A 72089-nucleotide genomic window follows, 5' to 3' on the forward strand; every position below is an offset into this window, starting at 1 on the left:
AAAGCAAATCTTTTAGCAGATCAGTTTGAGGCTGTTAGCAGCTACGAAAACTTTTCAACAAAATTTAAAAACGAAATCACAAATTTGGAGAATGAGATTATTCCAATAATTTCAGATTCTTTACTACAACCTTTTCCTGAATATGATTTATCCTTCCACCTGGGAGAATTAAAATCGGCATTATCAAAGGCAAAGAATACATCTCCTGGTGCCGATGAATTTGTGTTACGAACACTTTAAACATATGCCAGATTCAGCTCTAGAAGTCATAAATTAATATCATAAATCAAAGCTGGATATCTGGGAAGTTACCCAAAGCTGGAGACACGCTGTTGTTATTCCCTGTTCCCAAACCTGGTAAAGATCCATCTCGCCCTGTTTCATAACAGACCAATAGCCTTAACGTCTAACCTGTGTAAAAATCATGGAAAGGTTGGTCACAAATCGTTTGAATTTCTACTTAGAATCAAAATGAATTATTAACGAGGCTACAGTGTGGGTTTAGGGAAAACTCGTTCTTGCATAGATCATCTAGTTCGACTACAAAATGAAGCACAAAAAGCACTAGGAAACCAAGAGTATATGCTGTGTGTATTTTAGACATTGAAAAGGCATATGATATGCTATGGAGAAATGGACTTTTATTTAAACTGCAAAGCTTGGGGTAAAGGGACGTATGCTACAGTGGATAAAGTCCTTCCTAACTGATCGAACCATACAAGTTCGTATTGGGCAACTTACGTGTCTGACATGCGAATTATCGTAAATGGCACTCCACAGGGCAGTGTTATAAGCCCTTTGCTCTTTAATATAATGATCAATGATTTCTTTTCTGAACTTCCTTTAAACATTGATGCATCACAATTTGCAGATGACGGTGCTTGTTGGAGGCGTTTTGGAAACATTGAGTTTGTTCATAAGTCTATCAATTAGCTCCTAACTTCTATAGATGTTTGGTGTTCAAAGTGGGGGTTCAAGATTTCAACTTCTAAATCAGTTGCTATGTTCTTCACAAGACGTAAAAGTTCCTCCAAATCTGAAGCTACACATTGGTGGTCAGGACATAAGAATTTGTTTCTGAATTTAAATTTTTGGGTGTAATCTTTCATCAAAAACTCACTTGGTCAAACCATCAACTACATTTCATCAAAATGTACTAAAGGCTCTCAATTTACTGAAAAGCGTGTCTGCCACAAAGTGGGGTGCTGATAAATCCTCCTTGCTTCTGTTGTACAAAGCACTAATTTTGTCTAGATTAGAATATGGCTGTCAAGTTTTTTATGAATGCTGCAAAATGTCATTTGGCTAAACTTGATCGTGTTCAAGCCAAAGCTCTTCGGATATGCACTGGTGCTTTTCCTACTACTCCAGTTTCTGCCCTGCAGGTGGAATGCTCAGAACCTCCTTTGCAATATCATCGTCTTAAAGTTGCCCTTAAATACTATTTATCCTTAAAAAGCTTCCTCTAGGTATCAACCAGCAACTGATATATTGTGTGTGATTGCGTGGAATATGTCATGTGATTGGAATCATGGAAAACCACCATTTGGATTACTTGTACAAACAATTTGCATTACAGTACACAAGTTAAACAATCTTCAGTTGAATGCTGCTCGATCTCTCCCGAAACGGTTCCATGGACTTTAACACAACCTTCGATTTCACAGGATTTATCGGAGCTTGTAAACAAACAAATGTCACCAAGTGTTATTAAAATCCTCACCCAAGATTGAATTCACACCAAATATAGCAATTTTACTCATATTTACACTGATGCTTCAAAGGATCCCAGAACCGTTCATGTTGGTGGGGCTTTCTATATTCCCGATCTTGGTTTATCCAAAGATTTAGATTGACTGATCATCTGTCTGTATTTGCAGCAGAACTGACATCCATACTTCAAGCTTTAAAATGGGTAAAAGATAATGAACACGAAGCAATAATTTTTACTGATTCGTTGTCAGCTGTACAAGCAATTCAATCAGGTGTACACAAGGTCCACGCAGTGACATACTATACGACATCTTGTATCTTGATACTGTTTTAAACTCCATGTACATCAGCTGTGATATTGTTTGGATTCCTGCACATGTTGGTGTAGCTGGAAACGAAGTAGTTGACACAATTGCTAAGATGGCTTGCAACAGACCACAGCCAGATATTCATTCAATTAAGCCCATTCCAAGAGATTACTGGTTTGTCATTTTCATCTTCAATAAATGCATCTTGGCAAAATAAATGGGATAATGAAACTACAGGTAGACACATGCACTCTACTTGTCCTGTAGTAAACAAACATTTTAAAATTCGTCGGCGTTGTCGCAGAGATGAAGTTGTTTTAACTCGTCTCAGGCTGGGACATTGTGGATTAAAGGCATATCGAAGTATTTTAGATAAAGACTTATCTCCTCTGTGTGAAAGCTGTAACTTACAGTGCCCAGAAACAGTTCAGCACTACCTCATTGAATGTCCAGCTCATGAAACCCACGTAAGGCTCTTAAAGAAACTGTGCTTAACAAAGCCCAAAATACGTTTTCAATGAACGCAATACTTGGCGATAATTTAATGTATGGTTGCATACAAAGAGCTCTTTTTAGACTTCCTCGTTAAAACGGGTAAAGTACGATGTTATTTAACTGAACAAAATATAACAGTTTGTTAAGTGTTGGGCGCATATAGGCCTTTTAAGGCCCAAGGTCGCCCTAAAACCTTATATACATACATACACATAACGGCAGGGCTTAAATACGATTCCCAGTATGTTCTATGTTTCTACATATCTGTCAACCTCATGCTAAACGCGCGGCACGGGATATAGTATTAGGCTCCGTCTAAAATATATGTGTGTTTGAACACCAAAGAGTTTGGTCATGTTCCAGCCTCACGATCTCAATTTTGTTTGACATTTTATCTTGGTACTCCCAAAATACGCCAAATTTACAATAAATGCATCACAGACTTCAGGAAACAAAATGTGCAAGTGAGTGAGTTAAAAGGTTACGTCACATCGGCAATATTTCAGCCATATCGCGAAGACAAAGAAGGTATGTACTGAGAATAAATATGTAGACTATTATGTACTTTCAATAACCTGTCAGCGAAGGACAGTATAACAAGAAGATTATCACACATTAATAAAAACTAGTTTGAGTTCAGTGTAAAATGCTTTATCAATTCAAAACAACACAATATAAAATCGGGCTATTGCCCTGAACCCTTCCCCTTTGTTTATGTACAGTAAATTTACAGTTTGCACCATTCTCATGCAGTGTATACTGTTAACCTCAATCTGGATACTTGTCACACACGCCCTCATATCTTAGACGTGGACTATGAGACAAGCAGTGGGGGTAAACCTTGTTTGTTGTCAGTAAACTGGACATTCTGTGACTAGTTCCAAGGCGACAAAATATTCTGGAGGGTGGAAGGTGTCATACTGATTTTGTGGCTGACACTTCTACTGCTGCTGAGAGATTCTACACGATATGCCCTGTTATTACTTTGGGCCAAGGACGAAGTTTGTTGCGTGTCCCACTGGTGGGGCTGGGTGACATTGTTAACTGCTGAACATTAGAGATAGGTAGATTGCATATCTAAGCCGAACTATTGTGGCGATCCATTACGGTTCAGCCTAATGAGCCACACGAAAAGCGACACAAACATTCCATAACTTGTTTGATGTTTTCAATTTACGTAAACTAGCTCACATGATAAATAACGAAATGTTGAGAGGTAGTGATTGTGTAGGTATGTTTGCGATACGTTTCATGTTAACCTAGCCAGTGGTTGCATCATTAAGGTCAACCACTTGAACAGTGGTCTTTTCCAAGAAGCCGACTTCAGACGTCATAAATGACGAGATAAATAGACTGCATTTCTAACCGGAACTATTGTGGCGATCCACTACGGTACAACAACAAAGGCGACACAGATATTACCCAAATTTTAAGTCTCTAATGTCTGACGCTTACGATTGCATAAGCTTGCCTACAAGTAAGGATGATGTTTAAAGTAAGTGGGTTTTTTTTCTATTCGCCGTCCTCGGTGATTAACTAGGAGTGAGTGAGTGAGTTATAATTTAACGTCACATCGGCAGTATTGAAGCCATTTCGTGACTAAAAATTTATAAATGAATGAAAAAAGAAATTTAGAGAAAATACTTACTTGTCTGCAAAGGGCAGTAAGACAACTAAATTATCACAGTTATAAATTTAAAACTAGTAATTAAATCTAAAATATTTTAACTATAAATGACAATACAATATAAATACAGGCTGCAGATTGCCAACAACTGAAGGTAAATCACCATACTTTGGACCATTGGGACATCTGCTTCCTGCATGGACCCTAGCTGGGTTTACACCACCCCTTCAGATGTTAGCAAATATGGGCAATGTAGCCATAAAGTAAAATACGTAGTTAGTTTAGATTTACTTTGAACGGTTTGAAACTTACGTACCCTCTCAGGACGACAATGTGTTTTACTGTACTTTAACCCCCTTTGAAGATACAGCCCTGAACAATCCCAGTTGATAATCTAAACTACTAATTACAGAATATTTATCTATTAAGAAAACATATCAAATTTATAAAAATTTACAGTAGTAAAAAGATCCGTAACATTTTTTACTAGGGGTGGGTATTGCAGAGAATTTTCATGTTGCGATATATTGCGATGTGAAAGCATATATTGCTATATGTATTGCAATATATTGCAAGAAGTTAATGCTTGATTTATTAAGCAAAACTACAACAAAATCACGGAGGGCCAAAATTACTAATACTATGTTTGAATTAGCTTAAATATAAACTTTTAGTTTACTTTGTTACCATTGCATATTTTACATACCGCGTTACACTTATCAATAGTTTCATCTACCGTGAACTTTTTAAAACAAAATACTGCCATAATAAAGCCTTTGCCCTAGTATTTGGCACCACAATAACTTGTTCGCTGTTGGGGTTGCCATTTTACAACAAACGCATGACTTCCGGTGTGAAAAACGGAAATATCCGAAAATCTCGAGTGTTACGAAGTTTTCCGACTGCATGTCAAAATACCGGTTTTCGATCAACGTATCGCAATATGTATCGTTTTCATGTCTGAACCGGTATATACCAGTAAACCGGTTATATTACGCAGCCCTGGTTTTCACATTGAAATACTTATCCTTGTGAGGGAAAAATCAATACAGTCAAGCAGGACATGCTTGGGCGTGATTCTTTCATCACAAGGGGTACAAAACTGGAGGATCCTCACCTTTTAATAAGTATTCATGGGTATATTGCGTATGGCCAATGCGGCACCGTCGCATAATGACCTCCGCAAATCTGGACTGACAATCCAAGAAGGTGTAACCGATAGATGGTTATATTTGATGTAATTTATTGATACCTACTTGGGTGTCCTACTTCTTCTGCATCAGATCATGGATATAAGATTCGATGATAGCTTTATAATCAGAAGTATGGAATAAGAAGTGGTGTCACGTATTTGTTGAGTGCTGCCTTAGCAGCAAAATCGGCCATTGTATTATCAGAAATTCCAATATGGCTTGGTAACCAAGAGAAGACGATGTCGTATTGGCCAGTAGCAAGATCATTATATAATTCAATAATTTCTATTAAAAGTGGATGTTGAGAAGACAAATTTTTAATAGTCTGAAGGCACGAAAGAGAGTCGGAAAAATTATGTATTGTTTATGTTCAGGGTGTTTATTAATGTATTTTAAGGCTGTAAATATGGCATTTGCTTCAGCTGTAAAGATAGAGGTGTTATCGGATAATCGAGAAGATATTGATCTGGATCCAGTGACAGTGACACAAGCAACCGCGCCACCATTCTTAGCTCCATCTGTAAGTAAGGATTTGTAAGTTTTATATTTATTTCTTAATTGATTATCATCTTGCATGTATTGTAAATCATTTGATTCAGATTCTTTAATGTGGTCAGTGTTAAGTCTACTTGTGGCCTCACCAATTGACGAGGAGGTAGAAGAAAACAGGCGGGAAGGAGATATAGTATTTAGGTCAATGTTAGAAGCAGAAAGAAACGGTTTAATTCTTATTCCAAGAGGTGGAAAAGTACAAAAGATCCAAGACAAAGTCTCAGAGCTAGATGATGGATAGAATCTAAAACTTTAAGGTTGCTTTTGCAGGCTCCACCGTAGATAATGGAGCCATAATCCAGTTTGGAGCGTATAAGTGCTCGGTAGAGTTTGAGGAGTGTTTTCTTATCACCTCCCCACTTTGTATTAGACATAACTTTTAGCAAATCAAGGGCCTTCAGGCATTTATTTTTTAAAATATTTAATATGAGGTCGAAAGGTCGAGTGCTAATCAAAAATTAAACCCAAGAATTTCGCTTCTTTTACTACTTTAATAGGTGTGTTATCTAAATATACGCCTGGGTCTTTGTGAGGTTTATATTTGTGACAAAAAAGGGACACAATTAGTTTTTTATTTTGAAAATTTATATCCAAACACCCTTTATTAATCTTCTTTAAACAAAGCTGCAGTTGTCTTTCAAAAGAATGCATATTGTTTTCCACGACAAGAAATGTTAAAATCATCCACAAATAAAGATCCATCAATTGAATCATTTAAAACTTTTGCTAAACTGTTAATCATTATACTTAACAATGTGACAGACAAAATACTACCTTGTGGGACACCCTGATCCTGACTATAATGATCAGACAGGGTAGAACCCACTCGTACTTGAAATTGCCTGTCATTGAAAAAATTGGTTATAAAGTGAGGCAAACGGCCTCTCAATCCAAAGTCATGTAAATCTTTTAAAATACCGTATTTCCATGTTGTGTTGTATGCTTTTGCTAGATCGAAATAGATCGACACTGCATGTTGTTTATTAATTACAGCGTTTTTGACAAATAATTCTAAAGGCACTAAGTGATCAATGGTAGGTTTATTTTTACGAAAACCACATTGAATGTCAGTTATTAGGTTCAAAATGTGCAAGAAACATTTTGTATGTTTGAGATTGGTAGAAGTCCGCTAGAATCAAACGTAGATATTAAAGTGCCAAAAAGGCAATTTGAAACCACAATCGCTTGTTCAAGTGAGTCCCCCTTTATGTTTACTGAAAGAGCTTGTTTTGGAGACACTACCCACCCCCTTTCAGATGACGTAATCATAAGGACATAACTTATTCTAATGTTTTCACTTATTCATACATGATGCCAAGGGTTCAAACCAAATGCTGAATGGTCACACAAGTGTCAGGTCTCAATATATTGTATATCTGGACACAATGTTTTTGAAAGATTAAAATGGGTGTGTCCTTAAAAAACAGTCCCCGTCTAAATGTAAAGCATGCAATCGAAATCTCTGACTGTTGATTATGACGGAAAGTCACCCAATACTGTACTGAATATATTTTATATGATATCATCTGAAGGCATACCATTATCCAAGAGGTACCAAATGACAGATCGTTTTTCATGTTCTGCAAATTTGCAAGAAATAGTATACCCCAAGTGTTGTGATGACTAATATCTCGTTAACCACATTACCCACTAATGTAAAATTTCTGATATAACTTTGGACATCGAGAATATAGTTAGATTGGCTACTTTTTCAACGCCCCTCGAAAAGAGAACGCCGAAGGAAAAAGACATTTCGATCTCTGAATACTTCTGTCCTATTTAGATACAAAAAGCAAAGGAATAAAGTCTGAAAATAATTTGAAATAGCCAGGGTAAACATTTATTCTAAAATAATGATCTTAATTTTTTGTTGAAAGGAACTACCTCATCGGGACCCATTTCCTCGGGGCCGACCCATTTCCCCCATTTCTCTTGCAATATTGCTGATGATTCTTGGATACCTTCAGTTTTTACAGATTTCGATAAAGCTCAAACATTAAATGAATATTGTGTATATGTTCAAAATGTTAATGATGGTGGCAATACTTTGCCACTTTGCCACCTGTTAGCCATCGCTGTGCTAACAGTGTAACAAATGTCATTGTTACCGAAAAGGAGGTATCTGATGTGATTAAGACCTTACCAGCAAACAAATCCAGTGGACTGATGGCATTAACATGAGAGTGTTAAAACGAATTTGTACATCTATAGCTGAACCTCTTTGTTGTATAATAAATCACTGTGTGACTGTATTTCCTACAATGTGGAAAACGGGTAATGTTACTCCTATTTTGAAAGAAGGAGATACATCCCTCCCAACTAATTACAGAACTATTAGTTTGCTATCTATCCTGGAGACAATTCTTGAAAGAATAATGGTTTCCATGAACATAGCATTTTAAGTAATTCCAGTCAGGTTTTATTGCTAGTCATTCTACTACATCTCAACTCATAGAAATTTATCATAATATATGCTCAGTCCTAGATAATCGCCACCTTTACTGCATGGTATTTTGTGACATTTCAAAAGCTTTTGACAGGGCTTGGCATATTCGTTTATTGCACAAATTAGAAAATTATGGTGTTCGTGGAAACGTACTTACTTGGTTAACTAACTATCTATCTGATAGACGACAATGTGTCTCTGTTAATGGAACTTTACACACACACACACACACACACACACACACACACACACACACACACACACACACACACACACACACACACACACACACACACACACACACACACACACACACACACACACACACACATATGTTCCTGTAGGGGTTCCTCAGGGTCCTTGGTCCATTTGTGATCCTTGTATATATCAATGATTTACCTAAAAATTTATAAAATATCACAAGAAAGTTTGCCGATGACGCATCAATCGGTGTTGCGGAAAAGATGTAAAATCCATAGAAGCTACTCTCAACTATGGTTTAGTCGAATTGAATAAATGAGCAGAAAAACGTGGTTTCTTTTATTCTTTTCAACCATGGACATTGGCCTGAAGTCCCTGACTTGATCTTCAATAATGAACATTTGGAGTGTGTACATACACATCAACATAAACATCTTGGTGTTATCAGACAACACAAAGTGGTCTCATCATGCAACTGCTGTAAAATAGTGTTCTCATTACGGTCGTTAAAGTACGTCCTACCAAGAAACATTCTATCAAGCATGTATGAAATGTACGCTAGACCTATCTTAGAATGTGCCTCTGAGGTCTGCGATAATAAATTATTGCCCGCAGATATTTGTGACAAAACTTCAAATGGTTCAGCTTGAAGCAGCAAAAATTGTAACCGGCCTGCCAAAATTCCCTTCAAGAGCTAGTTTGTATAGTAATACTTGTTGGTTACCTTTATAAATTAGACGTACACATAAGAAACTTTGAACCGTTTGCAAAACTGCGCCTTTTGCGCCTTTTGCGCCTTTTGCGCCTGATTATCTTATAGACCTACATCCACCATCTACTGAAACTATATCTCAATACAATTTGCGTCATTTATGTATGAATGTTCTTTTTTATGGAATAATCTCTTCTCCACAATAAAATATTTCAAGTCGTTTCCTTATTTAAATTGAAATTATCTTAAAAATGATAAAAATTCCTAAAGATTTCCTATTTGGTGAAAGGAAGATGAATATTCTACACACTAAGTTAAGACATTCATGTAGTTCCTTAAATGGTGATCTTTTTCGTGTCAATTTATCTGAAGGTAAAACTTGCCATTGTGGTGCTCTTGTGCAAGGTGCCAAGCATTCCTTTCTAAAATGTCCAAAGTATGTCAGCTGCCGGTTGATTTGATACAAGGCTTTGAAATCCTAAACGTTAGCTTAGATATAAACACCATTCTGTACAGGAGGCTTAGTCTGCCAACCACTATAAATGAATTTTTTTTAGTCAAGTCCATAAATTCATTGTACGTAGTAAGCGTTTCAGTTAATGTATAATATGTCTTTCCCCTGTTCATTGTCCATCACATGTATTTTTCCATGCAATTGTCGGAAGCGGGCTTTACTAAGTTGAATAACTTGAGCCCAATCTCTTTCAATACTGAATGAAATAAATGTGACAGTCACATATATATGTGTTACTGTCAAATAAACCATACACTGTACACCACTGTAATTATTATTAGTATAAATAGTGACATTAGTATTTGCGTTAGTATTAGTAATAGTGATTAGTATATAGTGAATATAGTATTGGTATTAGCATTAGTATTAGTTATTTGTTTTAGTTATTAGTTAGTAGCTATTGATATTAGTTAGCATTACGGGTGTGAAGGTTTTTAATTAAGAGGTGATACTACACCTTAAATATTTTAACTTGGATATGCTTGGGTCAGTCACTTACCTATCACTTCCTTTTGTTTAAACCAGGGCAAATGTTCTGGTTGAGTGGCTGACCCTATTGTTCTTAGCTTGCATGCTTTTTAACCCTCACTTGCACCTCAGTCACTGGACAGAGAAGTCACCAACAGACTGCAGCAAGTTTACTAATTTCAGTTACTTCACTACTGTCAAGGTATGTTTGTTTAATTAAATACATAAACATATATGTGTATATCTTTTCATAAATAAGGTTATATAAACATTATGTTATGTATGCTAAATAAGGTAATTTGTACATTTGTGAGACGTTTAGTAAATGGCAAAATCTCCTGGATAGGCAGGTATTTGAATGAGTATTTTGATTTATAAGTTTATGAAGCTTTTATCATGTATGTGTTGTGTATGTATGTGTATATATGATAGTATCAGGATGTTTGGTATTTTACTGTGTGCTATGCCAGATCTGTAAATATGTGCTTACAGTTGTGGGCGTCTCGGGGTATAAAAGTTTAGTAAATACAAAAGTTTCATAGTGGGTGGGGTAGGTTAGGTAGTTGGGTGGGCGGCTGACGTAGTACCTACCTTTGTAGTCACATATGTAGAAGCCTAGGCCCATGCGGACCTCGTGGCCGGGGAGACAGGACGATGTCACGCTTCTTGCATGCTCCGCCATCTTGAGGGGCAGAGATGTAGGGAGCGTGCGCATTGGCCGAAATCTGGATTTCCCCAGTCACGTGGCCCGATGTCGACTATATAGGCCTACCAATCGTCAGTCGTCTGATACCCGCATCGGGTAAGTGTTCAGCGACTTCGAGTCTTGCATCAAGACCAGGTTAAGTATCCACGTATTGTTTGTTGTTTTAGGGATGTCGTGTTGATTTAGTGTTAGCTTGGGAAGGGGGAGAAATAGCATAGGAATGAGTAGGTTTTGTTTTGTTATTTTCGGGGGTAGGTATTAGGGGGTGGACATAGACCAAAGTTAAAATGTATTTAAGTAGGATTTAGGTAGGCAGATATAGGTAGGATTGTTTAGACTAATACGTTTTTTTCCCCATTTTTTTTCACCTAATATTCTTTTGTTCTGACTTTAATTGAGTTGAATTGGGAGAACCCGCCAGGAACCATTCACACAGAACTTGTAGACAAGATATACTGACCACGTAAAGAGACCAATTATCAAACACAACGCAAAGCATTTTACTTCAGTAACCAACCGACACTTGTCACACATATACAACGTTCTGCTGTCAATGGGCGTCTATTTTACATCACTCACGCGCTAGGCGCCTTTTACACAGTAGTTCTGATTTGATGGTACTATTTACGTGTGTAAGGGTGTTGTGTAAGGAAGTTAGTTTATGACATGTGTTCAGCTTGTTGTATATGTCTTATGTATACCGTTATGTATTACTAAAATGGACGTCTCAATAGTTTTATGACCGTTATAGTGAAAGCAAACAATTCATAGAATATATTAGGGTTGTCCATAAAACGTGGCGCCTTCTTCCGTCAGCATTTGACACACTCTGTCGTAACAGTTCTTTATCAAATCGTCTACTGTAGTAAACATCCAAATAATCAAAGACTAAACCTTCGCTTGTGTCCTTTGCCCAAGTTAACGAGCTGTGAATTTGATGACAAAAGCCCTAGGGAGACCAGTTGAAATTGATTAAATGTCCTTATATTTCCAATTCGCATGGTTTGATGCCTGCACATGGCTATGAAAGGAACTCTCTGATCATTCCAAACGTATAGGTGCTAATCATATCTTGTGTGTTTGTTTGTTGTTTAATGCACCCAGCAATATTCCAGCTTTATGGCGGCGGTCTGTAACACTCGTCCAGACAATCCAGTGATCATCGCCATGAGCATCGGTCAACTCATTTGGGATACGACGACCTGTGTCAGCCAAACAGCGGGCCTGACCACCCGACCCCGTTAGTCGCCTCTTATCTCATATATGCCAAACGTACACAAAACATTTGAAATCGTAAAAATTCCAGCAAATTTCTGCATCTAATAATGGTAAATACGGACGCTGAACAATGAGTTGTTCAAAGCAGTCATGTATTGCAGCCATGGCGACACCCTACAGGAACTCAGGTGTCCTGTCTTGGTAGAAAATCAAACCTTCAGGATCTATATTTGGCTGAGAAAGTGTAATCCCAATTGACCACTGTCTAAAGGGCATTGTGTATTCATAGCTTAGGCAATGAAAGCCGCGGGGGCTGAGTGGTGTGCTGGTTTATTAGGTGCCTGACTCTTGAAATTTGGGTTCGAATCCCGGATAGGACCATATCACGGGCACCTGAAAAGACTCTGAAAAATGACATAGTCAAGTAATATATGTCGTTTAATACATTTTGGGTGCACACAGTCTGTCTATGTATCTGGTGTTTTGAAAGGAAAGGCCAGTAGAGTAGATGTTGTAGGCTACGTTTGGACAGTGCTATTGACACCCCAGCGTTGAGCCGATCCCCACTGTAGCTTCGTCACGAAATCGTTTTATTACACAATACATGATAAACGTGTCTTGGGTTTGAAGGAGTGCTGCCTACCTGGATGATATATAAAAATAACAAATCGGTGAGGATCCGGGAGTGAAGTGGTCTTCAGCAGGCTTTGCATGTCGTAATGAAACCTGGTGGTTTAGCTCGCTGACAAGATGTTTATTCCTAGACTCGATTATTTACAGACTGCAGCCATATAGCTGAGATATGTTGTGTGCAGCGTTAAACAACAAACAATATAAAAATAACGCGTGAAATGGATTCATATCTTGTTAGATGTAGTCAAAGGTCTATATTATCTATGTATAAGAACCCCAACATACTCAACAACGAGTTGTCATGGACACTTGGAGGTTATCCCCAGCAGGTTGTCATGGATATTTCGTGGTTATAACCAGCAGGTTGTCATTGACACTTGGAGGTTATCCCCAACAGGTTGTCATGGACACTTGGAGGTTATCCCCAGCAGGTTGTCATGGATATTTCGTGGTTATAACCAGCAGGTTGTCATTGACACTTGGAGGTTATCCCCAACAGGTTGTCATGGACACTTGGAGGTTATCCCCAACAGGTTGTCATGGATATTTCGTGGTTATAACCAATAGCTTGTCATGGACAGGTTGTCATTGACACTTGGAGGTTATCCCCAACAGGTTGTCATGGCCACTTGGAGGTTATCCCCAACAGGTTGTCATGGACACTTGGAGGTTATCCCCAACAGGTTGTCATGGATATTTCGTGGTTATAACCAGCAGGTTGTCATTGACACTTGGAGGTTATCCCCAACAGGTTGTCATGGACACTTGGAGGTTATCCCCAACAGGTTGTCATGGACACTTGGAGGTTATCCCCAACAGGTTGTCATGGACATTTGGAGGTTATCCCCAACAGGTTGTCATGGACATTTGGAGGTTATCCCCAACAGGTTGTCATGGACACTTGGAGGTTATCCCCAACAGGTTGTCATGGACATTTGGAGGTTATCCCCAACAGGTTGTCATGGACATTTGGAGGTTATCCCTAACAGGTTGACATGGACATTTGGAGGTTATCCCCAACAGGTTGTCATGGACATTTGGAGGTTATCTCCAACAGGTTGTCATGGACACTTGAAGGTTATCCCCAACAGGTTGTCATCGACATTTGGAGGTTATCCCGAAACAGGTTGACATGGACATTTGGAGGTTATCCCCAACAGGTTGTCATGGACATTTGGAGGTTATCCCCAACAGGTTGACATGGACATTTGGAGGTTATCTCCAACAGGTTGTCATGGACACTTGAAGGTTATCCCCAACAGGTTGTCATCGACATTTGGAGGTTATCCAAACAGGTTGTCATGGACACTTGGAGGTTATCCCCAACAGGTTGTCATGGACATTTGGAGGTTATCCCCAACAGGTTGTCATGGACATTTGGAGGTTATCCCCAACAGGTTGTCATGGACATTTGGAGGTTATCTCCAACAGGTTGTCATGGACACTTGAAGGTTATCCCCAACAGGTTGTCATCGACATTTGGAGGTTATCCCGAAACAGGTTGACATGGACATTTGGAGGTTATCAATTTGGATAGAATAGCAAGACCCCGTGTCTTCACCTTATTCACTCTAAGCCTCGCTTTCAAACCTGACGGGGCGAGGTTTTGAAAAGGATATTATTAAGCTCTTTACAAAGCAATGGATCACGCGCAGTAGATGCATGACTGCCTTTCTTTACAGATGACCTGGGGACAACTGACTCAGATCTCATCGTTACAGTCGAACTGCAGGACCTTCAACATGCTGGACGTGGCTGTCACCTCGTACAGGTAGGTTCCGATTGCTGTGTAGGGCACCCCTTTCATTGTTTACTGTAGTAAAAAGGTGAAATAGGTTGAACGTAGAGCTGGGTCGGGTGGGTTATGAGTTGGACCCGGGTACGCGCCTCAATATCCGGACCGGTTATGATCATGTAACTAATAGATTAACAATGTTGTATGTTATTCTTTCATGATTAAAAGATTGTATATTTTTTCGAAGATTTAGACACAATTTACAGTCACCTGTTTTGAATATAATACATTGTTAAGATATTGAAAAATTCGAAATGTTAGCCTCCGAGCTGAAGAATATATTGCCATTTCTCGCAAATTTGGTGTCAGGAATTAACATAATGGGTATCCGGGTAGGGCAGGGTAACAGGGGGTGAGGTAGAAACTTTGGGCCCGTCCGAGCCCTAGTTGAATGTTATACCAGTGTTAACAGTGGAGCTATACGACAGGACTGTGTACATTGGTGGTGCAGGTGGACGTCAGGTACTATATATAGTCACAACTCAGTGATCAATAGTCATCATTTAACCACTCTTCCGTGTCAACTCCTTTGGTTTGAAGATACGGCATTTTGTATCCATGTACTTATAATCAATATCTACGTATACAACATGTTAAGCGGAACGGTACAGGCCCCTAAATCATGCAGGAAATTCTTTCGGAGTATGACGTCACATTATCTTTTCATGCTCCGTTCAGTTCATAAACCAAATGGATAGAGCTTCACACAACACAAGCCCTGTAGTCATGTTTTCAACGGATGTGTTGCAATCTACCAGCCGACAACCGGCTGGATAAGAAGTCGGTGTTTATGAAGCCTAGATTGCAGTATAAATGCCCCAGGCGTATCATGGAAATGACGTTACAAAACCACACCTACACAGAATTCACTGTGACGCACCTAGCGTCTCTGTTGTCGCAGTCCAGTCAAGCCGTTATAAACTATTTCATCAGTTTAACTTTCATTGTGAAAGTATCCTCACTCGTGGAAACGTTTGTCCATGTCCATGTTAAACAGCCTTTGCTTTTCTTCGTTGTACAGCTCCCGAGGAGAGTTGTTTTTTATAGCTATGTTATCATGCGCTTGACTGTCCCAGTACCAATACAAAATGTATTCAGATCCAGTTTATTCAGTAATTCTGGCCTTAAGGCCTACATTACAATTATTGTTGTTACAGAATACTTTGCAAGTCACGTGAACATATGGTTTCATACATGGTTACATTTATGGCTACTCACAGTAAAAACATGTTTGAGATACATTGCTACAGACTTTATGGTCATAATATTCTTAGAATTTAACAAATTTGACTGTGAATGTTTATCTATAACAGTGTGTGAAAGAAAAGGCATATACTTTTTTCGCAAACTTAGATACTGGGTGCATACAAACATGACATGGAACTCATCCTCTATAGCGCCTGTATTACAATTAGAACAGATCATATCACTTTTGCATTCTGTAGAAATACCATGTTTACGTGCCCTATTTACACAGAAATCATGAAAACCAATTCTTAATTTACATAAAGCTCTTATCAAAGATTTATCATGAAAATTTAAAACATACAATTCTGGTTCTAGCAAAGACTTATGAGAGGCATAATATTCTAAATATCTAGAAGTACTAATGGACATAGACCACTCTTGAATGAAAATATCACATAGGCGCTGTAATGTAAGAAGCAACCGAAGCGAGGATTAGGCTCGTCTTTGTTATCTATCCGGACAATCTAGGTCACTCCACTCGTAGTGTGGTCACCAGGGCAGAAAGATATTTCGTGGAAGGTATCGAATGGTGCCAATGGGTCCGGGAGTTATCGGCTATTGTTTGCAAGCAATGCGTTAGGAGAGTTGACATTCTAGTCGTATCCTTGTCATGAGATGCCCTGGGGGTTGAAGAGGCCAGGTCGTCAGGCTCTGATGATTGTGCGTCATCACGGTCGACGGTTCGAGAAGTTACACAACAATAAACAGTCCAGTACACGTGTTCTCGATGTTGTAGACGTATGTCGAAAGCACCGTTTACGAAACAGACAAATGAGTGAGTGTAGTTTTACGCCGCCTTTAGCAATATTCCAGCAATATCACGGCAGGGACACCAGAAATGGGCTTCACACATTGTACCCATGTGGGGAATCGAACAATGGTCTTCGGCTTGACGAGCGAACGCTTTAACCACTAGGCTACCCCACCACCCCAAGCAAATGAAAACCTTCAACAATTTGCCAGAAGACTTGACTGAGGCGAAACAAACCATGGTACAGATACTAATACATGGCCCTACACGGAATACATGACTGTACACCGAATACATGACTGTACACCGAATACATAACTGTACACGGAATACATGACTGTACACCGAATACATGACTGTACACGGAATACATGACTGTACACCGAATACATGACTGTACACCGAATACATGACTGTACACCGAATACATGACTGTACACCGAATACATGACTGTACACCGGAATACATGACTGTACACCGAATACATGACTGTACACCGAATACATACACTGTACACACGAATACATGACTGTACACCGAATACATGACTGTACACCGATACACACTGTACACCGAATACATAACTGTACACCGAATACATACTGTACACCGAATACATGACAATACACCGAATACATACTGTACCCGAATACATGACTGTACACGAATACATACACCGAATACATGACTGTACACCGAATACATGACTGTACACGGAATACATGAACTGTACACCGAATACATGACTGTACACCGAATACATGACTGTACACGGAATACATGACTGTACACCGAATACATGACTGTACACCGAATACATACTGTACACCGGAATACATGACTGTACACCGAATACATGACTGTACACCGAATACATACACCACGAATACATGACTGTACACCGAATACATGACTGTACACGAATACATGACATACACCGAATACATACACACCGAATACATGACTGTACACCGAATACATACATGACCATACACCGAATACATGACCGAATACATGACTGTACACCGAATACATGACTGTACACGAATACATGACTGTACACCGAATACATACACCGAATACATGACCATACACCGAATACATGACCATACACCGAATACATGACCATACACCGAATACATGACCCATACACCGAATACATGACCATACACCGAATACATGACCGTACACCGAATACATGACTGTACACCCAATACATTACTATACCCCGAATACATGACTGTACACCGAATACATGACTGTACACCGAATACATGACTGTACACCGAATACATATACTAAATACATGACTGTACACCGAATACATACACCGAATACGTGACTGTACACCGAATACATACACCGAATACATGAGTGTACACCGAATACATGACTGTACACCGAATACATACACCGAACATATGACTATACACCGAATACATACACCGAATACATGACCGTACACCGAATACATGACTGTACACCGAATACATGACTGTACACCGAATACATACACCGAATACATGACAGTACACCGAATAGATACACAGAATACATGACTGTACACCAAATACATGACTGTACACCGAATACATACACCAAAAACATGACTGTACACCGAATACATGACTATACACCGAATACATCACTGTACACTGAATACATATACCAAATACATGACTGTACACCGAATACATGACCGGTCACCGAATACATGACTGTACACCGAATTCATGACCGTTCACCGAATACATGACTGTACACCGAATACATGACCGTACACCGAATACATGACCGTACACCGAATACATACTGTACATCGAATACCTGACTGTACATCGAATACATCACATACCGAATACATGACTGTACACCGAATGCATAACTGTACATCCGAATACATGACTGTACATCGAATACATGACCGTACACCGAATACATGAGTGTACACCGAATACATGACTGTACACGGAATACATGACTGTACACCGAATACATAACTGTACACCGAATGCATAACTGTACACGGAATACATGACTGTACACCGAATACATCACTATCCGAATACATGACTGTACACCGAATACATAACTGTACATCGAATACATGACTGTACACCGAATACATGAGTGTACACCGAATACATGACTGTACACCGAATACATGACTGTACACCGAATACATGACCATACACCGAATACATGACCATACACCGAATACATGACCATACACCGAATACATGAACCATACACCGAATACATGACCATACACCGAATACATGACCGTACACCGAATACATGACTGTACACCCAATACATTACTATACCCCGAATACATGACTGTACACCGAATACATGAGTGTACACCGAATACATGACTGTACACCGAATACATACACCGAACATATGACTATACACCGAATACATACACCGAATACATGACCGTACACCGAATACATGACTGTACACCGAATACATGACTGTACACCGAATACATACACCGAATACATGACTGTACACCGAATAGATACACAGATTACATGACTGTACACCAAATACATGACTGTACACCGAATACATACACCAAAAACATGACTGTACACCGAATACATGACTATACACCGAATACATCACTGTACACCGAATACATATACCAAATACATGACTGTACACCGAATACATGACCGGTCACCGAATACATGACTGTACACCGAATTCATGACCGTTCACCGAATACATGACTGTACATCGAATACATGACCGTACACCGAATACATGACCGTACACCGAATACATGACTGTACATCGAATACCTGACTGTACATCGAATACATCACTATACCGAATACATGACTGTACACCGAATACATAACTGTACATCGAATACATGACTGTACACCGAATACATGACCGTACACCGAATACATGACTGTACACCGAATACATGACTGTACACGGAATACATGACTGTACACCGAATACATAACTGTACACCGAATACATAACTGTACACGGAATACATGACTGTACACCGAATACATCACTATGCCGAATACATGACTGTACACCGAATACATGACTGTACATCGAATACATGACTGCACACGGAATACAACACTGTCCACGGAATACATGACTGTACACCGAATACATCACTGTACACGGAATACATGATTGTACACCGAATACATGATTGTACACCGAATACATGACTGTACACGGAATACATGAGCATACACCGAATACATGACTGTACACGGAATACATAACTGTCCACGGAATACATGACTGTACACCGAATACATCACTGTACACGGAATACATGACTGTACACCGAATACATCACTGTACACGGAATACATGACTGTACACCGAATACATCACTATACCGAATACATGACTGTACACCGAATACATGACTGTACACGGAATACATGACTATACACCGAATACATCACTGTACACCGAATACATATACCAAATACATGACTGTACACCGAATACATGACCGGTCACCGAATACATGACCGTACACCGAATACATGACTTAACACCGAATACATACACCGAATACATGACTGTACACCGAATACATACACCGAATACATGACTGTACACCGAATACATACACCGAATACATGACTGTACACCGAATACATGACTGTACACCGAATACATACACCAAATACATGACTGTACACCGAATACATGACTATACACCGAATACATCACTGTACACCGAATACATATACCAAATACATGACTGTACACCGAATACATGACCGGTCACCGAATACATGACTGTACACCGAATTCATGACCGATCACCGAATACATGACTGTACATCGAATACATGACCGTACACCGAATACATGACCGTACACCGAATTCATGACTGTACATCGAATACCTGACTGTACATCGAATACATCACTATACCGAATACATGACTGTACACCGAATGCATAACTGTACATCGAATACATGACTGTACATCGAATACATGACTGTACACCGAATACATGACTGTACACCGAATACATGACTGTACACCGAATACATGACTGTACACCGAATACATGACTGTACACCGAATACATAACTGTACACGGAATACATGACTGTACACCGAATACATGACCGATCACCGAATACATGACTGTACACCGAATACATACACCGAATACATGACTGTACACCGAATACATACACCGAATACATGACTGTACACCGAATACATGACTGTACACCGAATACAAACACCAAATACATGACTGTACACCGAATACATGACTATACACCGAATACATCACTGTACACCGAATACATATACCAAATACATGACTGTACACCGAATACATGACCGGTCACCGAATACATGACTGTACACCGAATTCATGACCGTTCACCGAATACATGACTGTACATCGAATACATGACCGTACACCGAATACATGAGTGTACACCGAATACATGACTGTACATCGAATACCTGACTGTACATCGAATACATCACTATACCGAATACATGACTGTACACCGAATGCATAACTGTACATCGAATACATGACTGTACATCGAATACATGACCGTACACCGAATACATGAGTGTACACGGAATACATGACTGTACACGGAATACATGACTGTACACGGAATACATAACTGTACACCGAATGCATCACTGTACACGGAATACATGACTGTACATCGAATACATCACTATGCCGAATACATGACTGTACACCGAATACATACACCGAATACATGACTGTACACCGAATACATGACTGTACACCGAATACATACACCAAATACATGACTGTACACCGAATACATGACTATACACCGAATACATCACTGTACACCGAATACATATACCAAATACATGACTGTACACCGAATACATGACCGGTCACCGAATACATGACTGTACACCGAATTCATGACCGATCACCGAATACATGACTGTACATCGAATACATGACCGTACACCGAATACATGACTGTACACCGAATACATGACTGTACACCGAATACACTACACACCGAATACATGACTGTACACCGAATACATACACCGTACATAATACATGACTGTACACCGAATACATGACACACGAATAACTGTACACCGAATACATGACTGTACACCGAATACATGACTGTACACCGAATACATGACATACACCAAATACATGACTGTACACCGAATACATGACTATACACCGAATACATCACTGTACACCGAATACATATACCAAATACATGACTGTACACCGAATACATGACCGGTCACCGAATACATGACTGTACACCGAATTCATGACCGTTCACCGAATACATGACTGTACATCGAATACATGACCGTACACCGAATACATGAGTGTACACCGAATACATGACTGTACATCGAATACCTGACTGTACATCGAATACATCACTATACCGAATACATAACTGTACACCGAATGCATAACTGTACATCGAATACATGACTGTACACCGAATACATGACCGTACACCGAATACATGACTGTACACCGAATACATGACTGTACACGGAATACATGACTGTACACGGAATACATAACTGTACACCGAATACATGACTGTACACGGAATACATGACTGTACATCGAATACATCACTATGCCGAATACATGACTGTACACCGAATACATAACTGTACATCGAATACATGACTGTACACCAAATACATGACTGTACACGGAATACATAACTGTACACCGAATGCATCACTGTACACCGAATACATCACTGTACACGGAATACATGACTGTACACCGAATACATGACTGTACACGGAATACATGACTGTACACGGAATACATGAGTACATGAGCATACACCGAATACATGACTGTACACGGAATACATAACTGTCCACGAAATACATGACTCTACACTGAATACATCACTGTACACGAAATACATGACTGTACACCGAATACATCACTGTACACGGAATACATGACTGTACACCGAATACATCACTATACCGAATACATGACTGTACACCGAATACATGACTGTACACGGAATACATGACCGTACACCGAATACATGACTGTACACCGAATACATGACTGTACACCGAATACATGACCGTACACCGAATACATGACTGTACACCGAATACATGACTGTACACCGAATACATGACTGAGTGATGTATGAGAGTGAGATGGTGGTTGTGAAGAATGTTAATATTCGTTGTTTCAAACCCCTCGTTGGTTGATTAATAATAGCAATAGTGCGATTATCTGGCGCTCATATCCAGGCACATTGCCTGCTCACGGCGCTACGTACATTACTCTCCATGTTAAACAAAGGGACATCATACAGTAATTTTTCAACTTTGCTTGTTGAATACATGTGTGTTCGAGCTGACGCCCCTTTAGAAGAGCTGAATCATTTTCATTATTTAATTCCACACCCATTGATGTTCTGTTTGATCATGAACATAAACATTCTCCCTGCGAGGAATGTACCACCCGTTTCGTCATGGCCGACATTTCACAATAGTGTACTAAACCAGCTTGGAGTTTAAGACTGATTTCGTCATGGCCGACATTTCTCAATAGTGTATCAGACCAACGGAGTTTATACATAACGTACGTCACACACACACGCGCACGCACACACGCACGACATATGAAGTCTCTGTCTGTGTGTGGATACCAGAATCGACGTGTTTCGTGTATATTTTTAGACATCCCCCTCCCTACATTTTGGGGGATTTCTTTACCTTATATTACAAATACACAATCATGTAGGCTATATGTTCTGTTTATTGGCTCAAGTAAATATGACCTACAACTGTGCCTATAGACACATACATGTATATGTCAAATCAACAAGCCCTTTATACGCAGTAACCCATTGAAAATAATGCAGTAACCCACAGCTGCTGCTATGGTTCTCGGCTCTGTCAGTACATCCTTTCAAAGTCGGTGTCCCGTGACATTCTACTCGGTACAGGGTTTGAGCACCGTTTGACTCCCTTCAGCGCATTTCACAACAAACGCTCAATGTGTCGCAATACTCAATAGCTTTTTGCGTTTCTGACTGAACTGTTCGTGAACGTACACACTAGAGCATGTATACGATATGCGTAGAAACAGACACGCAACGTGAAAACAGTTGACGCATCAGAACAGAACAGAACAAAGCTTTTATTACGCCAAAGCTGGGATACTCGGCCGAGTGAGTGAGTGAGTGAGTTTGGTTTTACGCGGCTTTTAGCAATTTTCCAGCAATATCACGGCGGGGGACACCAGAAATGAGCTTCACACATTGTACCCATGTGGGGAATCGAACCCTGGTCGAACGAAAGCTTTACTACTAGGCTACCCCTCCGCGCCCGAAGGCGTAAAACCAAAACTCAGTCACCCCCCCACTATACAACAGTCAGTCCGCGCCCGAAACTCGCAAGAAGGGGTACAATTAGACATCTAAGTGTACAAAGGGTCGCGGGATGGTTTACGTAGATGATTTTACAGTTTTCATGATGTTATTACAAATATACATACTTTTTTTTAAATACACTAATTCGTTTACAGTTAAACAGTTAGTTAAGTTTGTACACATTGGGTTTTTTGACACAATCGCTTTACTATATTAGTATTCCGATGATGTTTGAAGAAAGGGCAGAGAAAAATGTAAGGAAATTCATCGCCAACAACATACGTGTCGCAGAGGTTACACATTTTTTCTTCGGGTGTAATTTTTTGTCACCTACCTATATAGGTAAACCATGGTAGGAAGTTCTAAACAATTTAAGAGCCAGGGAGAAAGGGATATATGTCAAATATTTTTCATGGACAAGTTCAGTTTGGACGATAAGATACGCGATAAGTGGTAACTTTAGAAGAATTCGAAATCTCTGCGCACCATTTTTGCTAAATCAGGTAATAGATAAGAGATAATAGATGTACTTTCATTGGGAAAGATAGCTTGTTGACTTAGCCAGTAAAAGCTATAGCCAGTTTCATTAAAAACGGCTTCTACAGATTTTATCCAGTTTTTATTGCTATTGCTTATACAGGCTATATACTTTACCAACTAGCTTCAACAGGATATAACGTTTGGTTGAGAATCTCCAGGTATTACCACACTGTCAAATGTTCAACCACAGACACAGTTATGTTGTCTCTATCCTCAAACCTCTCTGTTTCCATGTGCTCATGTAGACATCCTAGAGTGAGTGAGTTTAGTTTTACGGCGTTTTCAGCAATGTTTGAGCAATATCACTGCGGGGAACACCAGAAATGAGGGAATTGAACCCGGGTCTTCGTGTGATGAGACAACGTTTTAAACACTAGGCCACCCCACCTTTTATTGCAGAAACATTGGTTCTATGAATGGATAAAGAAAGTACCCAGTCCAGAATATGTACCCAGTAGAATATGGTACTACATACCCTGATAGGAAATATTTACGAATCTGAAGCATGTAAAACAATGAAACATATCGTATATCACCACGAAACACCCGGCGCCGTAGTCCTATGTTTGTTGAAGTATGGGGTTACAGTCGTCCCCGACACCAACATCCCCTCGTCTGTCCCCACTGAGACAATGAATGAAAAAAAATGCTTGTCATATCGGATCACCAAGTAACGTTAAGGCAAGGTATAAATAGCTCAAAGTAAACACTTAACCGGTATGTGTCTGTCAGCGATTGGGATCTGAAGGGTAGTAAACACAGACCTGCGTTTCCAAACTAATCCTGAATAATACTTACCCTGGCTTCGTATGAGTGTCAGGTGTGTTGTGGCGAACACCCGGTGTCATCTCTGCTTGATAGCGATTCTTAGATAAGGGAGCTTAAGAATATATGGATGAACACTTTTTTATTACAGTATTTCTTGCTTCTATGTACCCTGAAGTCTGTGCTCCCCACCTACAATCAGTATGTAACATGTTGTACACGGAAAGACACGATCCTTGATTTGTGTTATGGTAACATCATGAACGCCTACAAATCATATAGTAAACCACCCCTAGCAGCTTCGGACCATAACTAGTTAGTTCAGGGGGTTCGGACGCCTTAAGAATTGAAGATTTTTTGCTTGGCGGAGCCAATGTCAACTGTATAAGTCATGGATCGCCCATGTATCGTATCCATACAGAAGCTGGCGTCATTCAAAGCTTCTCCAGAATTAACATCAGAAAAGCAAAAGGACAAACCTTGGCGGCATTGTGTTGAAGGAGTGCAGACTTCAACTGTGTACTTCTTCACTAGATAGTTTCAACTCATTGAATACACACGTTATTCCTTCGGTATGGAAAACATCAGAACTACAGGCCAGTTGCTAATCTATTTTAAGTCGAACGCATCTTGTTGACATCTCCGCAGAAAGTTGCCGACATACTGGACCCGCTTCACTTCGCTTAAAGGAGAGGAGTTGTTGTGCACAACTCCTTAATAAAGAGACACCTAAGTGATCGAAAACTTCTTGACTTTCGTGAAAGTTAACGGGGCTGTATCGAGTAAGCCACCACACTGGTGCACCACAAGGCTGTGTAATATCTCCTGTTCTTTTCACCCTCTACACCAATGATTGTGCAAGCTCGAATTCAACCTGTTCAGTGTATTCGCAGATGATGCAGCAACGGTGAATGTGAGCGACAGTGCTTCTGAAGAACTGTATAAAGAGGACATTATCATTTTACGACTTAGTGTGCGGGAAAATGTCCAAAGGAACTGATCAATTGACTTTCTAAGCCCACAGAAATGTTTCCAGTGATAATCAACGGTGAATGTGTTGAGACAGTGTCGGAGTATAAGTATCTGGGAACCTTCATTGACTCTAAGCTGAACTGGAACTCTAACACTGGAGCTCTATACAAAAAGTGTTAACAACGTCTTCATCTCATGCGTAAACTGAGATCTTTTAATGTTAACCCATCTGTGATGTCATCTTTTTATGTAGCATTTATTCAGAGTATTTAACATTTTCCTTCCATTGTTGGTACGGGTCTCTCTCAAATCTAAAACAGACAAAATTGTTAACACTGCAAGTAAAGTCGCTGGAGTCAGATTTGAATGTTTATCATCGGATGCAATATATGAGCGGCAAATCGTGAATCAAGCTGTCAAGATCCTTTACGAAACAACGTAATCCTTCAGATCAGAGCATCTGCGCATGCGTCGTGAATCTTGACCTCTGCCATGAGTTTTTTGTTTGCAGCTACTTTGTTCTAACATAGGGTTTCGTAACAAGCGCCGCATGAATGCAGTTAGATTATAATATTGACAATAGTATTTCCTGTACCCAGCTGGATACTTTATGTGTCTCAGAAAGTTACTATGTTTAAATATAAAAACAAAGTATTTATATACAAAACAAATCCAGATGGAGTCCAGAACAATCCCCACCCGAGCTGTGGCAATCTAGACTTGCCAAATCATTCTAGACTTGATTAGGACTAGGCCAGGGTCAGGGTGACAGTACATTTTATTTTATTTTACCTCACACATTTTCTGATTGGCTGAGCGCTCTTATATTAATTTCAATGTACCCCGCTTACAAGCGAGTAACGTTTTTTATGTTACTCGCTGAGTATGCCGAACTTTGGGAATTCATTTGGTACTTCGTGTTCGTATTCTTTATCTCGAATATTGAATCCTGTATGATATATTGAATTCACCGATGTTTCGCAAATGCAAATCGATGGAAGGGAGATAACTATACATTTGTTTTTCTCGTCGTCTGTTAGATTTTGTGGTTTGGCTATGCTGTACCCGTTCTTCAAACAGTTCAAAATTAACACTGAGGTGTTCGTTAAGATAAACACGTTGTTTACTGGTCCCTCTGGGCCCATGAGTTGATGTACCCTTTATGTTTGTATATGTTAGATGAGCCCGAAGGGGCCTGTGACCAACTTATAATGTTACCTGTTTGCAGATGGACATTATTCCTCGTGGCACTACTCCACACGGCCTCGGGGTACGGCAGCTACCGAGATAAAATACCCAACGGCCACAATGTCCCCAGCCCCTGCAAAGCCGGGGAGAAGTGGATAGGGGTGGGGCACAAACTGGCGACAGGGGGCGGGGCCAGGAACACCTTCGGACAGGATTTTGCAGACAGCGGCAGGGTGAGATCAAGTTGTGTCATATCTAATAAAGTATCTTGTTATGGAAACGAAATAATTTACAATTTTACTGTCAAAGACAATAAAAGTTAAAGTTTATGCAATGTTTTTTAGCAAGCTGGATTCAGTACCTTTCCTATTTACCTTCTTATTTTGTATTACGCGTGTTACTATTTGTGTCTGAAACAAAAGCATTGTTATAAAAATAAGTGTATGGTTGCAAGACATTTTGTTTGTATAAGATAAACAAATATTCAAAATATCAGCACAATATGCCTGAGCCAGTACGCAGGAGTGACAGATTTTACCCGCACTCTTGTCTGATATAACTAGCATAAAGGACTCGATAACATACGTGTCCAGTTCTTCCCCTGATCAACTTTCCCCATGAAATATATTAACAAACTCGGTGGGAATAAAACTGGCTCCGCTCGTCATGTTTAAGCATTACATAGTGTTGAAAACTGTGAATTCCTTAAAAAGTAAACTGAAGAAGCGTCTAAAATGTTTTTCTCATGGACTCAAGATATGGACAAGAGCGTTGTGTGAGAAGGATTCCGATGGTGACGGATTGACCAACGGTCAAGAACTGGGTGACTCCAACTGCACATGGTCCGAGGGAATGACTAACCCCTCGGGTTCATCGCTGTCCCATCCAGGTGAGTGCGACATGTGGCTATTACAGGTAATTAAAGGGACTCTGTGTTTTGGTAAACTGGCAGCCCTATCGGTACATCGCTACCCCACCAGATGAGTGCGACATGTGGCCATGGCAGGTAATTAAAGGGACTCTGTGTTTTGGTAAACTGGCAGCCCTATCGGTACATCGCTACCCCACCAGGTGAGTGCGACATGTGGCCATTACAGGTAATTAAAGGGACTCTGTGTTTTGGTAAACTGGCAGCCCTATCGGTACATCGCTACCCCACCAGGTGAGTGCGACATGTGGCCATTACAGGTAATTAAAGGGACTCTGTGTTTTGGTAAACTGGCAGCCCTATCGGTACATCGCTACCCCACCAGGTGAGTGCGACATGTGGCCATTACAGGTAATTAAAGGGACTCTGTGTTTTGGTAAACTGGCAGCCCTATCGGTACATCGCTACCCCACCAGATGAGGGTGAGAAGGGTCACACAACTTAGCTGAAGGGAGACTTTGAGTATATATACTGGAAAGGGCGAAAGGGGAAAGTAACTCCGGAAACAAATGCGAAAGACTTGACCATTCATCGATAACAGCATTGTTGGAGGATTTGCTTGGTGGGCCAGTCGACTGCACCACGTCACATACAGTCGCCATTACAATGGAAATTGAATCTTCTTTTGCAAGTGGGACCAGACCGGTTCAAAACGTGGTGTTCGTACCGACTTTAATTATGATTGACAGGAAATTAAATAACACGGGGTAGTGATAAGTAATTCTTTGTAACTATTCCTTAATTGAACAGAGAGAAATAAAATGGAATATGATATTTGCGATTCTGCTTTGAAATATTTTTGCACTACGCGACATTTCCCTTTTATGTTGGGGAAAAACGTTTCTATTCACCAACATTATACTCTGTCAGTAAACAGCTGTTCTCAATATAGTTTTGTAATAACTTATTTATCTTGCTATAATAGTGATAAGAGTGTGTGTTTCTGGTGCGATTTGAAAATTATGTGTTGTGTTCGGAAATCTCTTCATAATTTAAATGCCATGTGTCGCAACGCAAACAGTGGTGGGCAACTAGGTGCTTTAGTGGAAAGGGATAAAGATTTCACGTATCATTTGTTGACAGAAACGTAATGACTTGAGAAGTAAGTAATTGTCGAATCATGTATTAATTTAAAAATGTCCAAAGATAATTGTGAGTAAGTACTAAATTTTAAGCATGAAATAATTTCTGTCGATTTGATCTTTTCCAAAATCAGATATTCATAACATAGTGTACCTATTGTGTGTCGGTTTATTCAACTGTTGACATGACCGTTTCGCTGTAGATCCTGACACCGTTGCCAATCTACTTCCCACTTAAGACAAGCAAGATTTATGATTGTCAACTTCTTTATTGTGAATGAAGGAGCAAGCAAAACATTCCGAAACGTCGTTTTATTCACAATAAAAAAGATGACGTCCATAAATGTTGCTTTTCTTATACATTTGACTTCTAAATGCCCTTTTATAGATTAGATATTTCCCACTTCATTCCAGACACTCCTTTCCGCGCGCCTCTTATCCTATCCCACGATCCTACACCCATTCTATGCAGTACCCGTTCTTTCCATAATAATAATAATAATTAATTTGTGTAGCGCCTATTTTCCAACTTTGAGCTGCTCAATGGCGCTGAACAGGGTAGATAATTTACATATCATATGCTTGATTAAACAGGAAAGTTTTTAGACAGTTCTGGAAGGATTTGTGAGAGCTTGCTGTTTTGAGTTCAAACTGTAGATTGTTCCACAAGGTAAGGGCAACTTTGGAGAAGGCACGATCAGCAAGTTTAGTGGATGTTGAGGGAACCGAGAGATTGTACACATTCTGAGATCGGAGATATCGTCCTGGTGTATACATCTGGATCAGGTCCTTTAGGTAGAGAGGGGGATTTACCATTGTGCAGAGCAGCGTAGGTCAGTGATAAGACTTTGTACACCACCCTAGGCCGAACTGGGAGCCAATGTAATTTTTTTAGAACAGGCGTGATATGCTCACGAGGTTTGGTCCTTGTAACAATGCGAGCTGCCTTGTTCTGGATAACAACGCATTGCAGTAATACAAACTTGAGGTCACATATCCATCTCTTCTTTTCTCTCCCCGCTTCAATCCACAGCCTTCTGTCCACTCCTCGCTTCTATCGACAAGTCTCTGTTGTCCACTACCTATGCTACCTACTCCTCCTAACCCCTGGTCATTTCTATCTACCTTTACCTCACATTCACTACTTCCTTCTCTCCACTACCCGTTCTTATCACACCATTCTGTCCACTATCCCCAGGTGTGTGTGACCCTTGGAACGACCCCAAGTGTCTGGCCAGAGATGAGAGCTGGGTACTGACGGCCTGTCAGGATTCGGACTTCACGTGCAACGGCATCAATGACGTCAGTACGTATCCATCTCATTGTACTGGAGGAGATCAGTTATAGATAGTGTTGCCAGTCTCGTTAAGTGGACCCGTGAAGATCCGGGTTAGAAGTAACCCAGGCTTGTCGTAAGAGGCGACTATCGGAATCGGGTGGTCAGGTTCGCTGACTTGGTTGACACACGTCATCGAATCTCAATTGCGTAGATCGATGCTCATACTGTTGATCACTGGATTGTCTGGTCCAGACTCGATTAGTTATTAGACCGCCGCAATATGGTTGGAAAATTGCTGAGTGCGGCGTAAAACTAAACTCATCCACTCGTTAAAATGTGTTATCTCATTCTTCCCCATGGTAATGTACTGAGAGAAAAAGAGAAAGGAACACAGGTAAAGTTAAGTGTTCCTTTAATATTTTTCCAGTTTTCATCACTAGTTTTGAATAGAGCTGTGGTGATGAAATCTTAGAATAAATATAGGCCAGGAAGTGGTGTTCCCTTATTTGTTTCCCTCAGTATATGTTACCTCACACTCGAAAGCATGATACTCTACCCTGTTATATAAAACCTGACAAGAAGATGATGACTTTTTGTAGTATCCGTACTAAAACACTCTTTGGACTTACTGCTATGATATACATAATAGATTTAACGTCATTCACTTGTCTATAATTCAACAGGTTTCAGACTGACTATTACCACCATGATATAACACACTTTAACGAAATCTTATATCTATAGCATGTAGTTAAAGATTGTGTGACATTTAGGTACTCTCTCAGTAACACTGCCAAACCTTTCCTAACTAGACGTGAGGAAAATGGATCTGACGTTACCCCGGACTGCTGTGCCTTCAGCAGAAACTACCTATATGTGTCAGATCTTCTCCATCCCCAACGACACCGACTACCACATCATTGCCAGCAAACCCATCCTCGACAACGTCAACATCATGCACCACGCAGTAATCTTCGGCTGCACTGAAGGTAAATGAAAAGTCTACTGATGAAAGACGAGTTCCTTGAATACAGTAAGGATCCACTCGAACTGTGGACATTCGCCCCATGCCTGCCTAAACTGAAGACATCCACCCCAACTGTAGACCTTCTACCCAACCCGACTCAACTGTAGACCTTCTACCCAACCCGACTCAACTGTAGACCTTCTACCCAACCCGACCGACTGTAGACATCCACCCCAACTGTAGACATCCACCCCAGCTATAGACATCCACCATAACTGTAGACATTCACCCCAACTGTAGGCATCCACCCCCAACTGCTGACCTTCATCCTTACCCGACCTAACTGTAGACATCCACCCCCAACTGCTGAGCTTCATCCCTACCCGACCTAACTGTAGACATCCACGCCAATTGCTGACCTTCATCCTTACCCGACCTAACTGTAGACATCCACCCCCAACTGCTGAGCTTCATCCTTACCCGACCTAACTGTAGACATCCACCCCCAACTGCTGAGCTTCATCCCTACCCGACCTAACTGTAGACATCCACCCCCAACTGCTGAGCTTCATCCTTACCCGACCTAACTGTAGACATCCACGCCAATTGCTGACCTTCATCCCTACCCAACTAACTGTAGACATCCACCCCAACTGTAGACATCCACCCCAACTGTTGACCTTCACCCTTACCCGTCCTAACTGTAGACATCCGCCCCAACTGCTGACCTTCATCCTTACCCGACCTAACTGTAGACATCCACCTCAACTGCTGACCTTCATCCCTACCCAACTAACTGTAGACATCCACCCCAACTGTAGACATCCACCCCAACTGTTGACCTTCACCCTTACCCGTCCTTATTGTAGACATCCACCCCAACTGCTGACCTTCATCCTTACCCGACCTAACTGTAGACATCCACCCCAACTGCTGACCTTCATCCCTACCCGACCTAACTGTAGACATCCACCCGAACTGTAGACATCCACCCCCAACTGCTGAGCTTCATCCCTACCCGACCTAACTGTAGACATCCACCCCCAACTGCTGAGCTTCATCCTTACCCGACCTAACTGTAGACATCCACGCCAATTGCTGACCTTCATCCCTACCCAACTGTAGACATCCACCCCAACTGTAGACATCCACCCCAACTGTTGACCTTCACCCTTACCCGTCCTAACTGTAGACATCCACCCCAACTGCTGACCTTCATCCTTACCCGACCTAACTGTAGACATCCACCCCAACTGCTGACCTTCATCCCTACCCAACTAACTGTAGACATCCACCCCAACTGTAGACATCCACCCCAACTGTTGACCTTCACCCTTACCCGTCCTTAACTGTAGACATCCACCCCAACTGCTGACCTTCATCCTTACCCGACCTAACTGTAGACATCCACCCCAACTGCTGACCTTCATCCCTACCCGACCTAACTGCAGACATCCACCCGAACTGTAGACATCCACCCCAGCTATAGACATCCACCATAACTGTAGACATTCACCTCAACTGTAGACATCCACCCTAACTGCTGACCTTCATCCTTACCCGACCTAACTGTAGACATCCACCCGTACTGCGGACCTTCATCCTTACCCGACCTAACTGTAGACATCCACCCCTAACTGCTGATCTTCATCCCTACCCGTCCTAACTGTAGACATCCACCCCAACTGCTGACCTCCATCTCTACCCGACCTAACTGTAGACATCCACCCGAACTGTAGACATCCACCCCAGCTGTAGACATCCACCTCAGCTGTAGACATCCACTCCAACTGTAGACATCCACCTCAGCTGTAGACATCCACCCCAACTGTAGATACCCACCCCGACAGTAGACATCCACCCCAGCTGTAGACATCCACCCCAACTGTAGACATCCACCCCAACTGTAGACATCCACCCGAACTGTAGACGCCCCATCTGCTATACCACTACCGTGGTTCTACATAACGAATATTTGACGGATTTTTCTCTTTCAGACGAGGCTGCAACTCCCGTCCCCTTTGTTTGCGGTATGCTTCCTGGCGGTAGTTGTAAAGCCGTCGTGAGCATCTGGACACTGGGCAGCTCTGGTGATTGTGTACACGAGACAGTGGGATTCAGGTTTGGGGTGAACGGCTTTAAGAAGTTAGCTGTTCAGGTAAGTTGCCGTGACGGTCATCTGTCACAAGGATGACCTTCTGTATTCACGTACACTACATGAGTGAATGTGTGCGTGCGTGTGTGCGTGTGTGCGTGTGTGCGTGTGTGCGTGATTGAGTGATTGAGCGATTGAGTGAGTGAGTGAGTGAGTGAGTGAGTGAGTGAGTGAGTGAGTGAGTGAGTGAGTGAGTGAGTGAGTGAGTGAGTGAGTGAGTGTGACAATGCGGTAGAAGAGCTGGAAGTGATGGAAGTCGGAGGCTTTACCAACAGCTACTGTTTTCAATTTTGCGGTCCTTCATCGGTGATTTAAGATCGTTAAAGGTAATTCAAAAACCGAACGCGTTCCTTGTGAGTCAATAAGTTCATTGTATTCATACGCGGTCAATCGGTCACTTTAATTAGCGGTCCTTAAACTGCCATTTTAGTACGGTTTTGATGAGCTCTCAGCCAATCAGAACCGAGTATCACACAATGTCGTGCTGGAATGCTGTGTTCAATGTCATCCATTCTCTTCATGTAGGTAGGCTGGATCCCAGTTAATGAACATGATTTCTAACCCATTCGCTCTTATCAAAGGTGCACTGGAACAATCCCGAGAAGAGGACTGACTATTTCGACCAATCAGGAATGACGATCTACTACACCCCGAACCTGCGTACTTACGATGCTGGTATCCTGACCACTGGTCAAGAGAGCCTGCTTATCCCACCTGGAGAAACCAGTGTGAAGACCCTGGCTACTCTCCCCGGCGTCTGTACCAACAGTTCCTTCAGAGGGACAATAACCGTAACAGCAGCCCTGAACCACATGCATTACCTAGGTATTACCTTTACTCCCCATGTGTTGTAATAATAATAATAGTTACACTGAAGATCATAATTATGGTGCTAATGCTGCTAATAATGAATGATGATTAAATGCTAATTGTAATAATAATAATCATCATCATAATAAGCACATTTACAGCACCAACACCACCAATGACAGTCAGTAGAATAGTAATGTGACGGGTTCCAATGCGTGTATGGAGAATAGCATCGCTTGTGATACCATGTGTTTGCAAAGTCAGCCTAGCCTAGGGGTTAATGCATTCGCTCGTCAGACCAAGGTTCAATAACCCACATCAGAACACTGTGTGAAGCCCATTTCTGGTCTACCCGTAGTAATGTTGCTAGAATATTGCTAACAGCGCCGTAAAACCATTCTCACTCACTCACTCACTACGTCATTTGAGAACTATCACTGCAAAGAGTTGACGAGTTCCTTGAAGTGTGCATTGTCTTCAGGAAATGGCGGCGGCTGTAGCTGCAGCTGGTGACTGTGGCTTTCCTTGACACCCCATGTCCCCATAGCCTCTTGACCTCTCACTCTCTAGCCAGTATGTCCTCCTTGAACTCAAATAGACTTCCATGAAACTTAAGATAGCTTGAAAATGTCTGGGGCAAGTGTGTTACAGAAGATTATACTAGTGAAATATACAATATATCTGATTATAATGTTGATGCTGGGTTAACCAACGCACTCACATACTTTGTGAATCAACAGGTATATCAATGTCTCTGGAGCTGTACAGGAATGGCGTCAAAGTCCGAGATGTAGCAGCTGACCCGCAATACAACTATGACAACCCAATATTTCACAAGTAAGTAATATATCTGACAAGCGAACTGTACAATGGTAGGCAAATATTACATTTACCTATTCTAACAAGCAAGTTTAGCTGCATACAGTAAAGAAAGCCAGTTCTAAATTCCTCCGGGAATATATCCGAAGATAATACAAAGAGTGAGTGAGTGAGTGAATGTGAGTGCGTTTAGTTTTACGACGCACTCAGCAATATTCCAGCTATATGGTGGTGGTTTGTAAATAATCGAGTCTGGACCAGACAATCCAGTGATCAGCAGCATGAGCATTGATCTACGCAATTGGGATACGATGACATGTGTCAACTAAGTCAGCGAGTCTGACCACTCGATCCCGTTAGTCGCCTGTTACGACAAGCATGGGTTACTGAAGATCAGTTCTAACCTGGATCATTACGGGTTCAAATTCCTGCATTGGTATCACCATGGCAGTAGAGTATAGACTAGCTATACCTATTGTGAGGCAGTATAAGAGCAGTGATGAGAACACTAAAGACAATGGTGGCAATATCCACAGCAACAGTGATCCAACATACAAGTCTACCTGGTAGGGTATTCCGATCATCACACACAATGCTTGTCTTCTGGCTCCTCGAGATGTAAGGTATTAACGTCGCGCTGTAGCGAATCAGGTCTCTATCTGTCATTTCCCCCAGGTGTTATATATGTTTCTCTTCAAAAGTTTAGTCTCACTTAAAACACTCACTTCATGATATGTATCTACATATGGTTACATCGAAGATTGACTTCTCCACTAACTTGGGGGAACCACTGCAAAACTGCAGATGTATTTCACGTGGATCATGCATCAAATTGGTGAAAGTCATGTGCAAATATCGTGTATGTAAACAGCTGCGTTATGGTGTAAAGTTTCGTTAAGAATTCGACAATTTTCACTGATTTTTATCATTTAATGACCTCATGACAATAATCGTTTCAACGTTACGAATTTGTTTTACAATACATCAGTTCATGTGTAAACAGTACCTTTAAACAGCATGGAATATAGCAAAATCTAGTTCAGAACAGTTGTCTGAATTAAGTGGCTATATGTGATGTCCTCCCATTACGCAGACAGCCAGTTCGCAGACACCTTAAAAATAAAACATTTATTGTTTAGTGAACAGATTATCTACTACCTGTTACCTACACATTATAATGGAATAGTCCAAATAAAAACACAGGAACAAACTGAAGCTATATTATTGATTTTGAAAGATGGACGAAAATAATTTTTATTGCTGCAATATAAAAACAGTTTATTTCCATAAACATTTGGGTTTAACCTTCCAGTCTAACGGGAGTCGGAGTCGGAGTTATATTGAAAACATTAGTTCAGCTATTAGAAATTACGACACTGTTGTATCATATAAATCAAATAAAGACAAATGTGAACTTAGATATAATTCAGATGGAATGAAGAAGTTATATGTTTTTAAGATATATGACGAGTGCACTTAATTACGATGTACTTAGAATAAATATTCAAAATATGACGCACCATGTCAATGTGGCCATGGATGTGAGAATGTTTTTCATTACTTCCTTGAATGTCCATTGTATACTACTCAAAGACATACACTGTTACAATCTTTAGAAACTTATGTTAAAATTAGAACACTGATTTGTATTAATCGTATCTTACATGGCAATGCAGGTGTCTCATTTACTGCAAATCAGAATGTTTTCAAATATGTACATATCTATATCTCTCCAACAAAACGTTTTCTAAGTTAACTTCTGTTGTACATATGCTATTATTGGGAGGGGTCTTTCTATCAATAAACACAATCAAACCTCTCAGTGACAAACCTGTTTTATATTCGATAGTAATTGATAGTAAAAACAATTTTGAGAAGAGAAATCATTTATCATTTAATCACAACAAAGTTTTATTTACTATCAATCAAATCAGTAACGAACCTGTTTCAGGCTCACCCTGCTCTACTCACTAGACAGTGGACTGTTCCATTATACCCGTAGGTGTTACCCTAATTAATCTTCTAGTTCAGTGTCTGTCAAATGGGTGTCTGTCAAATGGGTGTCTGTCAAATGGGAGATAACCCTATATGTACACTAGTGAGTCTAAAGTTTTGAAAGGAAGTATATGTTCCAGACTTCTGTACGTCGTAAGAGCTGAAATGATAAGGGTCTAGTGTTCCGGCCTTTTAAAGAGAACACTAATGTCGATCCTTCTCGAATATGTCAGTCCTGATGCACATGTCGTGCCACTTGAACAACAATGGCTTGATTGCCTTTCATCGACCAATTTAACACATTCTTTCTCTGATTCTAATCTAAACATTCAGTCACTAGGTTACCAGTAAACAATTCCAGTGTAGTTTAGCAGGACATGAGAACGATTCCCTTCTAGTCACGAGGTCGTGTTTGTGACTTAATCAAGTCTCTACGCAACAATATATTGACTTATTGCGCTAATATAATGCTGAATAAGTGAATTTAGAACTTTACATTCGTCAAACGTGATTTGCATTGAGCAAAGAATACATATCAGGTTGATATAAGGATCTGCAACTATATTCACACAGCTGTGTCCCTTAGGCGTGGCAGGATCCGCAGCTCTCGAGTTTCACAATCCGTTTGACTTTCCTCTCCTGGTGAGCTCACTGACACAGAGTTGAGACCTACATCGAATGTTTTCAATGACTTTTCTGTATGCGATGATGCAAATATCTTCATTTGTTGAAAATCTTGAACGCCGCAAAACAAACACAGACACTGTTAGGGATAAATATATAGGTGAAAAAGTATGGAAAGTACAGTAGTGTCCTATGACCGGGGATAGTAATGTACGCAGCGCCGTGAGCAGGCAATGTTCCTGGATATGAACGCCATATAAGCGGATTATAAATATAACGAATATTAGGGAGCACGACTGGGAATACCATTTAGTGCAGTCTCATAACTGATTTTCAGTGGGAGCGCCTATTTTCAGCCCCGTGGATTCTGTCCAGATAAGACTAACGGGATTGGGAGGTCAGGCTCGCTGACTTGAATGACAGATGTCATCGGTTCCCAATTGTGCAAATCGATGCTTATGTTGTTGATCACTGGATTGTTTGGTCCAGACTCGATTATTTACAGACCGACGCTATAAAGCTGGAATAATGCTGAGTGCGGCGTAAAACTAAACTCACTCACTCACTCACTCTGTCCAGATAAATGGTTATTACGTGACCTTGAGGTTTCATGTTTTCAAGTTGTGTTCCAAAATAGAAGCGGCTTTTGATCACAAAAGTACCTATCAATTTTAAAACTGTAATTGTAATCTGAACCACATTGTTTTCATTTGGACATATTTCATGGAAACAATTTGGGAAGAAAATGAAATACACGAAGTTGTGAATTGTTCATGCTTTATGCCTATCTGCAGATTTAGTGAGCCTATTGAGATCCTACCTGGAGACGAGCTGAGGACGCGGTGTGAGTTCGCGTCTACCAAGAAGTTGACGACAACAACATTTGGCGACGCGACGTCCGACGAGATGTGCTACAGCTTCATCACCTACTACCCTCAACAAAACTCCAGGAGGTTATTCTTCACCAACTACAAGAGCATTCCTTATTGCCAACTTTACATGGAGGATACGTATGAAGGTTGCCCGTGGCGGTCGGTAATGTCTGACCCACAAATACTGGAGCTCTTTGGCCTCGTAGACAGAAGCTGTAACCTGTTCCAGAAGTGTTCGCCGGCATGTTACAACGCCACTCAGACTGCAAAGCAGCACAGGTGTCTCCAGGGTGACATATGGGGGTATCTGACGAGAAGGCTTGATGAGACTACGGTCAGGTTTCTGATGAAGCTGCGGTCTTGTGATTGTGAAGACGCTGCGCCCTCTTCAGCACCCCCCACAGCCCCCGTCACGGTCCCCAAGCCTAACAACAGCACCTGTGACTGGGCCGGCTTGTACGTCCAATCTGTTGGAAACCCACTCGACACCCTCTTCATCAACATCATTGGCAGCTGTTTTGCTACGGGAGACTGTCTCAAGGAGTGCGTCCCTGCTGTCAAGGCTGCGAGGGAGCACCCCTGTTTCCAGGGGGCGGAGTGGGAATATGGACGACGATATCTCCTTCAAAATTCTAACGACAAAACTCTGGAGTTTCTCTTGGACTTTGAATCCTGCGACTGCGAAATACTTGCTGCACCGTCTACTACACCAGAAACTACACCAGCAACTACACCTTCCACTGCACCTGCAGCTACACCGTCTACTACACCAGCAACTACACCTTCCACTGCACCTGCAACTACACCGTCTACTACACCAGCAACTACACCTTCCACTGCACCTGCAACTACACCGTCTACTACACCGTCTACTACCCCTTCCACTGCACCTGCAACTACGTCTGCTACTACACGTACAACGACTAAACTTGATGCTACACCTCCTACAACGGGTGCACATTCATTTCAGTACAGTTATAGTTCCCTTCTTCTGATAACTGTCATTTCCTTCTTCAGTGTTCTAGTTTCTTAGATAAACTTGATAACACGATCCAGGCAATAGGTAAATATATCACCTAGCAGGAACTTTGTGATATCATGACACATCACCTCATACCTTGCCTGTTTTACTGATGCCAGGGTGTAATTGGACTTAAGCATAACTATTGCAGCTGGTGACTTTGTTTCATTTGATTAAAACTTATTATATTTTGTCCGGAAGTTGTAAATGTATGTTAAGAATGTAAATTTTAGCTTTGTTTACTTTACATGTGGAATTTTACCCATTGCCGTAGCAACTAGACGTTTTAACAAGCCAAGAACCCATGTTCTTGACAGAATTTATCCACAATATTTTAAGCAGTATACATAATGAAAGTATTATGGAAGTTAATCGAGTTGCATTTTTAAATATCGTGTTTTTATGAAGATTTAAGATATGCACTTTTTAAGTATTGTATGTTGATAAATAACACCTTTACAAGTCAAACTGATTTAAACAAATGTTTAAGTCAGGAAATATACACATCTTACTATCAACGAAAATAATGATTTAATCCATACACATTATTTGAACTCGGTATATTACCTATAAAAGTGTTTTGTACAGAATACGAACAGTATTTTCACCTGTATTGTCTGAGCGTGTTACTAGAGCCCTGTGGTTAAAGCTTCCGCTCGTCTCGCCGAAGACCCAGGTTCGATTCCCCACATGGATACAATGTGTGAAGCCAATTTCTGGTGTCCCCCGCCGTGATATTGACGGAATATTGCTAAAAGCGGCGTTAAATTAAACTCACTCACGCACTCACTCACTACTTTGTTAGTGGAAGTTATGTTATGTATCAAAATATTTGTATCTACGCAGATGTGACATGACGCATAAAAAACAACCTTTTTCTCTCACACTAAGTATTTTACCTTTATGTTGTATATAATTATGTTGTCATATAACAATCATTAAACATGTTCCTGTCTCGCCTTGTTCGTGTGGTATTCCACCGTTTCTTACAGTCGCCATATGTTACACGCTAACACCATCAAACTCTATTAGGTATGTTGAATTTTTTGGAATTATTAACAAACCCATCTAAAGATAGTATTTCAAAATTATGTAAATACATAAAGTTATGCATGTAAGTACCGAAATGGTTATCCAGCCTCCTTTCGTAAATGTAACAAATATGTTTATTTCAGTGGATAACCATATTCTATCATGTATACAGTGTAAAATGATGACGAGGGGCATATAGCCAAAGTCTTTACTGAATCAACAATCGAATCGAACTAGGTGATAGAGGAACGAATCTCTTGCCCTTTACCTGATCGGTCTAAAACATTACTACCTTGAAAAATTAATGTGACCAGAATATTTCAAACACAATCAAACCATTACTAGGCTGGAAGAGTCGCTGCAACACTACAAAATTATGTTAAACAAATACGGCGGTAAGACTTCCGCCCGTATCTACCTTACATTTTAACGACCAGGAAACATTTCTTTGAGTGACATTTTTAGAAGTTGAATATGTGTTTCAGTATGTTCAGATACAATTAAAAAAATGTTAAAACTAATCCTTATCAGATGAGGAATATATATTAGATTCTGTTGATATGATTTGAAGGAAATTTAAGGGGGGATACGGACGGAGGTCTTTCCAATACGGCTACGATACCCGAACCCAATCATTTAGACTCCATCAAACATGGACGCATTCTCGCTTTATTCCGGCAGTTTACGTACATACCAGATGTCAGAGCGGAGAGTTTTAGTGCTGACCACAGGCCAAATGTAGCGCAAATAGGGCTTCGCATCGAAGAGAAAATAACCAGCGGAAGCTGGCAGGGGTAATGGAGGCGACGAACGATTTGACATGCCACAATTTGCGCTTAAAATTTTGAATTAAATATATTTTACGTGAGTAATTATTAAATATGAGGTTGGAAATCTGAGAGCACAACTCTGTAAGGACATGGGTGTCTACATTTGATGATGGCAATATTTTATTTTGACATTAAAAATATTTTTCGAACCGAAGCGAGGGAAGCACGTCGCCAACCTTTGCTCGCTTCGCTCGCATATTGGAAGACTGGTAATGTTGTCTTTGTTGCGCAATCTTATTTGCGCTGCAATTTGCCTGTGGTGCTGACAAATCAAGAAATACCATGAGGTGAAATCTGGGATTCCGACTTGCGATCGTTCGTTTCCTAGCACGTGTAAGGAAGCAACTCATTATTGCCAAGTGCGGTGTGAGCTGGACCACTAGTGACCCATTCCATAACAGAAACAAAATCAGTATGAATATATTCATGAACCAGAATAACTTAAGGAGTAAATCATCGCTGCCACCATGTCTCCGTGACTGTTATCGAGACCATCCCATTACAGATCAGTGCGAGTGATTCCAACTGCGAATAGGTTAAAGCGATGTATTCTTGGTTGACTCCAAGACTTAGGGTTAACGTACTGTCAACATAATCATCGAATGATTAAATAATCCCTGTCTTACAGTTGGAAGAAATTTGTACAATATATCATAATGTCGATGCCAATCTTATGCTACCTTTAATTATCTTCTAATACACTGCATGTGGAGTTATTGCAGCTAATGACTGGTTTTACGAGAGTTTTCCTACACGTGCACGTCTCATTGATACTGAAGATTAACTTTTAAATCAAGGAGAGGGTAGCGGTAACGCCTGTCGGGGTAATCGCCCAGCAATATCACGTCAGGGAACCCCAGAGGTAGGTGTCGCAAATTCCACCTACGTGGGGCATCCGAGGATCTGGAGGACACAGAGTGTAACTTGGTTGATTGTATGTCATTTGACGTCACCATATGTCCATTGTTACTTCTCTCACCAGGATGCACAGACAGTCATACAAAAGTGAGTGAGTGAGTTTGGTTTTACGCCAATTTTAGCGATATGTCAGCAATAATACGACTGGTGACACCAAAAATGGGCTTCACACATTGTCACCATGTGGGGAATCGAACAGTGGTCTTCGGAGTGACAAGCCAACGCTTTAACCACTAGGGTAGCCCACCACCCCTAGCCATACAAGAAACTGCATGGGAAACTGATTGGTTCGTCTGAAGTTTCTCAACCATGGTAATATTCTGGAATGTGGAATATTACTTACAGTAATGAGAAAAACCGCGAAGCGCATATTTAAGAAATGTCCCCTTTAATAAAGATTGACATCGTCAATAAAGTTATATCTCGTGGTTACAGTCGGAGTACGACCCGGCCGGTGACAGCGTGTGGTCCAGCAGTGAACGTTGTAAGTGGCGTTGTAACTACACATTGGCGTGTGTGTCTGTCAGCTGGGTCACGCACGCACGCACGCACATACACACAGCTACTTGGAAATACTGAAAGTAACGAGCAAAGTACATGACTGATACAATAACACAAAGGTTTATATAGAAATGGCTATTTTATTTCTTCGAAAACATCATATCCAAAGCATAGCGTGATCACGAAACAAGAATGGAAAGTGGTGTCAGTATATTTCACACCTGCATACAATGCTGACGGGTATCATAGACGTGCTGGTTGTATGGATGAGAGACAATGACTCCACTGATTGGCTGACTGGACTGAGTTTTGTCAAGAGACAATGACTCCACTGATTGGCTGACTGGACTGAGGTTTGTCAAGAGACAATGACTCCACTGATTGGCCGACTGGACTGAGGTTTGTCAAGAGACAATGACTCCACTGATTGGCTGACTGGGCTGAGAGGTTTGTCAAGACAATGACTCCACTGATTGGCCGACTGACTGGAGGTAGAGTTTGTCAAGACAATGACTCCACTTTGGCTGACTGGACTGAGGTTTGTCAAGAGACAATGACTGATTGGCCTGACTGGACTGAGGTTTGTCAAGAGACAATGACTCACCTCGATTGGCTGACTGGACTGAGGTTTGTCATTACAATGACTCCACTGGATTGGCTGAGGACTGAGGTTTGTCAAGAGACAATGACTCCACTGATTGGCTGACTGGACTGAGGTTTGTCAAGAGACAATGACTCCACTGATTGGCTGACTGGGCTGAGGTTTGTCAAGAGACAATGACTCCACTGATTGGCTGACTGGACTGAGGTTTGTCAAGAGACAATGACTCCACTGATTGGCTGACTGGACTGAGGTTTGTCAAGAGACAATGACTCCACTGATTGGCTGACTGGACTGAGGTTTGTCAAGAGACAATGACTCCACTGATTGGCTGACTGGACTGAGGTTTGTCAAGAGACAATGACTCCACTGATTGGCTGACTGGACTGAGGTTTGTCAAGAGACAATGACTCCACTGATTGGCTGACTGATTGTAATGACTGGACTGAGGTTTGTCAAGAGACAATGACTCTGAAGGTCAATTGATTGGCTGACTGGACTGAGGTTTGTCACGGCTAGATCAAATGACTCCACTGATTGGCTGACTGGATTGAGGTTTGTCAAGAGACAATGACTCCACTGATTGGCTGACTGGACTGAGGTTTGTCAAGAGACAATGACTCCGCTGATTGGCTGACTGGACTGAGGTTTGTCAAGAGACAATGACTCCACTGATTGGCCGACTGGACTGAAGTTTGTCCAGTTTCAGAAGTGGCAAGCAGTGTGAAAGCAGTGTGCAACCAACAAATGCAAATGCTTTAAAACTGGCGTCAACTGCAACAGCAGGTGCTACGAAAGCCTCACTTGTGCAAACAAAATGTGAGCAAATAATGCCCCCAATGCTTATACATGTGTCGAAATATTATATATGTAAATAACGATTAACCTTGAGTGTTTGTGAGCAAACAATATCACCAAATGCTTAATATATATATGTCGAAATATTATATATGTAAATAACGATTAACCTTGAGTGTTTGTGAGCAAACAATATTACCAAATGCTTTTATATATGTTGAAATATTGTTAAATGTCAATAAAGATGTCCCTTGAGTCATTTGAGTGTCTATGTCTTAAGTTTTTCTCTAAATGTTATTTTTTTATACACTGTTAACGATAATACACATTGAAACATGTTTAAGTCAATCTGTCAAATAAATCGACTAATTTTTCAAGCAATTTGTCAACTGAGTGAATCAGGCCATTTACAAACTGCCCGGTTTTATACATTTACTATAACATATATAATTATCATGTAACGAGGAACCATGAGACTTAATCCATTAGTTCATTCATTCGAAATGATCTGTGTACATCATCTCTGCTTTCGGAATGCAAACATAACATAAACTGCAAACAGATTGTCCATAACAAATCTTCCAGACAATTAAATATGTTAAACCCGTGCATGCTCATGCAGTTAAATTTCAGATCCGCATTTTTCAGAGCCGCCCGAAGATATATACTACCTTTATGTACCCACTTCAGAGAAAGAAAAAGGTCGTTCTTGGCTTCGCGAAACAGGACCTGCTGTATGTCATTGATTTCATTTGATACAATTGTAAATTTGTATAAACAAAAATTAGAACAAAACTGTATTTAGAAGACGATTTCTAAACCAAAATTACAATAATAAATTGTATTTATGTTGGTACGAAAATGATGGGGAAATTACGAAGGTGTGACTGGAATGCTCAAGCTAATGTAGAAATATCTATTAATGTCGACTGAATATGTTTATCACGTCTCTTTACTTTTACTTTTGTGTTGAATTCCTTCATTAATGCCGGTACAACAAGGTGCCATGTTGGTGCAGTAATTATTGCAGTGTGGGTATTGACTAGTGATTGTCAACATAATATACAATGCTTTGTATTCGCAATATGGATTCACTGAAGAAATTGTTTTTGGTTATACTTGTAATTAAGAAATAACCTACACAAATTGAAAATGTTAGTCAACACAAAATTAAATGATTGGTTTCAAATCGTCGTTGTGTCTCCGGTACACAAGGTGGGGATTAGTGACGGAGGGGTGAGTGAGTGAAAACTGTTTTACGTCGCATCAACAATTTTGTAGTGACGGAGGGGACGATGGATTTCATCACTGTCGTCTCAGTTTTTGTGTCTTGGACTTGCCGTCCTTGGTTTGAACCTTCAAACAAAGGGATAATAGTGAGTGCATTCGTAGAAAAAAAACGTATCAAGTTTAAAACATAGAGACCATTAATGTTCTTAAGCATTAATCAGCATAAACATGTGGCCGATATGGCGAACATCGTTCTACTATCTGTCGTTTGTATTCAAACAAACCATTTATGTATCGCCATCGTAGGTCGTCCCTTGTTTCTCCCTATGAGTGAGTGAGTTTAGTTTTACGCCACCTCAGCAACATTCCAGCTATATGGCGGCGGTCTGTAAATAATCGCGTCTGACCAGACAATCCAGTGATCAACAGCATGAAAATCCATCTACGCAACTGGGATACGATGATATGTGTCAACCAAGTCAGCGAGACTTACCACCCGGTCCCGTTAGTCGCCTTTTACGACAAGCATCATGAAGCATGGGTTACTGAAGATCAATTATAACCCGGATCTTCATGGGTCTTTTCTTCCTATGACAAACGCAGACTATAGAGATTTGCAGGAATCACCAACGAAGGCAGGGGGATAATATATACTCCAAATGCCTAGACCGTGGCTACTGATCTTCACGCCGTTTGACCAATGTTCCAGTGATATGGCGGCGTCATGAATGTGGGCGGAATGCCAGAAGTAATGCTGGTCTAAAACGTTTACCACTTTGGTGAAGACTTAGGGCATGGGTGTGGACCTGAAAATCTAGAGCCGTAATCGTAATGAACCGGGGGTTCGAACCCACAAACATAGGTTCCTGACGTGCCTAAGGGACTCAGCCCATCATAGCAGATTGTTTCGCCTTGAATGACCGGACAGTCTGAACAGACTGACAGCTGACTTACCATGACGAGGAAGTCTCCGTCTCGATACGTGTCGACATCCCATTGGGTGATGACACCGCCCTGGTCTGACGTCATCTTCTCAATGAGATGACCGTTCTGTTCCGTAACAACATCCTGGAGCAGGTTACATACACATTAGGAGCCATCCGTTTGTATATCTATCTATCTATCTATCTATATGTGTAACCACTGACCTCTCGTTCATGATTAGCTGTTCATGATAGGTATCATATCGCTTAAATATGCTAGTGAGTGAAGTGAGTGTGTGAGTCAGAAGTAAGTAAGTGAGTGAGTGAGTTTAGTTTTACGCAGCTTTTAACAATATTTAAGAATATCGCGGCAGTGAGTGAGTGAGTGAGCGAGTTTAGTTTTACGCAGTTATTAACAATATTTCAGGATATCGCGCCTGGGGACACCAGTAATGGGCTTCACACATCGGTATGGGACGGAAGTACAACAAACTGAAACATGAGTCGCATGAACCAGTTCAGACAATGACCTATTTTTCAGTCGATCCGACTTTTCTCGTGTGAAAGTGAAAAGAGGCGCTACAAACCACTATGGTTAGACGAAATTTCAATTCCTTGTTTCATAAGAAAATGGTTTTTACCAATGAATTTTACTTTTAAACTTTAAATAAATCGTATTTCTATATTTTATGGCAAGGTTAAGGCCGCATGACGTGAACTGACGTCACGGAGTGCCCCTGTTTGATGAGGTCGTAAATGATTCACAATTCATCAGGCTCACTGGTCTGTTATGTGTTCTTTGCGCTTATTAACTGTATTTTTGTAACGTACAATGTGATTTATAATATCAAGGCCGTACAAGACGGCCAAACTTTTCTAGCGGCCGAGCCTCGTTTTGAGATTCTGTACTTAAAAATGACAAAAAATATTTTCATCACAAATATCAACTGAAAGAAGCGTCCGTTTGTAACTTAGGCAACGTGTGTCCGTGAATCACCATCAGTTAGGTGGTCGCGAACAGTTGAGCATATTAGCCCCACTCGTGGCTCTTGTCACAAACACATGCAAACTCAAGTCATGTGTCCACTTAACAAAAGCACGCGAACGTAACACAAGACATCCCCGTTGTAAATCAAAACAATTTAAAAAATGCAAGTGAACTTGCCCTATTCGAAAGCTTTGATTTATGGGGAGTGAGGTAGTATGGTAGCTGGGTAGTGGGGTATTATTTCTGTAAGCTTTCACTCGTCACATAGTTCGATTCTCTAAACAGGTTCACTGTGAAGTTCATTGCTGCTATCCATCACCACGAATTACGTTTAGACGCTAAGACATCTCAAACGCTAGTGACTGAGCGAGTTTAGTTTTACGTCGCATTTAGCAAAAGTCAAGCAATGTCATTGCGGGGAACACCAGAAATGAGCTTCACATATTGTACCCATGTGGGGAATCGAACCCGGGTCTTAGGCATGACGAGCGAACGCTTTAACTAAGAGGCTACCCCACCGCCCCCAAACGCTAGTGGGATGTGTGTGCTTCAAGTCAAGCAGTAACAGCCAAGTGTTTCAACTGTTCCTATAACATACACAGAAAAATAAAGACGCCACCTACCGTAAGCTTGGTAACCTGATCCGGCAACATGTAGGTGAAGGGCACGTTTGGTTGGAACTTCGTGTCAACCAATGTTCCCATCTGGCCATGGCAGACTTTTATGTGCCACTCGCCTACGTCACGTGAAAGATGGAAGCTGTAGTCGAAGTTGCGGGTCATCTCACTTTCTTCGTCAGTCATACCTAGCACAGAGATGGGAAGACACTTGATTAACGAAATAGTCATGCTTCATATAACACAAAAACATTGATGCTGACGTTGGTGGTGGAGACACTTGATTAACCAAATAGTCATGCTTCATATAACACAAAACATTGATGCTGACGTTGGTGATGGAGACACTTGATTAACCAAATAGTCATGCTTCATATAACACAGAAACATTGATGCTGACGGTGGTAGTGGAGACACTTGATTAACCAAATAGTCCTGCTTCATATAACACAAAAACATTGATGCTGACGTTGGTGGTGGAGACACTTGATTAACCAAATAGTCATGCTTCATATAACACAGAAACATTGATGCTGACGGTGGTAGTGGAGACACTTGATTAACCAAATAGTCCTGCTTCATATAACACAAAAACATTGATGCTGACGTTGGTGGTGGAGACACTTGATTAACCAAATAGTCATGCTTCATATAACACAAAACATTGATGCTGACGGTGGTAGTGGAGACACTTGATTAACCAAATAGTCCTGCTTCATATAACACAAAAACATTGATGCTGACGTTGGTGGTGGAGACACTTGATTAACCAAATAGTCCTGCTTCATATAACACAGAAACATTGATGCTGACGGTGGTGATATACGTTGTTGAAAACATACATAATCGTCGTTTTATTGCTGACAAACAGATTCCCATGGGAGAGGGCATATTTCCCAGATAAATAAAATGATGTTTTATGCATTGCATTTTGTATGTTTGTTGTTCAGCATTATTCAAGCTATATAAAGGCGGCCTGTACATATATTTGAGTCTGAACCAGACAATCCACTGATAAACATCATGGGAGGCATTTAGAAGTTGGTGAATATATAAGACGAGGATATGGATGGCAACTTCTTCTTTATTGTATAACACGACGTTTCTGGGCTGCTTCTTACCCCTTCTTCAGTTGGGCAGTCACCATCCATATACTCGTCTTATATCATGAGCATTGATCATCTCAAATGGGATACGATGACATGTGTCAGCCATGTCGCCTCTTATGAATAATATGGGTTACTGAAGATCAGTTCTAACCAGGATCTTCATGGGTCCAAACTACCACAGCGAGGCCATGCACGTATAAAGACAAGGGGGCATTACTCCGCCATGCTTGACCACAAAACGCGTTTTCCTGATAAGTATGCAAATGTTCGTAAGCTTCAAATATTGATGCAGTTTCAGCTTGCTCAAGCTTGATCAATCCAGCACATGGAGAGGTTGCGGTGATATGTTTTAGCTCTTCCAAAATAGGTTTTTTTGTACAAGAAGATCCTTGCACTCCCAACATCCCTTCCTTGCTCCCTTCTGCTCTTTATAAATTATGTCACTAGAAAAGCAGTAAGATGACACAAGGTTTGTCAAACACCCTGTGAATATTTTATATTGAGTATTTCACATGTGACAGGGCGGAAGCTTTTGGGATCAGTCAAGTCTCCTTTCTGGTAAGGAGTATTGTGCGACCTTTGCAGAACCATGGATATTATTACTATTGTTATTAGAATACGGCATTAACATCGATTATATTCAGAATAACATGACGTATATATGACTGTTACCCTTGTATTTAAATAATCAAAATACAAAGGCAGTGTTATAGTGTCTTTTCTTTGTTATGTGCTATTTACGGTACCGGAAACACACTTGGCAAATATTCTGTCTATATCATACCAAATCATCGTTCGAAATAGCATAGACTTAGGTCTGTTTAAGATTCGCTTTCAAACAGATATTTCATTTGTGGTTCAACGGTTCAACACTCATATGTGTAAATCAAATGACAAGTCCGAAAGCAGAATCCAACAGTGCGAGGATCTCATGAAATTATTGAGCTTGAATATACAAAGATATGTTTAATATACCTATTTTTCGTTGAACTGTCAGAAATCAGTTGACTCGTCCTGGACGTTTACCTCATAAACAATGCAAGCATGGAAACCTACCCATAGCTTCAGCGAAATCATCATGGCCAGTGGTCAGTTCAGGCACCAATGTCCAGTCTCCGATCATGTTCTCCATTGTGGAGGTATTGAGATCAATCCGAGTTGATCAATGTCTGCACGTCTACCTCCCTTTATACCCGAGCGACTGAAACCGTTATCGTCACTCGTCTCATGTCACGTGACTCAATACCAGGTGAATTAATTTCCTATTTAATTAAAACTCACAGCCAGAGAAATTTTTATATTTCATTACAATAAAATGTCTAGTTTTTGCCATGACATGTGTTACCGATCGACGTGTGTCCCTGCCATCAAATACTTAAATTAGCAGTATGGCCACTGTGCCATTAAATTTCATTACGTTTTATTGCTGTTTGTGCAATACAACACCCAAACAGTTGAGACTGGGTCAAGGGTAACAGATGTGATTTCCAAAGGGAGATAACTTTGTGCCATTGTACTGATTTGCTGTCCCGATCTTGGTTTATCCAAAAAATTTAGATTGACTGATCATCTGTCTGTATATGCAGCAGAATTGACAGCCATACTTCAAGCTTTAAAATCGGTAAAATATAATGAACACGAAGCAATAGTTTTTACTGATTCGTTGACAGCTATACAAGCAATTCAATCAGGTGTACAAGGTCCACGCAGTGACATACTATACGACATCTTGTATCTTGATACTGTTTTAAACTCCATGTACATCAGCTGTGATATTGTTTGGATTGCTGCACATGTTGGTGTAGCTGGAAACGAAGTAGTTGACACACTTGCTAAGATGGCTTGCAACAGACCACAGCCAGATATTCAATCAATTAAGCCCATTCCAAGATATTACTGTTTTGTCATTTCATCTTCAATAACTACATCTTGGCAAAATAAATGAGATAATGAAACTAGAGGTAGACACATGTAGTCTACTTGTCCTGTAGTAAACAAATATTTTAAAATTCGTCGGCGTTGTCGTTGAGATAAAGTTGTTTTAACTCGGCTCAGGCTGGGACATTGTAGATTAAAGGCATATAGAAGTATTTTAGATAAAGACCTATCTCCTCTGCCCAGAAACAGTTCAGCACTACCTCATTGAATGTCCAGCTCATGAAAACCCACGTAAGACTCTTTAAGAAACTGTGCTTAACAAAACCAAAAATACTTTTTCAATGAACGCAATACTTGGCGATAGTTTAATGTATGGTTGCATACAAAGCTGTATTAGACTTCCTCTTTAATACGGGTAAGTACGACGTAATTTAACTGAACAATAATATAACAGATTGTTAAGTGTTGGACACATATAAGCCTTTTAAGGCCCAAGGTCGCCCTAAAACCTTACCTACCTACCTACTGATTTGCTGTTAGTAACTGTGCCACGTTCATGACTTGAGAATTGAATGAGTGAGTGAGTTGGGTTTTACGCAGTATTTCAGCAATATCGAGTGACACCACCAGTGGACATACTGTACCCGGCCGTTTGTGGATTAAATCCGGACCTTCGACGTGACAAACGAACACTTTAACCACTGGCTTCACCACTCTTACGATAGAATATATTTTTTTGTCAATGTATACCAAAGATTATAGCACAGGTTGTATATTTAGTGTTTATTTTCAGAGATGATAATTGTATAGAATAGGGCTGGGACGGATACTCGGGTAATCGAATCCGGGTCGGGTACAGCTGGAATCGAGTCCTATTTCAAAGAATCGAGTACCCGGAAAGGGAGAGAACTCAGTAATGACAAGGGCAGGTAACTCTAACCTAGAGCAGTATGGACGACATCCATGCTAAGTTGAGTGTTTGGGCTCATTTTGAGCTTGATGCAAATGGCAAGAAAACCAAATGCCGACTCTGTGGTATCATGTCTGAAATTGATAGTACAGTCTGCTTATGGTTTTGAGATTTATCAGTGTTAGACCCTGCTGGTGAATTCTACTGAAGTGAAGGTGTGGGACTTGTGCTACTCCTGGGCTTCATCCCTTATGAAGCTGACACGCCAAGATCAGGATATACTTAATCTCATAATTTAACACAGTTACAAATTTGAAGACCCATACGGTTTTTCAATCTAATATGTCAATCTACATCGGAAGCTGTAAAAGGTCAATGCAAAAACATCTTGCACTAAAGCACAACCTAAACAATAAACGTGTTCATTACATTGTGTATTTGTGTTCATTGCTTATCCAGCTTTTAAGACTACATGTACATTGAATTTTGTCTTTAGTTTCTATTTTATTTCAATTTCATGAAACACAGCTTTTACATTTGCGTTTAACATGAATACATTGACTATTAAAGAGATTGCAATTAAATGACTGTATGTGTTGGGAATATCAATTAAAACCAGAGACCATATACCGATATATCGGTATGTGGTCTCTGTTAAAACTAAGGAATTAACATTCCGATTTGCAAATACAATGTTCGACTGGTTATCATTACAATAAGAAGAAAGATGATCAGAAATAGAAACAGAACTCACGTGACATGGACATTTTATAGTTTAACAAATAATAATCAGCATACAGTTATTCCAACGAAGATAGATACAATTTTAGAATATCGATTTAACAATAGTTTTGTTTTTCATTTTATAGGGAAACTGTAATGCAACTGAGTTGAGCAACAGAGCAAAAGGACCAGTCTTCCCAGATGCGAGCCAAGCATTTTGCTATATTGCTTAACTCAGTTGCATTACAGTTTGCCTGTCTGTATATCTCGTACAGAATTCTCCAGCCAGTAAATACATCAATCAAATTGTATTCTATGCACGTTTACATAAAGTCTGCATGTAAAACATTATAGGTTCAGTTAGAATATCACACATGAACGTAGTTGTCTACTGGCTGAATGAATAACTGGTCTTTTTCATTATTAACGTAACACACATTTTTGACATTGTTCAGTTAATGGCGGTTATTATCAACGACGGTAATTTATCTGCCCATTAGCAGTGAGTAGTCAAATCACAGTAACAGCGGGAATGAAAAGTTTTGTGTTTTATCAAATGTTCTGTGTTTTAAGTAACAATGTAAGTAATGGTGTTACTCTTTATATTAGTTATAAACAGACGTAAATTATATAGCCTAAGATCAGTTTCAACGTCTCATTGCCATCCTTTGAGGTTTTCTGTTATAATATCTGTTAAATCGTGATTGAATATTCAGTAAGTTGACTGAAGCTATGTATTCCTTACATTTCCGGGCACTCGATTCCGATTCGGGTAAGTACATGCGGGTACTCGATTCCAATTTTTCCTACCCGTCCCAGCCCTAGTATAGAAGTCTCCCGCTTTTCGTATATAGTAGGTCGCGAAACGTATAGCGTGCTGTGACGCCGCACTCAGCAATATTCCAGCGATATGGCGGCTGTCTGTAAATAATCCAATCTAGACCAGACAATCCAGTGATCAACATCATGAGCATCGATCTGCCCAGTTATTAAATGTGTCACCACCCGATCCCGTTAGTCGCCTCTTATGACAAGCATGGGTTACTGAAGATAAAGTTTCTAACCCGGATCTTCACGGGTCCTGTCCTACAGAGAACATGTAGGACTCTGGTAGATCAAGTCAGCATAGCGATTCATTCGATAGATGTGTTGAGTGTCTTTTCTCTGATTGAATCGCTTCTCTTTTCGGGTTACAGAAGGGGGAACTATCGTTTAATTACCCTAAGGCAAAAAATTAAAAAATAAGGTTATCATATCCTGAATCGAAAATATGATAATAATTAGAAGACTGAGACTCGCATTTCTCTCTTCTCAACAACCCTGATTCGCACGTACAATGGCCATGTTTCAGCTCTTATTCTTATCAACTTTCTATCTGACCAGGCCAGTATTGCGATTTTCAGTCTTTAATAGAAAGTAGAATAATGCTTATGTTTATTTGGAAGACATTAAGTTTACTACACGGAAAACAATAAACAATATTGCATTGTGGGTTACTAAAACGCACTCAACCTGGCTTCACAATTTGCCCTGAAGAGTTGTCTACCTTAGTCGCTCCACACCGAACTCCCACACTCCGGCACAGCGATGACTAACATAACATCACTGCCACAGGCTAATTTGCATATCACGTGACCGAACTTTTCACTTACTTGTAAACAAACGCGCCTATTCATAATTAGAAGAAACTGGACTCACGAAAGCTTCGGCGCTCTCTTCATAACGTTTTACATTGTTACATATATATTCTTCCACAACTGCGACAGTCAGGTCTATGACAGTACATATTTAGATATCAAACTGGCTGCATCGTTTGCTCTCCATCAGCTTCGATGACAGCACGTGGAGCCGTACAACCTATGTAAACAAAGGATTGCTACGCAAATCAAAATAGTGTTACACGTTTTTGGATATTTTCTCAGTGAAACTAAACAATTCTATTAAAGATGTTTAATTAGATGTGTAGACTCGTCAAAAATAAAAGTGTAAAAGAAATCTACATTATATTGAATGGACATTGCAAGATGTGACAAATCGTCACATTTTTCTGGCCTGTGGCAGAGGTACTATGCTGGCTTGCCGCACGGAACTCTGGGTAGGAGAGTGACCGAACTCCATTACCGAATTCTAAGGCTTCACAAGTGCCGAACGTCTAACACCTGCACCATTTCGGGCTTTATGCCCTCATCAAACCGATAATATTGCTAACTCACTCCAAACTTGTCCTTATGAAGCGACATTAGTATCGTTGTTATTGAGGGTTTTAGTGTGGATTGCCGGGTATGTACATCGATTCATAAACTGTTTCATAAACATATGTACCCTCCTCTAAGCCACATACCTGAGGGGACACTACACATTTTGTAGCCTGAATCAGTGTAGTTTCAGATGCTGCCAGGTCTGCCGTTCCCCATCCACCTACTCTCCACCGCCAGATCTACGTAACTTCATAAAATGACCACTACGCATGCCCATATGCAGCCATGAGTACATCTCCCAAACACATACACTCGTTAAATTTGATTCATAAACCGACTGTAATCACTGAGCAGGAGACCCGTGAAGATCCGGGGTAGAATAGGTCTTTAGCAACCCATGTGCTTGCCATAAAAGGCGACTATGCTTGTCGTAAGAGGCGACTAACGGGATCGGGTGGTCAGTCTCGCAGAGGTGGTTGACACATGTCATCGGTTCCCATTTGCGCAGATCGATGCTCATGCTGTTGATCACTGGATTGTATGGTCCAGACTCGATTATTTACAGACCGCCGCCATATAGCTGGGATATTGCTGAATGCGGCGTAAAACTAAACTCACTCACTCACTCACTCACTGAGCAGGAAGATCTTCGCGGAGATACGTCCGTGTCAGTTAAATGTAAGAGACCAAGTGGGTAGTCCGGGTAGGAATAGCTACCCAGTAACTTAGAGGGATACAAAGAGGCGATCAAAGGGATTAGGTGGTCAGGATCAGTGACTTCGTGGATCGCATGGCATTCTGATGGGGGCGCTGCTGATAGTGTCACTGTCTTGTCCAGAATCAATTATTTACAAGACACAATAATATAGCTCAAATATTGCTGAAATATGGCTCTGAACAGACAAAGTAACAAACACACCTGTCTTCAGCAACCCATGCTTGTCGTAAGAGGCGACTAACGGTATCGGGTGGCCAAGTTCGCTGACTGGGTTGACACAGGTCATCGTGTCCCAGGTCGATGCTCATGATGTTGATCACTGGATTGTCTTGTCCAGACTCGATTATTTACAGACTGCCGCCATAAAACTAAACTCACTCACTCACTGTCTGCAGGCAGCCATGGTTACCATGAAGACCATCGCTCTACCTCGAATTCGTTACCACTCCACTCGCCCCTCTCCGTAACATACAATAACACTCTTGGTTTCGATGATTGTTATGTGCACAAATACAACAAACAAATCAGAACGCCCTGCTTTGATAAAAATAATCCCCAGTACTTAAAATAAACTTATGACATTATGTCATTGTTTAAGAAATCATCAAAAATATATATCGCCATAGTTGAAAGAATTGTGTTGCCTAGTGTGAAGTTTTTAAGAAGAATAATGTGATTGACGGTGAGAGATTTAAATACACACACGTGCGTTTGTTTACGTAACGGATCTCATTGGGTTTAATTGAGTGTATTTCTGACTGTCTGGGGGGCTTCTTTTCGTGCGCTTTCCAACATCTTTAGGAAATAGAGTTATACATCGCTTCGAGTTTCAAAACAATAATATTGTTTAATAATAGTATTGTTAAATCGTAACAGTAATAGTTAAATACAGTTATAGTAATATTTACATAGTAATAGCTTTGTTAAATAACGATACTTTATTATTTATAATCATATATTTAATCAACTTTAGTCTTTAACATTGAGCTCATATGTCACATCTCTGGGGAATTTTTAAGACTTTTTTTTGGGGGGGGGTCATTCAAATTTCTTTCAGCGTATTCATTTAAAACTTGCACCTGTGTTTTGCAGCAAGGTTACATGAAAGTTCAGTCTGACAAATATTTAACATCATTTTTGAGTGTCTGGATTTAATGAAGCTGAAAAAAGATCATTTCATTTTCATATTTAATAAAGCAAATCCCATTTGCGATTCTTAAACCCTATTTAGAAATATACATATATATATGGAAATATAAGGTGAACAGCTGGTAGTGATAACATTAGAACATGTTTTTAACCAATATTTTTGCTCCTTCTTTTAGTTGTATTAAAGAAATATATTTTTTAAAAAACAAACACCCTAAAACATCAATACAATATACATCGGTGATATTAAAGGCACAATGTCACAGTAACACTTCTCTAAAAATGCATCATGCATTTCTCTCAATTGTACTAACTATGAACCTTCAGGGAAGCTACCATATAATTTATTCCAAATATAATTATGTATTTAGATTACAATATTAAATTTGAAAGCTCGACTCAATTAATACAGCGTTGCAATAAATCGACTCTCGCGCCCTCTACCGACCTAGCATTATTTTAAGCGAACCCCACGGAGTTATGCCTCTTGGATCGCTCTTTACGAAAATCCTACGCACAATACACTAAACGCGAAAAGAAACGTTACCCTCCTTCCTTAATGACGGAGGTACCTATCTTCAGCTGGCGTTGTGATGCGTGGACGTACACTTCTTGGTCTGTCTACGGTGACCCCAGCCTGTCTGAAGCCCTAAATAAGTCTTATAACCGTGATACGGTGGCATCCGAGGGCGTTGGCAACAGCATTGTATGTCGACTCCATCTGCACCATCCCATTGGCTCTTTTTCTCTCTTCAGCTGTTAATCGTGGCATATTTCTCGTACTTGTGTATCAGATCACGTATTCTAGGCTCACTTTATACCCTATAGAATCATTTCACATGTGAAATGGATGTAAAAACTGCTTGAATATTGCTGCGTTTTGGCGATTGATATTGCTATGTGTAAACCGAAAATTTAAAAGTGTTATTTTCCAAGCAAAAATATTAACAAAGATAATTTTAGATGTTCCTAAACATTTTTTTACAATATCAAAGACACGTTTTACTTGTTTTCACTAAAGCAAATCAGCAGAAAATGTTTTAAATCCAACAGTTGTTTCTTGTTATAGTAGTTGCAAAATGGTGACTTTAAATGGTTTATCTTTGTCCTAAAGCAAAATTTTATTTCAACCTTTCTTGTGGACATCAAAATCACTATTATTGGTTTATTTCAGCATGGACGATTATAGGACAATTTAACTCTTTTGAAAAAGATGCATTTCACCTAAATATGAATGTATTTGAGAATTGTTTTTCTTGATTTGCATAAAGCTGTGTTGTTAAGCTTTCATGAAAACTAAAACCTTCTTACATATCTTTGATAGTTTTTCAGTAATTCATAAAGGTAGGAGGGTAACGTTTAGCGTCTAGTGTATGTGATTTGAAACCAGTCCGGCAAACACCGACAACACGGTGTGAGACAGTTGTCCATGAAAGGAGCAATTGTTTACATTCAATATATGGCAAATGTTCCCTGTTTGCAAGCTGTTCGCCTCGAAGTTTCAGTTATCGATTTCAGGAAAGTTATAGGGGATAATAAAGCATTTATTGCTTCAAAAAGAAACTAAGGTGAGTGCATATGCCCCAATATGTATAGTAGAGGCCACAATATTGTCGAAAATGAGTGACATTGCGCCTTCAAGTACCATTGGAATCCAACAGGTTATCGTTCTTGTTTAAAGTAGTTCTGATGTTCATGCGCCAATATAAAATCCGGCTTTACTCGGAATAACACGAGTTGGTCACGAATGTCTACCTAGGTTACCTAACCTTAAGGCGGATGAAAAACTCACGTGTAGTATTTAGACTATAGCGTCTTTCCGCTTTGGGTTATTCCGACTTGACAGAGATTGAATCAGACGGAATATTCACAGAACAGCACACATCAAAGGCTACAAACATTAATAATATATTACACAGTCTTGTGGGAGGTTCCGGCCTTAGAGGCTGTCACGTTGTTACTGGGTATGTGCTCTCGCCATGCTGTACATGTCAGTGATGGTGGAAACTGGAAGAATGAATATTGAGGGAATATCCGGACTGCTTTAATCTTTCCAGAAGACCACCAGCTGGTAATAGAAGGTCTCATAAAATCTCCTTTGATCTCTGTCAATTAAGCTCTTGCAAACATTCCATCAAGCTGGCTGGTTGAATAAGAAGAAAGTCCGAAGTGATACTCCATCCGCCATTTACTGCTTCAAATTTAAACCTGTCCGACCTTTATCAGAGTGACAGATAATACAAACCTATGTCCTACAACGTCACTCAGAAACATTGTCTCTGAAAAACCAGGATTAGTTGTCAGAATTAGAGTGAGTGTGTGAGTTTAGTTTTACGCCGCACTCAGCAATATTCCAGCTATATGGCGGCTGTCTGTAAATATTTGAGTCTGGACCAGACAATCCAGTGATCAACAGCATGAACATCGATCTTCGAAATTGGGATACGATGACATGTGTCAACCAGGTCAGCGAGCCTGACCACCCGATCCCATTAGTCGCCTGTTACGACAAGCATGGGTTATTGAAGATCAATATTGTAACTCGGACCTTCACTGGTACCTGAGTATTCTAAGGAAAATTTTAGATAAAATAATATTTGCCGGTTGACCATGGATCACATGACGTGTGGATGTAGGAGGTCGGATATTCTGAGCTCGGCGAAACATGGCGGATAACAAGACTCCACAACTGCGCACGGGAAATGATAAATATCAAGACAAGTGCCTGAAAAGATGAAAGGAATGACATGTGTGAAATATTAATGCGTTCAGATGTCAGACAAGTACGACATTTACATATGTAAATTACCCACGTGATCCATAAACACAGAGCTATTGTCACCTACACGTGAGGCGCCGTAAACATAACACAATTTTCATAACATAACACAATAACGCAAAACCTCAGCAACCAGCTGTCTTGTCAAACAAAGGCCATGTCCAGGGTGCCGTTGTACAAAACAACCTTAGCGCTAAGGCTACCTTAGGTCTATGTTAAAGTATGGGAGTTACGGTCACCTTAGCGCTAAGATCGCTTTGTACAACGGCACCCAGGACAATCAATGTGGTGTTGTCGTGGTCCTCTAAAACTGCCACCGTCTCTAATATTTCCTAATACATTTTCCAAGTTCGCCTTTGTTTAAGATTCACAGTTTTGGAATCAAAGATTCGCGAAGATTCGCAGGGCAATCAAACTGTGGAGGCCAGTCTCGAGCGATAGGGGGCGTGGCAAAGCTGATCAGGTTGTTCACTAAAAAACGTTTATAGATGTGTCGACTGAAGAGAAGTAAAACAAAATACGATAGTTATCCTCCAACAAAATCATCTTGGAAAGATACTCATCAGAAGACAAGGTAAAGGGACCCGGGAATACTCAGTACCGAGGACTAGTTGTGGATGCCGATACAAGATCCTCAGTATCAAGGCCTAGTTGTGGATGCCGATATAAGATCTTCAGTATCAAGGCCTAGTTGTGGATGCCGATATAAGATCCTCAGTATCAAGGCCTAGTTGTGGATGCCGATACAAGATCCTCAGTATCAAGGCCTAGTTGTGGATGCCGATACAAGATCCTCAGTATCAAGGCCCTGGTTGTGGATGCCGATACAAGATCCTCAGTATCAAGGCCTAGTTGTGGATGCCGATACAAGATCCTCAGTATCAAGGCCTAGTTGTGGATGCCGATATAAGATCCTCAGTATCAAGGCCTAGTTGTGGATGCCGATATAAGATCCTCAGTATCAAGGCCTAGTTGTGGATGCCGATATAAGATCCTCGGTACCGAGGCCTAGTTGTGGATGCCGATACAAGATCCTAAGTACCGAGACCTAGTTGTGGATGCCGATACAAGATCCTCAGTATCAAGGCCTAGTTGTGGATGCCGATACAAGATCCTCAGTATCAAGGCCTAGTTGTGGATGCCGATATAAGATCCTCGGTACCGAGACCTAGTTGTGGATGCCGATACAAGATCCTAAGTACCGAGACCTAGTTGTGGATGCCGATACAAGATCCTCAGTATCAAGGCCTAGTTGTGGATGCCGATACAAGATCCTCAGTATCAAGGCCTAGTTGTGGATGCCGATATAAGATCCTCGGTACCGAGGCCTAGTTGTGGATGCCGATACAAGATCCTAAGTACCGAGACCTAGTTGTGGATGCCGCTACAAGATCCTCAGTATCAAGGCCTAGTTGTGGATGCTGATACAAGATCCTCAGTATCAAGGCCTAGTTGTGGATGCCGATATAAGATCCTCGGTACCGAGGCCTAGTTGTGGATGCCGATACAAGATCCTCGGTACCGAGGCCTAGTTGTGGATGCCGATACAAGATCCTCAGTATCAAGGCCTAGTTGTGGATGCCGATATAAGATCCTCGGTACCAAGGCCTAGTTGTGGATGCCGATACAAGATCCTAAGTACCGAGACCTAGTTGTGGATGCCGATACAAGATCCTCAGTATCAAGGCCTAGTTGTGGATGCCGATACAAGATCCTAAGTACCGAGACCTAGTTGTGGATGCCGATACAAGATCCTCAGTATCAAGGCCTAGTTGTGGATGCCGATACAAGATCCTCGGTACCGAGGCCTAGTTGTGGATGCCGATACAAGATCCTAAGTACCGAGGCCTAGTTGTGGATGCCGATACAAGATCCTCAGTACCGAGGCCTAGTTGTGGATGCCGATACAAGATCCTCAGTACCGAGGCCTGGTTGTGGATGCCGATACAAGATCCTCAGTACCGAGACCTATTTGTGGATGCCGATACAAGATCCTCAGTACCGAGGCCTAGTTGTGGATGCCGATACAAGATCCTCGGTACCGAGGCCTAGTTGTGGATGCCGATAAAAGATCCTCAGTATCAAGGCCTAGTTGTGGATGCCGATAAAAGATCCTCAGTATCAAGGCCTGGTCGTGGATGCCGATAAAAGATCCTCAGTACCGTTGCCTAGTTGTGGATGCCGATAAAAGATCCTCAGTATCGAGGCCTAGTTGTGGATGCCGATAAAAGATCCTCAGTACCGTTGCCTAGTTGTGGATGCCGATAAAAGATCCTCAGTACCGAGGCCTAGTTGTGGATGCCGATACAAGATCCTCAGTACCGAGGCCTAGTTATGGATGCCGATAAAAGATCCTCAGTACCGAGACCTAGTTGTGGATGCCGATAAAAGATCCTCAGTATCAAGGCCTAGTTGTTGATGCCGATATAAGATCCTCAGTATCAAGGCCTAGTTGTGGATGCCGATAAAAGATCCTCAGTACCGAGGCCTAGTTGTGGATGCCGATAGGATGCCGATACAAGATCCTCAGTACCGAGACCTAGTTGTGGATGCCGATAAAACATCCTCGGTACCGAGGCCTAGTTGTGGATGCCGATAAAAGATCCTCGGTACCGAGGCCTAGTTGTGGATGCCCATACAAGATCCTCAGTTTCAAGGCCTAGTTGTGGATACCCATACAAGATCCTCAGTACCGAGGCCTAGTTGTGGATGCCAATACAAGATCCTCAGTATCAAGGCCTCTATGAGGATGCCGATACAAGATACTCAGTATCGACGCCTAGTTGTGGATACCCATACAAGATCCTCAGTATCAAGGCCTAGTTGTGGATGCTGATACAAGATCCTCAGTACCGAGGCCTAGTTGTGGATGCCGATAGGATGCCGATACAAGATCCTCAGTACCGAGACCTAGTTGTGGATGCCGATAAAACATCCTCGGTACCGAGGCCTAGTTGTGGATGCCGATAAAAGATCCTCGGTACCGAGGCCTAGTTGTGGATGCCCATACAAGATCCTCAGTTTCAAGGCCTAGTTGTGGATACCCATACAAGATCCTCAGTACCGAGGCCTAGTTGTGGATGCCAATACAGGATCCTCAGTATCAAGGCCTCTATGAGGATGCCGATACAAGATACTCAGTATCGACGCCTAGTTGTGGATACCCATACAAGATCCTCAGTATCAAGGCCTAGTTGTGGATGCTGATACAAGATCCTCAGTATCAAGGCCTAGTTGTGGATGCCGGCACAAAATCCTCAGTATCAAGGCTTAGTTGTGGATGCCCATACAAAATCCTCAGTACCGAGGTCTAGTTGCCGATGCCGATACAAGATACTCCGTATCGAGGCCTAGTTGTGGATGCCGATACAAGATCCTCAGTATCAAGGCCTAGTTGTGGATGTCGATACAAGATCCTCAGTATCAAGACCTAGTTGTGGATGCCGATACAAGATACTCAGTATCAAGGCCTAGTTGTGGATGCCCATACAAAATCCTCAGTACCGAGGCCTAGCAGTGGTTGCCCATACAAGATCCTCAGTATCAAAGACTAGTTGTGGATGTCCATACAAGTTCCTCAGTATCAAGACCTAGTTGTAAATGCTGATACTAGATCCTCAGTATCAAGGCCTAGTTGTGGATGCCCATAGAAGATCCTCAGTATCAAGACCTAGTTGTGGATGCTTATACAAGATTCTCAGTATCAAGGCCTAGTTGTGGATGCCGATACAAGATCCTAGTTGTGGATGCCCATACAAGATCCTCAGTATCGAGGTCTAGTTGTTGATACCGATACAAGATCCTCAGTATCAAGGCCTCGTTGTGAATACCGATACAAGATCCTAGTTGTGGATGCCAAAACAAGATTCTCAGTATCGATGCCTAGTTGTGGATGCCGATACAAGATCCTAGTTGTGGACGCTGATACAAAATCCTCAGTATCAAGGCCTAGTTGTGGATGCTGATAGAAGATCCTAAATGTCGATGCCGATACAAGATACTCAGTATCAAGGCCTAGTTGTGGATGCTGATACAAGATCCTAGTTGTGGACGCTGATACAAAATCCTCAATATGAAGGCCTAGTTGTGGATGCCGATACAAGATCCTCAGTATCAAGGCCTAGTTGTGGATGCCGATACAAGATACTCAGTATCAAGGCCTAGTTGTGGATGCCGATACAAGTTCCTCAGTATCAAGGCCTAGGTTTGGATGCCGATACAAGATCCTCAGTATCAAGGTCTAGTTGTGGATGCCGATACAAGATCCTAGTTATCTTTACCGATACAAGAACCTAGTTGTGGATGTCGATACAAGATCCTCAGTATCAAGGCCTAGTTGTGGATGTCGATACAAGATCCTCAGTATCAAGGCCTAGTTGTGGATGCCGATACAAGTTCCTCAGTATCAAGGCCTAGGTTTGGATGCCGATACAAGATCCTCAGTATCAAGGTCTAGTTGTGGATGCCGATACAAGATCCTCAGTATCAAGGCCTAGTTGTGGATGCCAATACAAGATCCTCAGTATCAAGGCCTAGGTTTGGATGCCGATACAAGATCCTAGTTATGTTTAACGATACAAGAACTTAGTTGTGGATGTCGATACAAGATCCTCAGTACCGAGGCCTAGTTGTGGATGCCGAAACAAAATCCTAGTTGTGGATGCCCATACAAGATCCTCAGTATCAAGGCCTAGTTGTGGATGCCGATACAAGTTCCTCATTATCAAGGCCTAGGTTTGGATGCCGATACAAGATCCTCAGTATCAAGGTCTAGTTGTGGATGCCGATACAAGATCCTCAGTATCAAGGCCTAGTTGTGGATGCCAATACAAGATCCTCAGTATCAAGGCCTAGGTTTGGATGCCGATACAAGATCCTAGTTATGTTTAACGATACAAGAACTTAGTTGTGGACGTCTATACAAGATCCTCAGTATCAAGGCCTCGTTGTGGATGCCGAAACAAGATCCTAGTTGTGGATGCCCATACAAGATCCTCAGTAGCAAGGCTTAGTTGTAGGTGCCGATATAAGATCCTGGTTATGTTTAACGATACAAGAACCTAGTTGTGGATGCCGATACAAGATCCTAGTTGTGGATGCCTATAAACGATCCTCAGTATCAAGGCCTAGTTGTGGATGCCTTTAGACGATCCTCAGTATCAAGGCCTCGTTGTGGATGCCGATACAAGATTTTCAATATGGAGGCCTAGTTATTGATGCCGATACAAGATCCTACTTGTGAATGTCGATACAAGATCCACTGTGAATGACATCATTGATCCTTCAGTTCCATACACGTGCGCGTGCGTTTCACGAAACAAGGAAACGTCTATGACAGGCACACTTCGAGCTTTCCTTCACACCAAGCCGACTTGTATCTGTCCTCGGGTTTCTCACAAGCTTTAATGTGTTGTAAGAACACTGCACGCTTCCATCGCATTTCAACGTTTATTCTAGCTATTTTTTTAATGTCTGGCACAAAAAAAACAACCACTGTGTTTGATAATCAACGTGTTTCAAAAGATGTTCTTGCCATAAAGATGTGGCTCATTGTGGTTTCTTGAAAATATGCGCTTTGGTATAAAATCAATATTTGGAAATATAATGGCCCTCTCGTCCATCAGCAGCATTTGTATTTATAAGTCATTGTTTCGTCTAACACGAGGCCTCTTACATCGTTTGATTGACAAACAATCCAGGCGCTGACATGATATCCTTTGTCATAAGGTGTCACAGATTCATATCATTTGTCAAGTCACGTGATTTCACTTCATAATGCACAAACGCTGAATCAGGTCACTAAAGGCGACATTACTTGAAAATAATTTCGCAGCTTCATCGTCTCCATGGCAACAGATTAGAAGTAAGATCAAGGAGGAGGCATGTTCAATAATGCACGTCCACTTCATATTACATTGTCATAAGGTGACCAGTCGAAGGGAACATGGTCTTGAAAATACCCGAGAACCGAGGCCACGCGTGAGATTGAAGGCGATTATTACATTTGTTTCATTAATGATTGATAGGAAAGGGAAGCCGCATGCAACAATATTGAACTTGGAGGACTCAAATCTGATTGTTCTTGGGGAAGTGTTATGGCCAGACAAAATCATACACAAACTTTCTTCTCCCGAATTTTTTCATTGCTTAGCTGTCAATCATTTTTACGCCACGGAGACGAAAACCGCCCGGGATTCCTGTTTCCTAATTAGGAAGAAACATTACGTTAACACAGTATTGTAGTGTAATTCTAGATGTTATATTTGCAGGAATAATTTATAGGTCATTTGTCCGCCTGATGTTGTTTCCTACACCTAATATGCAATGGGTCGTGTTGTGAGATACGGTGAGCTGACTGTGTATTACAACCAGGTTATGTCTGCGTGCCTTCAAACTCTAATTCATTTCCTCTCGAGTTATAATGATATTCTCGTATCCAAAGTCCAGAAGCTTAATATTAGTACAGCAATTCACTTATGTGTTCACCAAGCAACGTTCCCATGGACCTGTCTAATACAAACAGTGCCACCCGGCAACAGCGGTTACACGAAAACAAACATCTAGAAATTAATGATTCCCTGCCACTTGAGTCCATAGTAATTTGTACGACCTCGTTAATGTTTGATGAGTTTGATAAACATAGACGGCGCAATCTAAAATAGACCAGGTCATCCAATCAGTTACTATGTATAGTGTTGCGTATGGAAGGCCACACACGCTACATGCAGGCGCACATTGCATACCACACACACAGGCTTACAAGGGGCGGTGGGGTAGCCGAAGACAAGAGTTTGATTCCCCTCATGGTAACAATGTGTGATGCCCATTTATTGTGTCCCCGTAGTGTTTAACGCCATGTAAACCATACTTACTCACTCTGGTGTCCCCGCCAGTGATATCGCTGTAGCAGTGCTTAACGCTGTGTAAGGCACCCTCACTCACTCACTCTGGTGTTCTCGCCAGTGATATCGCTGTAGCAATGCTTAACGCCGTGTAAGGCACCCTCACTCATTCACTCACTCTGGTGTTCCCGCCAGTGATATCGCTGTAGCAGTGCTTAACGCCGTGTAAACCACACTCACTCACTCCCTCTGGTGTCCCCGCTGGTGATATCGCTGTAGTAGTGCTTAACTCTGTGTAATTCATACTCACTCACTCACTCCCTCTGGTGTCCCCGCTGGTGATATTGCTGTAGTAGTGCTTAACTCTGTGTAATTCATACTCACTCACTCACTCACTCCCTCTGGTGTCCCCGCTGGTGATATCACTGCAGTAGTGCTTAACGCCGTGTAAACCACACTCACTCACTCACTTACTCTGGTGTCCCCGCCAGTGATATCACTGTAGTAGTGCTTAACGCCGTGTAAACCACACTCACTCACTCACTCTGGTGTCCCCGCTGGTGATATCGCTGCAGTAATGCTTAACTCTGTGTAATTCATACTCACTCACTCACTCACTCCCTCTGGTGTCCCCGCTGGTGATATTGCTGTAGTAGTGCTTAACTCTGTGTAATTCATACTCACTCACTCACTCTGGTGTCCCCGCTGGTGATATTGCTGTAGTAGTGCTTAACGCCGTGTAAATCATACTCACTCACTCATTTATAAATTACTCTGGTGTCCCCGCTGGTGATATCGCTTTAATAGTGCTTAACGCCGTGTAAATCATGCTCACTCACTCCCTCTGGTGTCCCCGCCAGTGATATCGCTGTAGTAGTGCTTAACGCCGTGTAAACAACACTCACTCACTCACTCACTTCCTCTAGTGTCCCCTCCCCGCCAGTGATATCACTGTAGTAGTGCTTAACGTCGTGTAAACCACACTCACTCACTCCCTCTGGTGTCCCCGCTGGTGATATCGCTGTAGTAGTGCTTAACTCTGTGTAATTCATACTCACTCACTCACTCCCTCTGGTGTCCCCGCTGGTGATATTGCTGTAGTACTGCTTAACGCCGTGTAAATCATACTCACTCACTCCCTCTGGTGTCCCCGACGGTGATATCGTTTTAGTAGTGCTTAACGCCGTATAAATCATACTCACTCACTCACTCTGGGGTCCCCGTCGGTGATATCGCTGTAGTAGTGCTTAAATCATACTCACTCACTAGACGTAATCGTATGACACTTTTTTAAAATAAAAAAACAACAACATTTCGCTCTTTAAATTGATTACAAGTAGAGCAGTTTGTTCAACTCTTATACTCGTTTTGTACTTTGGCAGGTAATACCTCTTTGAGAATTTTGATCAGTAAGTAAGGATAACAATGAACAATTTTATGGCAATGAGAGCGACGTATGGTTGTAGGTTTTAACGTGTACCTAGCGTAGGCTACGGTCCATATTTATACCTTTTGAGTGAGTTTAGGTTGTAGGAATATTCCAGCAATATCACGGCGGGGGACACCGCACTTATGTGGGGAATCGAACCCGGGTCTTCAGCGTGACGAGCGGGCGCTTTAATTACTAGACTACCCCGCCTCCCCCACACTCTCAGTGCCAAGCACCTCGTCGCCAGTGACTTGGGACCCGCCACTGAGTATTGGAATTTAACGTTTACCCATATCGTGTCATGGGGGGTTCGATAATTGCGAGACTGTCATACTATCAATCACTGGCTTGTCTGATCCCAGTTTTTAATGCCGCTGTGCATTAGGGGAAATATATTCAGCAGCCTTTCAAAAAGCACGTAACGTCAAAAACATGAAGTTAATGAATCAGTTAATAAAATCTATAAGTGTTCATTCACATGAAAAAGATCTAAAACTGTCTTAATGTTCGGTGAAGGTTTCTCCATGTCTGATGCGGGGCGGTGGGGTAGCCTAGTGGTTAAAGCGTTGGCTCGTCACGCCGAAGGCCCGGGTTCGATTCCCCACATGGGCACAATGTGTTAAGCCCATTTCTGGTGTCCCCCGCCGTGATATTGCTGGAATATTGCTAAAAGCGGCGTAAAACTAAACTCAGTCAGTCAGTCCATGTCTGATGCACATACAATGGGACCTATAGGGCCCCTTTTATGACGCCCTTCACAGTAAAAGGACTTTCGGTTGCCACATCGCAGGATTACGACATGTCTATAGCGTCTCTTTTCACCCTTCTATTTCGTGTTGCTTGTTCCGACATATTGGTTATTTAACAAAACAGTAAACATCGTCCACTTGAACATGGTTTATAGCAGCTGTCATACAAAATCCAAGATGGGCGTGACCTAGTGTTTGTGTTTCTGTACTTGTGTGAGACATTACTTTACGTTTAGAAAGGAATAGTGAGAATGATAAAAAATATTTATTATTATGTCACACCTTGTAAATCGGTAAAAACGGGACAGTAAAATATGATGTATGGATATTCAACGCCAGGCCTAATGGCCAATATAACCTTGAAGACACCACTTGTACATCAACAGACAGTCAAGGTGATCACAGTAGAGATTATACATGCAATTCGTGGACAGTCGTAATTATACATTCATATGATTTGGTTGGTTGTTGATTTACGCCGCACTCAGCAAGATTCCAGTTATATAGCGGCGGCCTGTAAATAATCAAGTTTGGGCCAGACAATCCAGTGATCAACAGCATGAGCATCGATCTTCGCAATTGCGATACGATGACATGAATGTGTCAACCAAGTCAGCGAGCCTGACCACCCGATCCCATTAGTCACCTCTTACGACAAGCATGGGTTACTGACTGACAGAGTGAGTTTGGTTTTACGCCGCTTTTAGCAATATTCAAGCAACGGCGGGGGACATCAGAAATGGGCTGCACACAATGTACCCATGTGGGGATTCGAACCCGGGTCTTCGGCGTGGCGAGCCAAAGTTTTAACCACTAGGCTACCCCACCGCCCCATCATGGGTTACTGAAGATAAATTCTTCATGGGTTATATACATAGGAACACACGTGGATGAATGAAGAATATCAAGATATTAATAGAACTATGTACAAAGCTGCTACGAACGGTAGACAGAAACATCTCCGCTGGAACACTTGAGAAAGTATACCGGCTGTGGTGTCTTACAAACCTACTATCCAGCTGAAGAAACTGGTCTTGAAGGAGAATACGAGTGAATTGCAATAATTTGCTTGGTGAAAGATAAAGTCATCAGAAACATATTCCCAAATTTTCAATTACAAATTATGTATAATTATGTTTTAATCGCGAAAACAGTTTCTGTAAATCTCAGCTTCGGCCATTATGCATATTTCGCTGGAACCCACGTGACCTTTCCGCGCGTGACGTCAAATGTGCCTGGAGTCCGCCATATTGCCAAAGACCAAGCGCTACAGTAGTACGAATCGTGTTGTTTCTGTCGTTCTTTTAAATGATACGATGGTATATAGCGTTGCCTGGGGATGCACGGCATCATCGAACATGGGAAAGAACCACCATTTCTTCCGTTTTCCAAGTGAAATGACAGATTTCGGCAGGAGAAATGCGCCGATCCATCCGAGTCGTACGCATATGAAAGAGACATGCACGCACGGGGTATGGAAATCCCCAAGCTAGGCTGAAGAAGGAAAAAGTATCCACGAGATTCATTTATACACCATCATTCCCTGTAACAACTTACTGTCAGTGGTATTTTTAACATAAATTAAATCAAGTCCGGTTGCCAGTCGAATTGCCCCCGCTACAAAATGGCCAAGCAAATTTGGTCAAATTCCCCAGATGGGGTAGTCAAAATGCCCCAATTTATTTAAAATGAATAAATAAAGGCCATAAATGCATAGTTTTGTCAACTTTGATATTATGTTCTTCATATAAATGTATATACATAGTTGTGAGTTTACTAATGAAACATTTATCAGAAATATTACTTATATATTACTTAATTATGCATTTACGGCATATATTCAATCACTATAAATAAATTTGAACAAATTAGAATGAATGACTAAATTTGCTGGGGCATTTTGTAGCTGGGACAGTTCGACTGGTACACATGAGATATATATTATCAAAATCAGTAAGAGATTTCACATGAGCTTGAAAATGTTTCGCTGTAACGTTCTTTTCGGTTTGGAGCCCTAAATGATGCAGTCAGCTCGAAACATTGCCGAATACAACGGCAAATCATGAAGTACTTGCTGCTTTCATATTTTTCCATTTTGTCCAATTACGCACGTCGGCATCAGACTCGCTATTTGTCAGTAGTGTGTGCCGTGAAAGTTGTTCTGTATTCTCATTGGCTGACAAGATGTCATTCTAAGGCTATGGCCGAATACCATAACTATTTCCATAACCAAACAATGGAGAAACATACCTTGTCCTGACTAGTATTTTATAATTCACCAGTTTTCGGGGAATAACTTATCTGCGTCGTAAATATTATCACTGCTCGACCAGGCTGGGATCTTGTATCGAGATTTGATACGTTATTAATGAGAACTAGGATCCTAATTTTCTTCAACAAAATAATTCCAGTGTAATTTTTTAAGCAGATATTATCTATTTTCTCTCGCCTGAAGCATAATTATTTTGTTTCTAAATCCCAGACACCCTACAGTCACTCATTTTTAAAAATAATTCTTAGTGACTGGTCATATATTTATAAGGGTGAGTTTGCTGGCTGGAACTGTATGACATTTTGCTGACAAATAGTAATCTTGTTAAATGACATGGTCTTTTTTTATATTTATTTTGACCTCAAGCGGTGCCTCCGTTTCGCTTGATTCTTCTTCTTCATCTTCAGTGGAAGATTGTTTTGCAAGATGTAAAATCTTGATACGGTCTAACATCCATTTCAGAAATGACACCAGAAACAGCTTTTACTGCTTCAGAATCCACGGACACGGTTAAGTTGTGAGGTAAAATCAAAGAGAAAGCCATCAGCAACAGGCACTTATGACGTCATGTCACGTGATACCCCCTCTGCTCATTAACTGTCGGGTGTTTCCGTAATTGGCGGAAATACGAGTACGTTTTTGTGTTTTTATTGCTATTTTACAAACTTTTTGTTCAATTTTAATCACGGAATGTGACTTTTAGAACATCCTTTACAATATATCAATAGTTTTGTTTTCGTTCGTATTCTCCTTTAAGGGGATCACCCGCGCAGAGAGTTAAGTGGGAAGCAAACTTCCATAGCTTACAGTGTAAATCTTAGTAGACAGAACATTCAGCAAATACCTGTATCTCATCCTCAACAAC

General features: G+C 41.0%; 2 protein-coding genes and 1 long non-coding RNA gene across 4 annotated transcripts; 1 reads left to right on the top strand and 2 right to left on the bottom strand.

Annotated features, from left to right (window-relative positions):
* The first annotated feature begins 14400 nt into the window (after positions 1 to 14400).
* Positions 14401 to 40986, top strand: LOC124257328. 2 transcript variants are annotated; one of them, XM_046691363.1, is made up of 10 exons: positions 14401 to 14557; positions 27519 to 27711; positions 28235 to 28367; positions 30687 to 30794; positions 31580 to 31756; positions 33732 to 33892; positions 34471 to 34714; positions 35440 to 35536; positions 38932 to 39718; positions 39911 to 40986. In XM_046691363.1, exons 1-10 carry the CDS (start codon positions 14445 to 14447, stop codon positions 40040 to 40042), a joined length of 2145 nt encoding a protein of 714 aa, XP_046547319.1. In that variant the 5' UTR covers positions 14401 to 14444; the 3' UTR covers positions 40043 to 40986. The 2 variants fall into 2 exon arrangements, with proteins under 2 accessions (XP_046547319.1, XP_046547317.1); XM_046691361.1 differs by having other exon boundaries at positions 38932 to 40986.
* Positions 14861 to 27502, bottom strand: LOC124257329. Its single transcript, XR_006893243.1, has 3 exons — positions 27356 to 27502; positions 25626 to 25630; positions 14861 to 14871 (listed from the first exon to the last, which is right to left on the bottom strand). It is a non-coding gene; the product is annotated as an uncharacterized LOC124257329 (long non-coding RNA).
* A 4633-nt stretch (positions 40987 to 45619) lies between the features above and the next one.
* On the bottom strand, positions 45620 to 50791 carry LOC124257331. The gene is made up of 4 exons (XM_046691366.1): positions 50634 to 50791; positions 48475 to 48656; positions 46895 to 47008; positions 45620 to 46066 (listed from the first exon to the last, which is right to left on the bottom strand). Exons 1-4 carry the CDS (start codon positions 50707 to 50709, stop codon positions 46016 to 46018), a joined length of 423 nt encoding a protein of 140 aa, XP_046547322.1. The 5' UTR covers positions 50710 to 50791; the 3' UTR covers positions 45620 to 46015.
* Between the last annotated feature and the right edge of the window lie 21298 nt (positions 50792 to 72089).

This window comes from Haliotis rubra, unplaced genomic scaffold, assembly GCF_003918875.1.
Source record: "Haliotis rubra isolate DU_JTF1 unplaced genomic scaffold, ASM391887v1 Scf659, whole genome shotgun sequence".
Taxonomy (NCBI): Eukaryota; Metazoa; Mollusca; class Gastropoda; order Lepetellida; family Haliotidae; genus Haliotis; species Haliotis rubra.

Bases quoted from the DNA above. Each gene is read 5' to 3' on its own strand.
- LOC124257328 (XM_046691361.1), top strand. From the start codon at position 14,445: ATGCATGACTGCCTTTCTTTACAGATGACCTGGGGACAACTGACTCAG. The intron at 28,368-30,686 runs GTGAGTGCGACA...CACTATCCCCAG, and splicing joins TTCATCGCTGTCCCATCCAG to GTGTGTGTGACCCTTGGAAC. The intron at 35,537-38,931 runs GTAAGTAATATA...GCCTATCTGCAG, and splicing joins GACAACCCAATATTTCACAA to ATTTAGTGAGCCTATTGAGA.
- LOC124257331 (XM_046691366.1), bottom strand. From the start codon at position 50,709: ATGGAGAACATGATCGGAGACTGGACATTGGTGCCTGAACTGACCACT. The intron at 48,657-50,633 runs GTAGGTTTCCAT...TCTCTGTGCTAG, and splicing joins TGATTTCGCTGAAGCTATGG to GTATGACTGACGAAGAAAGT. The intron at 47,009-48,474 runs GTAGGTGGCGTC...AACCTGCTCCAG, and splicing joins ATCAGGTTACCAAGCTTACG to GATGTTGTTACGGAACAGAA.